Source organism: Sminthopsis crassicaudata, chromosome 6 (assembly GCF_048593235.1).
Source record: "Sminthopsis crassicaudata isolate SCR6 chromosome 6, ASM4859323v1, whole genome shotgun sequence".
In the NCBI taxonomy this organism is placed as follows: domain Eukaryota; kingdom Metazoa; phylum Chordata; class Mammalia; order Dasyuromorphia; family Dasyuridae; genus Sminthopsis; species Sminthopsis crassicaudata.
Genome location: NC_133622.1, coordinates 221,370,062 through 221,442,150, shown reverse-complemented (window position 1 = coordinate 221,442,150; position 72,089 = coordinate 221,370,062). Strand labels below are relative to the sequence as shown.

Below are 72,089 nucleotides of genomic sequence, written 5' to 3'. Positions count from 1 at the left end.
GCCATGAAGAGAAAGAGAGCCTTTGTATCTCTCCAACTTAGTTTAAACTTTTAACTTATTAAATACTTAATTATGCTTGTTGAATTCGTTTGGATTGGATTTTTATAGCACATTACAGTTTATAAAGGATTTTCACCTGGTTTATTAAGTTTATTAGATAAATTGTACAAGGATCATCTTTTCCATTTTTAAATTTGAGGAAATGGAGGTTCATCAAAGGTACAATGAGTTCCCCAGAGGGTCACTCAATCCATAAATATCATAGCCAGTATTCAAACCCAATTCTCCTGTCACCAAGGACATTTTTTAAAATTATTGGTAAGAATAAATAACTCTATGTATACTATTTAGGGCCTTACATGGTACCCAATTCCCAGGCTTGTTATGAGGCTCATATGAAATGATGGCTACAAAGAACTTTGAAGACTTTTAGCACATAGTATAAATATCAATAATTTTATCATTATTTTTATTGTTTCAGAGGAGAGTTTAGAGATTTTTTAAAGATATAATAAAAAAAAGTAATCTTACAAGATTAGTTTATTAGCAACTGAAGTTTGAAGTCAAAATAAAATTGGAAAATTAAATGATCCCTAAGAAAAATAGTGAACTATGGAAGTGAAGAATCTTATTGTTTAACATTTCTAATAACTATTCAAATTGGTGGCCATATCCTTGATCCTACTTATCACTATTTTAAAAAAATAGATGAGAATCAATTCACTTATAATTGCATTTTCTATCTCAAAGGCAAATGTAAATAGAGAAAAGAAAAAAATAACATTGGCATTTTGTTAAGGAAGAAAGTTGGGGACTATCATTAGTGATAAAATGTAAGTTCTTTGAGAGTAAAAATTCTTTCATTTTTTTCTTATATTTTCTTATATTTCCAAAGACTAGCATTAATAATTAATAAGTGCATACTGATTTTTTAAATGATTTTATTTACTTTATTTAATACTATTCTTGGTATGAATAAAACAAACCCATAACTAAGGTAGAGCAATTAGGGCTCTATCCAATGGCACTGACATTTAGAGGGTGCAAAAAATGGAGCACGTGCACTCTTTAATAGTAAGGAAATTGCTATAGTATAATTCCATCTCTTGCTCAAATGATATTATCTTAATTACTTCCCGAATTATTTTCACTTGATGAATCACACAGTTGATTTGAGAGTCCAATTTGTGCTGCTTCCCTTGGATGGCCAACTGGCTAGTTCTGGCTAGGGAATGAGACATTCTGACTGTAATATTCATTCTTAAGTGAATGAATATTGTAAATACAGTCATGTAAAGATTCACTGTCTAGTTGATTTTGCATTGCTCCATGCAATTTTTGTATGGTCAAACAGTTCTCTGAGTGTCAAGAATTTGCTGTTTACACCATTTTGATTTTTAATTTGACAAAATTGGCATCTCGTGCAATAAAAAAAAATTACTAGATGAATTTAGCAGGGTTTATACTTGTCAACTGAAAAAGATCAACAGGGAGACATTATAGTAATCTGTTGTTGAAGGCTTTTGGGGGGAGTTTGTTTTCTAAAATTATTAAACTGTCTAAAAAAAAAACCAAGTTTTTAAAATGCACTATTTATTCAGAGGACTTGGGGCTCTGACCCAAATTGAATAATATCTTCTCTTGTATGGAGTGCAGAGCTTATTTGTGAGCAGTGTAATAATGCCAGGAGATGATTAACAACTTATGACATGGATGGGAGGATGACTGTGACTTTATTTAGCCAGGAATCAATTTTTTTTTAATTGGCAGCAGATTTGTCCCTGGTCCTCAGCAGGATCCAGAATGCCTGAAATGGCTGAGCAACTGTGGTACATGAATGCACTGGAATATCATTATTCAAGAAGAAATGACAAATATGAAGACTTCTGAAAATTTCATATTAATGAATGCAGAGAACCAAAAAAAACAATGACTACAACAACACAAATTAAAAGATCACTGAATGGAAGCCAAACTTGGAGAAATTGAAAAACCAGTCATGGTCCCTGAGGACAGAAAATAAAAGATCCTGCCCACCTTCCCACAGAGACAGTGGCTAATGAGTACAGACTGTTCCGTATATTGCCAGATACAGTCCAGGTATTAGGTATTTTAGCTTACCTATTTTTGTGGTTATAAAACAGGGTTCAATTTGAAGGAAAATGAAGAATATTTCCAGAAGTTACTATAATATAAAAATAGAAAGCATCAGTAAAGCTTTTAAAAAATGCTAAATGTTCCTGTGCTGATATTATAGAGGAAATGGAAGTCCCAAAATATAAACCAGAAGCTTTGTTCAGGAAGAGACAATATTTAGTTCCCAACTCTTGTGATAAAGTAATTTTTCAAAAACGGGGAACTACAAAACACGAATTAGAGAAACTCAAAACAGAAGAAAACCAAAAATGTTCTCAATTATATTTTGTCAATGCCAAAATTTAAATTGTTTTTAAGCAAATGTCAACTACCCAGAATGGATCATACTGTTTATTTTCTACGCACCACTAATGTACTTTGGGATAATGCATTTTAATGGTGTATTTGGTGGTCTTTTGGGATTTGGCCACCCAAAGTCTGTGATATAATAACAACTCTGGCAGTCTTGACACTGTAGCATATATCTCCTCATGTGTATAGTATTCTTAACCTAAGGATCCCAAAGAATAATTTTAAATTTTTCTATTAAAGATGGAATTTCTTTTTTTGCTCCTTTTCTTTTTTTTCTTAAGCTAACAAAATTAAGATGATCATAATAAGGGGCGATGAGGAAATTAAATGGTATTGTTAAGACATTCTAATGGTGGAGATAACTCAGTTATAAATAGATATATAACAGATACATATAGAATAGATGGAAGGCAATTTTCGTGGGAATGGTTCTAGCAGTGGAGGGATGGAACAGGATAACACCTCTATAGAAGGTGATCATTGAGTTGAGGCTTAATGAAGTCAAGGGATTCTAAGAAGTGAAGATGAACAGGAGGAACATTCCAGGCATGAATAACAGACACTACAAAAAAACATTGAAAATGTGTTCAAAGAAAGTCACATATGTCAATATGGCTGGATCATAAAGAGTACAAAGGAAAGTAAAATCTAAAACTGAAAATGGAGGAAAAAATTGGGTTGTAAAGAGCTTTAAATTCCACAGAACTTTGTTCTTGATTCTGGAGGTAAATAAGATGTTTATTTAGAAGATGAATGACATGATGAGACTTGTGTTTTAGGAAATTAGCTTTGGCTGCACTATGGGAGAGAGACAGAAGGAGAGACTTGAGGCAGGAAAAACAAATAGAAGGCTATTACAATAATCCAGTCAAAAGGGGATGAAGACTTAAGCTAGGATAGTTGTGTAATTGGAGAGAATTTTTAAGTTAATTTTAAATTCCATAAACATTTATTAAATACTTATTAGTGCCCAGGATTGTGCTAAGAACTGATTAAAAAAGAGAGAAGAGATAGTTCCTGTCCTCAAGGAGCTCACAAAATACCAACAAATTATACAAAGCAAGTTATATGAAGGATAAATAGGGAATAATTAACAAAGGAAAGACCCAAGAATTAAGAGTGTTGGGGAAGGCATCCTGTAAAAGATGGGATTTTAATTGGGATGTATACAAGAATTGTTGGAAATCTAAGAACGAGATAATAAAAGATTGGCTGTGTAGAGTGAATAAGAGTGAAGGATGAAAAAAAATTAATTTAATAAAAGGAGAGTGAAGGATAAAATGATACCAAAGTTCTGAACCTGGGTGACCGGGAGAATGATAGTGCCTTCAACAATGACAGGACAATTTGGAGGAGGGCTGGGTTTGGAGAAAATTGAGTTCTGTTTTGGACATTAATGAGTTTGAGATGCCTATAAGACATATGCTCCATAAAGTAGAATCTTAGGGATTCACAAGTGACTGGAAAAGCGGGGAAGCATGAATAATGAGGAACTGTTAAAGATAATTCTGAAGTTTTGAACTGAATGACTAAATGAAAATGGTGAAGCCATCAATAATTATAAAGAAATTAGGAAGAGGGAAAAGTGATCCTTTTTAATGAATGAATCAGTGAAAGGAGCAAAAGTTTGAATGAAAACTAATTTCATTAGTTTTAAAGTAACTATTATGCCAAACTGTGGGCTAAGCACAAGGAATACAATGAAGAAAAAAAAGCAAAATAATTCACATTTTAATAAGGGGTGACAGCATTTATGAGAGATCTCAGCTGTAGATCAGATGGAAAGACTCCAACAGGCTCAGAGGTACAGAGATGGGCCAGAGAGTAAGGTCCAGTGGTCTTCCATCTTTGGGAAAAAATGGGAATTTTCTACAGCTCCCACTGTCTCTTTAATATAAATTTGCACTAGAGAGCAGTCACTATGATCCACATTGTCAAAGAATGTAAATTCCTTGAGGGCAGGAATTATTTCATTTGTGTCTTTGTATCTCCAGGGTTTGGTAAATGGCAGATGCTTAAATACTTCGGTGTTGATCATACCATCCACCATTAATCATGTTTTAGTAAATGTAATGCTGGATTTGGACTCAGTAAGTTCTGGGTTTGAATTCTGCAAAAATCACTTTATGAGCTGTGAGCTCCTGGGAAAGTCACTTAAGTGACTCTCTAAACCTCAGTTTCATTAGCTCTAAAATGGGATGAGCATGGTGGGGAATGGGGTGGGTGTGTTGTGAGGATCAAATGAGACAAGATATGTAAAGCATTTCATATAAGACATTTTTTGACAAGATCATAGTGACTGCTCCCTAGAGGCTAGCGAATGTCAAGAGGGAAATTTGAACTCAAGTCTTCTGGATTCCAAATTAATATTCCGTCCACTTTCCCTTCTCTTAGTATTAGTAGTTCCTGGTGAGAGACAGTTAACCCATTGGCCTGTTTTCTGAGACCCTTGTTAGGGTACAAGTTCCTTATTCCCCACTCCCCAGCTCCCAAGTTTGTAAATCCCTACTTTGCTTTCCAATAAACTTCCATTTTAATAAACCTTGGAGTGACATTAAAACATTAGGAAGCAAATCTGTAAAATTTCCAAGTTGTTATTAGAACTTTCTCCCCATACACCAAAAAAGAAAGGATATTAATTGCATTTCTGTTCTTTATCATCTAATTACAAAGAAAAATTACATTAGGAAGCTATGGTTCTCTTCCTTCTCTTCCTTCCTGTTCACATCCTCAATGAGTTCCTTCCTACCTCAGCCCAATCTCAAGAAATCTGTACAGGTTTTTCTTGGCCCAGGGTCTCCATCCATGGAACCTCTATTTTATAGGCTTCAACCCACATCCCTCCCCTGAATAGTGCCCTGAGATCTATCCTCCACCACCTCTATTCTTTTTTCATTTTTTCCTAAAGCATGCAGAACACACACACACACACACACACACACACACACACACACACACACTCAAAATCTTTTAAAATGGGCCAGCCCGAGAACGTGCTAACAATTCTAATTCTCTGGCTTTGCTTGTGAAAGTATTTGTGAGTTTATTTGTCCATTTACCACTTATGTATTTAATTGCTGGGAAGATAACCTTAAAAAGGCAAAATGACAAATGAAGCAAAAGATTTCAGTGCTAAGTTGTTCCTAGAAGCAGAGAGGAAGAGATTTATTCCTGCAGCTTAATTATCTTTTTTTTTCTTTTGAAGCATCTTATTTTTAAAAGTTAGTTGTTTTTCTTTTTGAAATTAATAAGTATTTTAAATTAATCTGAACCTCCCACTCTTCTCTCTTCATTGAACCAATTCTTTAAAAAAGAAAATTGAAATCTCACTATATAGCTGCATAGTGTGGCAAAACATTTCCACATTAGCCAGGTCTCTTCCTGAACCTTCAATTCATCTCCTCTCTGTGGGGTGGAGGGAAGGAGGTAGGAAATGGCATGTTTCATCCTATATTTCCCACCCTTGATTCATCATTGTATTGATCAGAGTTCTAAAGTCTTTCAGAGCTATTTTTCTCTCTACTGCCATTTTCATTGTTTTAATTTTTCTCCTATCTCTTCTCACTTCATTCTGATTAATTTCATAAATGGTTTCCAAGTTATCTCTTAAATTATTGATTTCATCATTTCTTATGGCTCAACAATATTCCATTGCATTCATATATAACAATCTATTTAGCCATGAAGACAGTCTTTTAGTTTTCAAACTGGGACTACCACGTCAAAAGCAGCTATAGATATTTTTGTTCATGAGTCCTTTTTTTATCTATTTATTTATTTTTTTTTCAGCCTAGTGGTATAGTTGGGTCAAGGGGCAGTGAGGTTGCGCAGTGGTTAGAGTTGGATGTCAGCTGGAATTGTGGGTAGGAAGATTCATCATCCTGAGTTCAAATATGGCCTCGGACACTTCCTAGCAAATCACTCCAATATCTTTGCCAAGAAAACCCCAAATGAGATCTGAACTAGCTGTGTCACCCTGGGCAAGCCACTTAACCTTTTTGCCTCAATTCCTTTATCTGTACAATGAGCTGGAGAAGGAAACGGCAAACCACTCTAGTATTTTTGCTAAGAAAACCTCAAATAGGATGATGAAGAGTCGGATGTGAATAAAACAATTCAGCAAAACCAAAAGCTGGGTCAAAAAGTACATAGTTTGGAGACTTTCTGGGCATCCTCCAGAATGGCTAGAAACTAACTTTGCCTTCAAAATTCAATTTTGAGATTTGGTGGTTTTTTCAAAGACTATTCAAAGAGCCCAAATTGCTAGTTAGAGTATTTCATATTACTATTTTTGATCCTTTTGAATCCTTTACCTTAGTGAATGAGTGGTCAGAAAAAAATAAGTAATATGATTCCAGTAATCTAGAGCCATGGCTGAGAAGGCCTTACCCCTCTAAATCTGGCCTGCAGGAAAACTGAAAGGTAGGGTATGTCCCCTGGGATGTTTCCTTTTCCCTTCAAGCTCCCTCAAGCTCTACAATGGCCTCCATCCCATTTTAAAGCACTTTGCATTAGTTTTAAGATGATTTGGGCACTGACATTTTGCAAGCATCCTTTTCTTCCCAGCCCCCTCCTCTTCCTGTTTTGCTCACAAACAGGGATGCTTACAGCTTTCATAAGGTGCAATTAGCACCACAGCTCTGGCAGATAATGAGAGGCTCCTTGTAAATGTACTAAAGAGAACAAATCGCATTTCAGGTTGGATTTAATCCCAAACACCTGAAGCATTGTGGTAAGGAGGTACAGAAAGCCAGGAGAGTCACTATGGTGCCTGAGAAAGAGAAAGGGATTTGTGATCCATCATCCCTGGACACATCATTTCTCTGGGTCCCAATTTTCTTATGAGTAAAATGAGGAGACTGGACTAAGCAATGACTAATGTTCTCTCCAGCTTAACATTTATGATTTTGTAACCCAAGCAAAGCAACTTTCCCATGAGTAAGTGAATAGGAGGAATTAAAACCATACTGGTCTCTGGGATCAGATGTCCATTAGTACTGTGTGATGGGAATCAGTTCTGGAAATTCAGAATTGAAAAGTAGCCACTTCCTAATGGTTGAGGTTTGAGATCCAGGACTATTTCTGTATGGCTGTGGGGAAATCACTTGCCTCTCAACACCCCGGACAATGTTAAGGTTTAAATTAGAGGCATTGGTGGAGGGAACTTCCATGCCAGGAGTTCTCAACACAGATTAAATCATAGGGCTGGACAAAAAAAATCAGAGCTAAAGAGAGGGATGTGTGAGGGTGTGTTTAAAGATGGCTTGGGAAAAGTCTAGTTGGTGTCCTCCAACTCTTCATGATCCCATTTGGGGTTCTCTTGACAAGAATACTGGGGTGATTGGCCATTTTTTTCTCCAGCTCATTTTACAAATGAGGAAACTGAGGCAAACAGGATTAAGTGACTTGCCCAGGATCATACAATATATGAGGCTGACTTTGAATTCAGATCTTGCTGACTCTAGACCTAGCACTCTATCCACCTAACTGCCCCTGGAAGAATTAATGGACTGAATTACTGACAAAACAGCAGCTCAGTCATCTGGAAAGAGCCCTGGCCTCCAGAACACCAGACCTGGCTCAGTCACTGCCCAGTTGTCTTGAGTTGGTCACTAGCAACTGTAATTAGGCAATCTCCCCTAAGCCGTCCAGCTAACTCCCTGATTCAGCGTTACGAGGATCACATATTCAGAGCTGGAAAAGATCTTAGTGGCAATCTAGTCCAGAGATGGCAAACACTGACTGTGGCAGAGGCAACATCTGGGTTGGGGTGGGAGTCTGAACCAGATTAAAATGTAATTGGGAGATATTGAATAAAATAAATAAAAACACAGCAAAACATAGATAATGGTAACTTGTGATTTTCTAAGTCAATATATGGATCCTTATGTATGGCTTAGATCTAGTTCTATTCCTCATTTTATTAACAGTAAAACTGTGAGATCATATCTGCAAATTGCCTTGTGCTCCTCCTCCTCTTCCTCCTTCTTCTCCTGCCTTATATCAATTCTTCTTCTTCTTCTTCTTCTTCTTCTTCTTCTTCTTCTTCTTCTTCTTCTTCTTCTTCTTTTTCTTCTTCTTCCTCTTCTTCCTCTTCTTCCTCCTCCTCTTCTTCTTCTTCTTTCTCTTCTTCCTCTTCTTCTTCTTCTTCTTCTTCTTCTTCTTCTTCTTCTTCTTCTTCTTCTTCTTCTTCTTCTTCTTCTTCTTCTTCTTCTTCTTCTTCTTCTTCTTCTTCTTCTTCTTCTTCTTCTTCTTCTTCTTCTTCCTCCTCCTCTTCCTCTTCTTCTTCTTCTTCCTCTTCTTCTTCTTCTTCTTCTTCTTCTTCTTCTTCTTCTTCTTCTTCTTCTTCTTCTTCTTCTTCTTCTTCTTCTTCTTCTTCTTCTTCTTCTTCTTCTTCTTCTTCTTCTTCTTCTTCTTCTTCTTCTTTCCTCCTCATTCTTCCTCTTACTATATCACTTTAAGTCTTACAAAACATTTTATATATTTTAGCTCATTTCATCCTCACAGCAACTGTCTGACTGATGAAGAAACTGAGACTGAGCCAAGTTAACTGACTTGCTCAAGCAAAAATGTGATAGAAAGAATTTGAACTCACAGCTTCTTGACTCCAAATCTGATACTCTATCCACTATGTCACCTAGCTTCTTCAAACAAAATGTGTTAAATAATATATTTATATTTAATATTATGAAATATATTAAGCAATATATTTATATTTAATATAAGTATATTAAACATATTTACTTTTAATATAATAAATGTATTTAAAATATATTTATATTTAATATGATAAAAATATTAAATAAACATATAATAATAATATATTAACAGCTTTTCAAAGTTTGAAGTGCTTTAGCAATGTCAGTCTTATTGTTATTGCTATCTTGTTGCCATTATTATCACTGGGGAGAGTTACCTCAGGTGTCTAATCCATGGTTCTGAACATAACCCAGAGAGTTTATGATTGACAGCTAGAGTTAGACTCTGTGGGGACCCCTAAAGCAGCCTCAAGACTGCCCTTTTCCTCCAGCCCTGCACACAGAATCCATGTATATCCCCAAAGTGAAATAATCATCAACAACAAAGCCATGGGCCCTGAGGGAAGAGGAAAACAACAGTCCAGAGCCATGCAAGAGTCAGCAAAGCTGACAGACGGACAGGGCAGGGCAGGGCAGGTCAACGAAGTCTGGCTGGGCAAAAAGAGCTTACTCTGATTTGTTGTGCTCAATGAGTTGGCCCTGCCCACCTGATCTCTGCAGCCTCCTGCTCTGGCAAGTAGCTGGGTCAGGCAGAAACTGTGGGAAACCAGAACCCTCTCCCAGAATCCTCCTCTGTCTCTTATTCTACCTGAGCCAGGAGAAGGTCCACAAGGTGGAAGCTTTTCTAAGGAGCAAGCATATAGGAGGGTGCCATAAAACATGCTTTTCTACATAATTTTTTTAAACAAATTTCCATCTATTCACTGCCAGAAAATTCCACTCTCCAGAGCATGTATGCATTCATTTGTCATAAGTCAAGAAAGAGAGGCAGCATGGGAGGGTGACTCCGGATAAGTCCTGCTTTTGACACATTTTTCCTGGGTGACCAGGAACAGCTTAGCCTTTAACCCTTCAGTGTACCATGCAAGTCTCTAGGGTTACAAATCATGGTGACATTGCCAATCTGGATCAATAGAGGGGATTTCCACACCAGGAGTTTCCTGCACTTTTAGAATTAAGGTCCATACCAAAATATAAAATCACAGAAAAACTGTTACTTTTATGGACTCAGTTTTAATTCCTGGAGATGTCAGGGTTTCTTCAGGTGAAACAAAGGGGCCAGTTGTTCTCTATGTCAGCTCCTGCTTTAAGGAAACTCGAGACAGTGGATCAGGAATAAGCCAAGACTTACAGCGAGATAACAGGATGGGCAAAACCGAATGAGTCTTGATTCCTGCTTGTCTTGCCTGGACTTCGAGCACAGATGTCCCGCCATGGAGCATCAAGTGCAGAGAAATCATCATTTATTAATTATATTTTCCAGATGGAATGGTAGCCTTAAAATGAACACCAAAGATGCTGAGATGCTAAAGTATGTGACAAGTGACCTTAACACAGAATCCTGTAATCAGTCCCAGAAACAAGGCTGCCAGTGTCAGACCAAGCTGTTCCTTCTCCTGAGGAGGTCTGTTTCAGTCTGTGGGAAGAAGGAAAATCTTTATTATGAATTACAGTCATCCACACCAAAAAAAAGTGATTTCCTCAAGCCCCATACCCACGGTGCCCCAGTGTTTAATTTCACTGCTTCCCTGCAGTATCCATCAACATCAGGAAGCATTTCAGCTCTCTTCTAACATATGGATGGATGGATGGATGGATGGATGGATGGATGGATGGATAGATGGATAGATGGATGGATAGAAGGATGGATGGATAGATGGCTATACACAAGAGTGATGTCTGATGCAGGCTCGATTCCTTTGTTCCATTCCAGACATAGCTTATCATCCCATGTGGCAGTGGACCTTTACATGCCTTAGAAACTGCTTTTGTCCACTTAAATTTTTCTTCCCCTGTTAATAAAACCAATCTCCTGCCTAGATTCAAATTGCATATTACTGTGTATAGAGCTGAAAGCTTTTAGCTTAGAGTTTATCTGCCAGAAATACTTCTGAGCTCTGGTTATTAGTAATAATGATAATTTGATCCCGAAGGTTATAGAAAGTTATTGTGGAGTTTGGATGGATTTTTGTTGTTGTTGTTGTTCATTTGCTCAGTGTGAAGATGATTTAATTCTCCAATTTGTTGTGCTTTTATTATTATTTGTTTTTTTATGGTATTTATGGTGCCCACAGGAAGGAAAAGACTCTCTTATTAGATGTCATTTCAATTTTCACAGTGTGGAGTTTAAACATCAGAAAGGGATTTTCTCACAATTAAAAAGTCAAATAAAGTAGAAGGGCTGGCAAGTTCTTATAAAAGATGATTCTTTGAAGATGATTTGCTAAGGATTAATTGGGAGAAAAAGAAATAGGAGGCAGGTGCTCTGTATGTTTACAGGTTAAACATTCCATAAGTGACTTGAAATCCGTCTGCTTTGGCACAACCTGGAGCTAGGTAATTGGCAGAACATCCTGCCAATCCTTCTACTTAGTCTTCCCTTCTCAAGCGACACTCACAACGGGCTAATTCTTACCCTTATGTGAGCACCACAGTAGGGATTCAGCATAATTTGCTGATATGATATCAAAAATAGCATTAAGGTAATTACATTTTGCACTTGTAATATTTCACAGGCAATAATCTGCTTGAAAATTGCACTTTTGGGGCAACCCAGTCATTTAAAACTTTTAAAAAATGGAATGGCATTGAAGCTGCCTTACTTGATTTTTTCAAAATTAAAAAAAGTGTTATTTTATTTATAAAGGCAATCATTAACCCAGTCATCTCAGAGTTAGAGGACCCTGAGTTATAAATATTAAATGTTTCTATCATGTACGGTTTCTTTTAATCATGTTTTTTTTTTCCTGAGAAATGCTGAAAAAAATATTTTTCGTTGAGGTGTTAATAGGGGAAAACTGCACTAGGAGGGAGTGGGCTATTGCATTTACCAGGTCAGAGGACCTGGGTTCCAATCCCATTGACGATACTCACTACCATGGATAACTCACTTCCCTAGACCTTATTTTCCTCATCTGTGAAATGAAGAGACTGGGCTACATGACACTGGGATCATTTCCTGTCATCTTATGCCATGGGTTTTAGTGCCTCTTTTATCACTGATTGTCTGAGTGTCCATAAGCAAGATGCTTCATCTCTCTGAATTTCGGTTGCCATATTTGCCTCCTTTGAGACTGGAAACTGGACCAGATTTTTTTGATGTCACATCTAGCTCTAGGATTTTAAAACCATAGATTTAGAGCAGGAAATGCTAAAGTCTCACCCCTTTATTTTATAGACAAGGAAAATAAGATGCAGATTAAATAGCTTGTCAAAGACCAGAGATATTGGGATCAAAAGACTTGGACTGAATTCCTAGCTCTATCACTTATTCTTGTTATGGTCTGGGGCAAGTGACTTCCTTCCTGGACCTCAGTTTCTCTCATCTGCAAAATAAAGGGATTGGACCCTAAGATTCTTACCAGCTCTAAATCTATGATTTAACAACTCTAAATCCTATGCATTTTCTATTTCTCTTTTGCTTAGAAATAGAGAATTCACAATGCATCTGATTGTGACCATTTCTTTTTCACCACTTAAAATATTTTTGCATCACCTTTTTAATTGCTATATGTGTAATATGAATGAACTGTGTAATAATGACAGTGAATAGTGCTGAGCTTGGCGTCAGGAAGACTTGAGATTAAATATACCTCAGACACTAGTTATGTGACCTTAGGAAAGTCACTGAACCCTGTTTGCCTCAGTTTCCTTATCTGTAAAATGAACTGGAGAAGGAAATATCAAACTACTCTAATATTTTTGCCATGAAAATCAGTCAGACAGGACTAAAATATGACTGGATAACAAAATTTCATTCTGTCCATTTCATATTTTTCTTTTTATTATATTTATTTCATTTCACAAGGCGTGACTCAATTTAACAGAAATTTTTATAAACTAAGCCCATTTTTCATTTGTGATGATCATCACAGTCCTCCTTGATATCGAAGCTGGCTGAACATCATTTTCTTCAGCTGTTTCACCAAATACACAGGTGACTGTAAACTAGGAATTTAACCATCAACTATCAACTTTTTTGCTGAGGCAATTGGGGTTAAGTGACTTGCCCGGGGTCACACAGCTAGGAAGTGTTAAGTATCTGAGGTCAGATTTGAAGTCAGGTCCTCCATTCTCTCCAACTATATAAATGAAAAGATTGGAGGAGATGATTTCTAAAAATTGTTGGATTATTGAATTCAATTAGACATTTAAGTTCCTACTATGTCGATGGCACTGTGCTTGACCATGGGAGTCCTCTGACATTTTTTGGCACTAAATTTATGATCCCTTTATGGCATCCCTTCTAGGTTTCTTTTCTCCAACTTGATATTTAAAAACTTACAGGTGGAACCCCAGGGGTGACTCTTTCCATTTTCAAAGACATTCTGTGGATTTACATTCCTAAAACTATAGCTCATGAGTTCCCATCCGTGAGCTTTCTTTTAATAGTCAGACAGAAGACACAATTAACTCAAAGCCAAGATATTTATGAAAATAGTATGAGAACAGGAGCTATAAAATGTCAGCTGTTGGAACTTTTTGGCTCACTCAGATTAATCATGACAGCGGAGGGTTGAGTAAAGAAGGGATCAAGCATTTGTTAAGTACCTACTATATGCCAGAAACTTTACTAAGCACTTTATAAATATTATTTCATCTGATCCTCATAGCAACCCTATTATGTAAGTGGTTATTATAATCTCCATTTTTCAGTTGAAGAACCTGAGGCAATATAATATAAAATATATAAATAATATAAAATATAAATAAAATAAAATATAAAAAAATAAATAAACTCTACTAAGTAATTAATAAATCTGAACTCAGATCTTCTAACAACCAGTTTATCATTCTATCCATTATGCCACATTACTGAAGACTTCTGAATTCTCAATTCTTGATGTTTATTTATAAAATGAAGGGGGTGGACTAAATCAATCCCAAGATTCCTCTCTCTTAAAATTCTATTTACATGATAACTTTATTATATATTTAAAAGGAATAGACTCATATTCCTTTTAAATATATAATAAAGTTATCATGTAAATAATAGATTTGCACTTTCATGTGCAATCATCTTTTTTTTGTTCTACTAAGTTATGGAAATGCTCATTTTATTCCATAAATTAAAGATAAAATAAATATTTCAGTTAAAAAAAATTCTATTACTATAGCTGATGGAAGTTTTGTAAAAGGCTTTTTGGAAAGGTCTCAACCATTGGATTTATCTAGAGAATATAGTGTCTTAAGATGGCAAGATCATCCAGATGTATAATAAGGGGTTTATTGCTGAGACATGTCAAAAACGTCCAAGTCTTTCCTACAATTATGCTCCATCCTTGCTTTCTCATTCATTCAGTGAATCCTCGAGATCCCCCACCCCCCAGAAAGACGGACTTCTGTTCTCTAAATAAGTTTGGATTGGGTGGACATGAGTAACAGACTTGTTGAACTTGGAGGATGTGGATCCAATTTTGGAGCATCTTAGGTTCTCAAGAGATCTCCCTTGCCCCTATCACTTTCTACCTTATATCACATTTCTTTGAGGTTACCTTTACTCCGAACATCCAAGAAAATCTTTTAGTGGTCTTAAAGATGTGGAAGCAGAGTGAATGTCCATCCATTGGGGAATCACTAAAAATCTGGGAGGGTAACCACGGACCTCAGTTTCCTTATTCCTAGTACATAGATGGTCTCCACGATCCCTTCCAGCACTGGATCTGGTGATTTTTAGAACATCTTATCAAATCAGTTCTGACAATGTCACTCGGGCGCTTATCACTTCTAATTTTAGCATTATTTCCATATTGTCATTGAACTATATTAAAAACCTTTTCACAGATGGACGAATGTTTGCTGTTATTTTCCGCTTAAAGGCAACATTGAAATTGACCTGAAAGAGGCAAGAACAGGCTTTCACCCACTAACACAACATGAAAGTTTTATCAGAATGGGAATTTTCTGTCACAGAGAATCAGTATCAGGACACATTACTAGTGACTTTCACTAACTCCCTATGAAAAATGCCAACAGGAGGACCATTTAGTTTCAGAGGCAGTGACAGCCCATTGTTGTGGAAAGACCCAGGGTCTGGGGATCTGGGTGAGAGATTTGGCTAGCTGTAATATGTATGACCTTGAATAAATCACCTGACCTCCCGAGCCTCAGTTTAATTATCTGTAAAGTGGGATTTGGACAAGATGATCTCACTCTGTAGTGTGATGTACTGGAAAGAATACTGACTTTAGAATTTTAAAAATTGAATTAGAAGTTGAATATTGTTAGGATGTCCCTTAATCCTGTTTGCCTCAGTTTCCTCATCTGTCAAATGACCTAGAACAAGATATAGAAAACTACTCAGATATCTTTGACAAGAAAATCCCAAATGAGATCATGAAGAGTCAGACATGACTGAAAAAAACTAAACAGCACCTCTACTCTATTTATTGAAAAACAACTATACTGAATTGCTTTGATATTGATTTGTCAAGTCACAATCTCGCTGGATTTCATATTCCTCATCTATACAATGACTGATTGGTTGGATAATCTCTAAAGTCATTTTAGCTCTCTAATCTCTCTAATTTCTGAGCTTCCATTTTCTTAGCTTTAAAATTGTAATTATAATATTTGGATGATCGCTATTGCAGGTTCTTCACAAAAAACAAATGGGATGATGTGATGTAAAGTACTTTGTAAAATGCTAAATGACTATGAGTAACTATTATTAGGAAGAGACAGAAAATATCAGAAAGATAATGACCAGTTTCTGATACTTGACACTTTTGAGAAGGACAGAGTTTGTTTTTTTTAATTTCATTTTTACATCTCTCCCATCTCTGTCTTTACTCTTGCCATTTCCTATATTTGAAAGCCTTTACATGCTACACTCTCATTTCCTGTGGCAATCCTATCCACCCTTCAGATCCTAGCTCACATACTTTTTGCTCAGAAAAACTTATCCTGACTCATACTGAGACTCATTTTTCAGATCTGTGCATTAATGCATTAGTCATGTTTCATTTCATATAATGGTCATTTGTGAATTTGATATAACTCTTTTCTAAAATATAAACTCCAGGAGGACAAGAAATTTGTCATATCTAAATGTTGCATCTCTTCTGGTACCCACCATAGTGTTTCTATACCTTGTAGGTGCTTAATAAATGCACTCCCTCTCTTTTTTAGTATTCCCATCTCTTATTCCAGCCTTGGCCATTGGTCCAGCCCTCTCACTTTGTTAATATGCATAGAAGGTTATTAAACTATCAGTATCCTTTGATCCAGCAATACCACTACAAGGTCTGTATCCCAAAGAAATTATAAAAAAGGAAAAAGGACCCACATGCACATATACAAATATATTTAGAGCAGTTCTTTTTGTAGTGGCAAAGAATTGAAAATGGAGGGTTTTCCCATCAGTTGGGGAATGGTTGAATAAGTTGTGCTAGATTAATATAATGGAATATTATTGTGTTATAAGAAATAATGAGCAGGAAGATTTCAGAAAAAAACCTGGAAAGATTTATATGAACTGATGCTGAGTGAAGTGAGCAGAACCAGGAGAACACTATATAGTGTAATAGGTACCTTGTGTGATGATCAGCTTTGACAGACTTAGTTCAATAAAATGGCCTAAGACAATTCCAAAAGACTCATGATGGAAAATGCTAACCACATTCAGAAAAAGAACTATAGAATCTGAATGCAAATCAAAGCACACTGTTTCCATATTTGTATGTGCTTTCTTTCTCATGCTTTTCCCCTTTTATTCTTATTCTTCTCTCACAATGTGATTAATATGGAAATATATTTAATATGATTGTACATTTCAAACCTATGTCACATTGATGTTTTGGGAAAGGGAAAGGGAGAGAAGTAGGAAGAAAAAATTGGAACTCAAAATCTTAGAAGAGTGAATATTGGAAATAATCTTTATATATAATTAGAAAAATAGAATACTATTACATGGGAAAAAATGATAAATGTATGTTGAATTATACATATCTTTTTTCCAAGGAAAGCTAATCATGGTTCTAAAATTAATTAATTAATTAATTGGAGTTCCTGGGATTGTCACATTTGAGAAAGAGTGCTCTTAGAATCTATAACATCAGTTCACAAAACAAATGTCTTTTTCTTCATATCCCTGTACCTAACAGGAAGTTTAAGCATAATGTTAGGAAAAATTTCCTAAATTACAGTTCTCTAAAAGTAGAATGAGGACCTGTGTTCATATTCGCCTTCAGATATTTAACACTTGCTAGCTATGTGACCTTGGACAAGTAACTTAACTCTGATTGCCTTGCAAAAATAATGATGATAATGATGATGATGATGATATCTCTAGCCTGGGGATAGTAGATATTTGTTATTTTGAATTGTATTAAACTAGACACTTTTTTCCCTATAAGTGAGTTACAGTCCTCTCAAACTCCTGGTACTTCAGATAGAAAGTTCCCAGAAACTGGAGTGGAATATTGGGTCCCAGTGGTTCACCTCATTTTGTCCCTTCTGCTCTATAGGACCATTAGGGATCCAGGAATTTCCCCATTGCTCCCTCTCTTTTCCTGCATCCCCATCTCTTACTGTAGCCTTGGCCATTAGTTCAACCCTCTCACTTTCATCTACACCCCCAGTCACTCACCATATCTCTGTCTCTTGCCATTGCTTTCTGACTCCTACATCACCCCATGACATCCTTAGTCAGCAAGAGACCATTATGTTCATGTACAGAGATTTGCTCTTCTTCAGGAATCCCTTCTCACAGCCTTTCATATATGCACAATTAGGTCCTCTTCTAGCTAAAAGTGTAGCTGAGAGGAGAGGGGCTGACCTCCTTTTCCTTGACATGTGCCCATTTGCCCCATTCATCTGCTCTTGAGGCTGGGGCAGGGAAAGGGGGGAGGGGATGTTCTTCACCTACTTGTTCGATAAATTCAGCTCACTTGATAATTGTACACAATCTTTCTTTCTCTCTCTCTCTCTCTCTCTCTCTCTCTCTCTCTCTCTCTCTCTCTCTCTCTCTCTCTTTCTTACTCATTCTCTTTCTCTTTAGATGTTTTCAATGGATCTTAGTGAGTGTCTCAATAATTTGAATCAACAAGAGAGATTATACAAATTGGATGCTAATTGATTAGGGAGATGATATTTTACAATGGAAAAAAGTCTGAATTTCAAGTCAGAGGACCTGAATTTGAATCTTATCTCTGTGACTCCTTATGGGACCTTAAACTACTCTGAGTCTCAGTTTCTTCATCTGGAAAATAAGGACACTGGACTAAATGCCTTGTAAAGTTCCTTTGAGATCCTATTTTCCTATGATATTTTCAGTGATCTCCAAAAGTTGTTAAACAAAAATAGCCCCTGGAAGGAAGCAATGGCACTAGATAATGAGAAGCTAATTTGTAATTTGCACATTGTCAAAGAAGGAAAGAAGGAAGGAAGGAAGGAAGGAAGGAAGGAAGGAAGGAAGGAAGGAAGGAAGGAAGGAAGGAAGGAAGGAAGGAAGGAAGGAAGGAAGGAAGGAAGGAAGGAGGGAAGGAAAGAGGGAAGGAAGGAGGGAAGGAAGGAAGGAAGGAAGGAGGGAGGGAAGGAGGGAGGGAAGGAAGGAGGGAAGGAAGGAGGGAAGGAAGGAAGGAGGGAAGGAAGGAGGGAAGGAAGGAGGGAAGGAAGGAAGGAAGGAGGGAAGGAAGGAGGGAAGGAAGGAGGGAAGGAAGGAAGGAAGGAAGGAAGGAAGGAAGGAAGGAAGGAAGGAAGGAAGGAAAGGAAAGGAAAGGAGAAGGGAGGGAGGGAGGGAAGAGAAAAGGAAACACATTCTTTGCTGATGTCTTAAGGAAACAGGCTCAAAGTATATGCTTTAGTTTATGTATCAAGATGGATAATTTGAATCCCCAAGGGTCAAACTGCAAATCAAACAGATTGGTCCAGGAGGGAAGCTGTAGCTAGCTGGTCTTTGTGGAGAAGAAAAACTTGACAGAGGAGGCACCTTTCTTCCACTTTCCTCTAAGATGCAACTGAACTTGCTCCTCCCACTCTGTAGATTCCTGGGGAATGGCAGTGGTTAGTGGGGGCAGAGCAGGAGGGGCTGCAATGTGAAATTGGAACAGAGGAAGGGATCAGATTTAAAACGATAATTCTAAAATGAAATCTGGCTCATTTTTTATTTGCACACATTTGCGCAGTTTAAAAATAGTCAGTCCCCTGGCCTTTGTTTCCAGCCCCGATCCCCAGGAGCCGGCCCTCCGTCATCCGGGTGGGCCTGATTAAACAAGAGAAACTCCATCTCTGGCTCTCCCCCTCCGTCATTACCGCTGCATTATCTTGCTCTTCAGACTGATTTTTAATTTTTATATTTGCCATTACAAGTGATTTAGGGGGACATTCATTGCCTGGCTTGCCCTGAGTCATTAAATTTGCCTAGGTTGAATAGTCTGATGTTCACCTGAAATTAACCAAATCGGAGACGTTATCTTGCTGGATTTTCAGCGGCCTGAGAAATAGACCAAAGACTTGGTCTCCTGCTCTACTCCAGTGCTTAATGGAAAAATATTTTTAATTGATAAAAGAGGTAATTAGCCAAGTCTAAAAGGGGCCTGCTAATTATGCTGTATATCTTGCAGAGTTACTTTGCCTGTGGTTTCCAGAAGGGGAAGCAAGCTGTCCTAAATTTTGTTTTAAACTTAATAATTGGAAGAGGATTTCCTTTGGTAGGACACTGGGCTATCTTTGTAAACTGTATTGAGATGGACATTGAGCCAAGTTAATATTAAGGAATCCCCATGAGTCCTGGTTATATTGAAGAAGTTGGATTACCTAGTTATAGTGGAAAAGTGCCAGACCTAAGGTCTTTGACCACTTTTGGATGACCAGGGCATGGGTTTCTTAAGTGGATTCTGAAAAGAGCCAGAAATTCAATGGAGTCGAGCTAAAGCAGTTGTTTCTAGGTCTTAATATGCAATTCTGGAAGAAAGCTGGATGGAAGGAAGGTCAAAGGTGGTAGTACTCCCATCGATCCAAGATGGCAGCACACTTTGAGTGACCCTCGACAAGGATAGGGAAGAAGTGATGAGATAAGAAAATTTGAATAACACCCAAATAGTAAAAAACCTAAACTTTTTATATGATCTTTGATGCAGTAAATAGACCTGGAATCAAGGAGACCTGGATTCAAATTGAGCCTCAGATACTTACTAATTTTATGACTTTGGGCAAGTCAGTTGCTCTCTATTTCCCTCAGTTTCCTCGCCTGTAAAATAAAAATAAAAATGGTGCTTCTTTCCAGGGTTGTTGAGAGAATCAAATGAAATAATATCTATAAAATGATAATGATACATAGTAAGTCATGTGTAAACGCTGGCTATTATTATAAGTAACACAGTGGCTAGAGCGCTGTAACTCTTGCTATTTTGGAGGCTGAGGTTGGTGGATATTCTGAACTAGAGTAGAAGGACCGCTCACCAGATGTCTATACTAAGTTGGACATTAATATGGATTAAATTAAAATCCCATCATCTACAAGTAACTTTTTCTAACTCCTCTTAATTCTAGTGTCTTGTCCTCTGTTAACTGTTTCCTATTTAGGCTGTATATAACTTATTTCTAGTATTTTTTTACATATTATGTTCCCCATTAGACTGTAAGGGCAGAGGTAGATTGAGGGCAGGGACTGGTTTTTGCCTCTTTTGGTATCTCCAATGCTTAGCACAGTGCCTGACAGTAGTAGGTTCTTAATGATTGATTGGTGCTGATCCTATTTGGGTCAGGCTCATGAATGACTCCTTCATGTCTTCGCTGGGTGGGATAGGGAGACAGGCTCTCGAAAAACAGACAGCCAAATCAAGAACTGTGATTGTGCCTGATAGATAAAGTGGACTTTTTGTAACTTTTTAATCATCTCAACCTTATAATTCCACAGTCATGGATGACCAGTTTGTATTTCCTAAGAGACAAAAATCAATCAAATCGATCGGGTTGCACTGTTGTGAACACACACAAAAATACACATACTCCATATATATGTGTACTTATATGGGTCTATACTTTATATGCATTTATACATTTACACATATACCTTATATATTACATAACATACATTATAATACATACATGTATATATATGTATGTGTAGACCTCATCTCCCTACACACACACACACATATATATATATATATATATATATATATATATATATATATATATATATATATATATATATATCATATACTACACACATTTCTCTCTCTCCCCTCTCTCTCTTTCCATTTCCTATGTTTTCTCTAGATTTTTTTTTTCATCTCTACTCTCCCAGAGTTTCTACTTATCTGTTCCTTTTCAATATCCCTTGGTGGATCTGTGTATATGTGCATGTGAATATGTATATATGTATTATGTTGGTAGGTATATGTGTATATGAGCTATATGTATTTATATGTATACGTGCATATATTTGTATTATAGAAAGGGCAATTAGTGCGTTAGATGGATCTTCTGTGGTAGACTTATAGAAGACATAGAAAAGAATCACATAAGATGAGAAGACAGAAGGATTGCAATCTGTACATGTGGAGGGAGGGCTCTGCCAGGTGACATCATGGATCCACATATACACGTATATCCATGGATGGATGGATGGATTTTACATACACACAGACACATAGTCTTTAGGTTCATGTCTAAAATGGGTTTGATTCACTCTCTGAGCTTTAAAACCCTCAAATATCACTAGTCAAAGCCCTTCTGTTCTTGCAAGTCCAAGACCAAATTTGACTTTTTTGAGGTTTGGATGCAGAGTCTTAAGGACTCAGTTCTGGCCCCAGAATGTAATCAAGAGGCTAAGATTTATTTTTAGCTGGGGAGGTTCAGCAGACAAGGGCATCTAGCAGCAGGTAACCAACCTTTCCCACCCTTGATAAATATCTGAGATTTTCCACAGGACTCTTTCTTTAAAAGGCTGGGCCCACTGCTGTCAAGCATGTATTTGTTTCCCTCTCCCGCTTCTGCTGGACTGGCTATTTTTCTGCTGACCACAGCCATCACACACATTTCTGTTCCACACAGCCAGGATATGTTCAAATTCCTCACTGAAGCCTGAGGCTCAATAGATCAATGGTCTTTTAACCTCCTTCAAGAGGTCATATGGATCCCAAAGTTAGAGCTTCACGTAAACCCAGAAGCTCTTAAGTCCAGGTGGCTCATTTTACAGACCCTGACATTTAAGGACATTAAGTGACTTGTCCAAGGTCACATAGGTAGTGAGGGTCAGAGTCAGGATTTGCTCCTAAGTCTTTCCTCTGACTCTTTTCTGGCTGAATCATTCTATACTTGTATGATTATACTTTCTCCCATTCCATTCCTGTGATTTCATTAGCAATTCCACTCCTTGATGTGGAAACTTTCTCTAAGGGGACAAATCAGAAACCCTTCTTTTTAGTTGGAGGGGTTAATCTGGGGCCCTGAGAAATTAAATAAAATAAGGACTTTAGATGTCATCCCATCTAATTCCTTGATTTTACAAACAAGGAAACTGAGGCTTGGAGAGTGGAAATTACTTCTCCAAAATTATACACATAAGTAGCAGATGTGGGATTTGCTCATTAGGAGACCTCAGTAGCTATTTGAAAAATACTAATATGTTTTTTCCAGAATAAGAATAATTTTGAAATGGGGTGTTTTGTTTCATAGCATTTTCAGAGTAACTGAAAGTTACCATATATTCCCATACTTGGATTATGATTTCTCAAAAGATTTGTAGGAAATTTGTTGGAAAGGAACTTAGAAAATAGCTAATGTGAACCCTCAGATGGGGAAACTAAGGCCCAAAGAAAAAGAAATAGCTTGCTAAGGACACACAAAAAATCATCAGAATTTGAACTCAGACTTCTGACTCCAAATTAAGTACTTCTTTGCACTGTATTTTGCTGCTTCTAAAATTAAAATAAAATACATTCACTCAAAAAACAATTAACAAAAAACCAATTTTTCAAGACATTAGAAGAAATATAAAACTTACATAAAATGTTTCTTGTGGAGTTTAACAAATATAGATATTGCAATATACAAAATATATTCTATATTTTACTTATATAGTACTTATATAAAAGATACTAGTACATGGTAAATTTGTTGTTAACTGTTATTCAGTCATTTTTTATATATGCCTTGATTCTTCATGATGATATTTGGGGTTTTCTTGGAAAAGATGTTGGAGTGGTTTGACATTTTCTTCTGCAGCTCATTTTACAGATGAGGAAACTGAGGTAAACCATGTTAAGTGACTCGCCGAGGATCATGCAGTTAGTAAGTGTCTGAGGCCAGATTGAACTCAGGAAAATGAGTCTTTCTGACTCCAGGCCAAGCACTTGATCCACTGTGATTCTTTCATGTTTTGTTCTATCTCAGAAAGATTGGGAGCTAGGAGGGCATACAATAGGCACTTAATAAGTGTTGATTTTGTTTTCTTGTATGAAAGTTATATATATATATATGTATATATACATACACAAACACATGGTACATGCATGTATGTGTGTATATCCAATACAAGGTCAATGAACAAGATAAAATAACTCCTCAAAAAAAAAACCCAACTTAATTAATATTTGATGTCAGTCTTCAAAAGCAGGTTGATCGATTTTTTGGTTTAAGCTCTTGCTTATAAATAAGAACCAGAAAAATCTGAGGGTGTTCATCCATTCAACTAAGAAGCGTCTATTAATCATGTCCCGCATGTCAGGTAATATGGAGATGGGGAGGGAGAAGACACTAGCAACTGAATGGATTAAAATTGACTTATATAATAGATAAAATTTAAATTTAACTTGGAAGGAAAAGAAGGAAGGAAGATGATGAGAGGCTTTTTAATATTGATTTTTTTTTTGGTTCATTTTGGGTTTCAAGCTGTCTCCCTTCCTCCTCTTCAACTCTGCACTAGAGCAAAACTTCTTAAATTGTGGGTTGAGACCCCATGTGGAGTCATGTAACTGAATCAAGAACTGTGATTGTGCCTGATAGACAAAGTGGACTTTTTATAACTTTTTAATCATCTCAACCTTATAATTCCACAGAGTCATGGATGACCAGTTTGTATTTCCTAAGAGACAAAAATCAATCAAATCGATCGGGTTGCACTGTTGTGAATAACCACAAAAATACACATACTCCATATATATGTGTACTTATATGAGTCTATACTTTATATACATTAGGATTAAGTGACTTGCCTAAGGCCACACAGCTAGTAAATAGTAAAGTATCTGAGACCACATTTGAACTCAGGTCCTCCTGACTGCAGGGCTGGTGCTCTAACCACTGCACCACCTAGCTTATATACTTTTATGCCCAGTATTGCATGAAAAATTTCTAGGGAGAAAAAGGTTCACAAGTGGAAAAAGTTTAAGAAGTCCTGTCCTAGAGAAGACCAATATCTGATACAGTTATATTAATATATATAAAACTATACCAGGCATCCTTCTGTTTATCAGTTCTTTCCCTGGAGGCAGATAGCATCTTTATTCATAAGTCCTTTGTAGTTGAATATTCATTGTTCACAGTGACTCTTTGCTGCAGTTGTATCCAACATTCTTTTGGTCATTTTGCTCTTTGTTATTTAATGCAAAGTTTTCCATGGTTTTCTGAGATTAACTTGCTTATCATTTCTTACAGCTCAGTAGTATTTCATCACTGGTGAATGGCCTTAAAACCTACATAAGGAAGGAGACATTTTTACCTAATGATAGGAGAGAGCCACTGGCATTTTCCAAGCTCATGATATGGCGGCATTTATAAATCTTGTAGCTGGGGAGGATCAAGGAGAAAAGTGGATTAGAGAAGATGCTATAATAATGAAAAATAATAATAAAAATAAAAATAAAAAATAAAATAAAATAAAATGACATGTATTAGGGAATGCACATTATACCAGCTCATTCATTTAGCCTTGCTTTCCCAATGCACTTCTCACACTTTTCTTTGGGTCAATATGACTCAATAGCCAGAAAAGATAATGTGTTTTTAGGCTGAATTTAATGGAGCTGAAATGTGAAAACTGGAGAAACAGGTTTTTATTTGTATTTAGGCCATCCAGAAAAAAGAAGGGTTTTCTTCCTCCTCACTTTCCAGAAATTAGAAGCCATTTGTCCAGGGAAAGTAAAGGAGGATTGTCAGCAAAATTTAAATTTCCTGAAAAAATGAACTGTTTCAGTTTTTGTCATTATATCCTCAACACCTAGCACAGGGTCAAGTATTTAACAAAAACGTGTGGGATGAGCCCAGCAAGCATTTATTAAGCTCTTACTTGGTTCGTTACTCAGATGGTAAACATTTGTGAAGTCCATGCCATCTATGCGAAAAGAGATAGTTCCTATCCTTAAGGAGCTTACAATCTAATATAGACGATGCAAATAAATATGTACCAAAAAGCTATACATTCATATAGGAAATAATTAACTGAGAGAAGGAAATAGAAGAAAGAGGGAGTGGGAAAGGCTTCCTGTGAAAGACAGCAAGCAAAGGGGCAGAGATGAGAAGAACATTCAAGATATAGGAGAAAGTAAGAAAATGCTGGGAGCGTTTTGTTTGTGAAGGACAAGATGGAAGAGATCATGAGGGTGGGGACCACTAGGAGTGTAAAGTAGGATTGCTGATGGTGGTTTAAAAAGATAAGATAAATGTGTATTGGGGGTTGGGTTGGTGGTATTATGAAAGGTTTTGACCGCCAAACAGAGGATTTTAGATTTGATCTTGGAGAATATAGGAAGGCACAGGAAGGTATTGAGTGGAGGGTAGCATGGTTAGACTGATACTAATAATAATAATAACCATCCAAGAAAAACAAGAAGCTTATGAAAAAAAGGTAACCAACTAGACAAAGAGGTACAGAGGCTCATAGATGAAAATAATGCTTTGAAAGAGGAAGCCAGCGAAGCTACAAAAGACCAAGAAATAACAAAACAGATTATAAGAATGAGAAAATAAAACAGAATGTAAAACATTTTATAAGAAAAATGCAGATCTGTGGAGTTGCGAAAGAATCCAGCCATTCTGGAGAGCAATCTGGAATTATGCCCAAAAAGTTATCAAACTGTGCATACCCTTTGACCCAGCAGCGCTACTACTGGGATTATATCCCAAAGAAATACTAAAGAGCGGAAAGAGTCATATATGTGCCAAAATGTTTGTGGCAGCTCTTTTTGTTGTAGCTAGAAACTGGAAGATGAATGGATGTCCATCAGTTGGAGAATGGTTGGGTAAATTGTGGTATATGAAGGTTATGGAATATTATTGCTCGGTAAGAAATGACCAGCAGGAGGAATACAGAGAGGCCTGGAGAGACTTAAATCAACTGATGCTGAGTGAAATGAATAGAACCAGAAGATCACTGTACACTTCAACAACAATACTGTATGAGGATGTATTCTGATGGAAGTGGAAATCTTCAACATAAAGAAGATCCAACTCACTTCCAGTTGATCAATGATGGACAGAGGTAGCTACACCCAGAGAAGAAACACTGGGAAGTGAATGTAAATTGTTAGCACTAATATCTGTCTGCCCAGGTTGCATGTACCTTCGGATTCTAATGTTTATTGTGCAACAAGAAAATGATATTCACACACATGTATTGTACCTAGACTATATTGTAACACATGTAAAATGTATGGAATTGCCTGTCATCGGGGGGAGGGAGGGGGGGTAATTTGGAAAAATGAATACAAAAAAAAAATAAATAAATAAAAAAAAAGAAAAATGCAGATCTGGAGAACAGATCAAGAAGAGAAAATATAAGAATGATGGGACTGACAGAAAATTCTGACCAAAAAGAGAACCTTGACATAATAATGCAGGAAATAATCCAAAAAAAAATTGTCCTAGAGTGATAGAGCATGAGGGGAAAGTAGAAGTAGAAAAAATTGATCACAACCAATTGAGTGTGTGTATGTATATAAATATATATGTATACATAAATATATGTTTTCTTGAATGTAGCCTGCTTGGGAGTGGAGGGGTGGGGATAAAAGGAGGGAAAAGAATAAAGTAAATAAGATACACAGCAGAGAACAAAAGAACAATTTACAAGGAAGTAAAGAAAAGCTGGACATTCATGAATATAATTTCTTGTACTGATACACACACACACACACACACACACACACACACACACACTTTCTTCAATCTGGTAATCAGTTGTTATATATTTTGTATTCTCCCTGATCTTCTGTTGAGCACATGACAATGTTCTCTTTTGTTTTGCTTTATTTTGTTTTATATTTCTTTTATGTTTTCCTTTTTTTAACTCTGCTTTTTTCACATTAAAAAAAAAGGGGGGGGGAAAGGTCAGACCTGCACTATGAGGCAATGTACTAGGCGTTGAAGATACAATGGCAAAGATGGAAACAATTCCTGCCCTCAAGATGTTTAATCTACCATTAGAAGGAGGGGAGAGGAACAACATGTACATAGAAAATTAAATAGAAAAAATGTCTCTTCCTCTCTCTCTCTCTCTCTCTCTCTCTCTCTCTCTCTCTCTCTCTCTCTCAATGTTCTTTCTACAGCACCTTCAGATTTGTAAAATACTCTGCACGTATTTTTGCATCTCTTATAATAATCCTGTGGAATAAATGACATTGTCTGCATTTTACAGATGAGAAAACTGAGGCAGATGAGGTTAAGTGACTAGTTCAGGGTCATACAGCTAGTAAGTATCTGAGGGTGCATTTGAACTCAGGAAGAGAGATCTTCCTGATTCTAGGTCCAGTGCTCTTTCCAGTGTGTAACCTAACTGCTCTCCATTTTATGGAATAGTTTTTAGGTTAACTTATCAATTGTATCTCTTAATATATCGAAGTACTTTTTTTTAGAAAATAAGAGTACAACATAAAACAGTAGAAACTTGGAATCCAGAAGCCCTGGATTCAAATCCTTGCTGTGCAACTTGGTGTTTGTGTGATGTAAGCCTCAGTTTCCTTGATTAAACAGTGAGGGGGTTGAACTAGTTGGCCCCTATGTTCCCTTTCTGTTCTGAATCTATGAACCTACAACATTTTAATCCAAAAATAAATCATGCAGTTCTTAAAATGGGGGATTCACTAGTTTAATGATTATTTTTCAATATATTTGGTTTTCTCTATAAATGTGTTTTATTCTGAGAAGAGATCAATTACCTTTAGGAGATTGCCAAGCCCCCTCCTCATGTCTTCCTATAAGATTACTTTTCATTTATGCATATATATGGTATAAATACATAGCTGTATCCTTTTTGTCCCCTCCTCTTAGAATGTGAGCTCTCTAGAGCAGGGACTTGTGACTTTGCCTTCCTTTAATACCCAATGTCTGTACATAGTGCACTTAATAAATGCTTAAATGCTTATGAACAGTGATGATGATGATGATGATAAGAATCCCTGTCTAGACAGGCGAAAACCTTATTATAGGTTTTTGTTCAGCTTCTCTCCCATCCAGTAGAATATTAGCTTCTTGAGGGTAGAGATCATTCCATTTTTGTCTATAGCCCCAAAATCTAATATAATAGAGACTTAATATTTGGTAAATTGAAAGCAACAGAGGCTATTGATCTCTGATATTTTTTTAATTTAATTTTTATTTTATTTTATAATTATAACTTTTTTTGACAGTACATATGCATGGGTAATTTTTTACAACATTATCCCTTGCCCTTACTTCTGTTCAGATTTTTTCCCTTCCTCCCCCAACCCCCTCCCCCAGATGGCAGGCAGTCTTATACATGTTAAATATATTACAGTATATTCTAGATACAATATATGTGTGTAGAATCAAATTTCTTGTGCACAGGAAGAATTGGATTCAGAAGGTAAAAATAACAGATTACACTCATTTCCCAGTGTTCCTTTTCTGGATGTAGCTGATTCTGTCCATCATTAATCAATTGGAATTGGATTAGCTCTTCTCTATGTTGAAGATATCCACTTCCATCAGCATACATCCTCGTACAGTATTATAGTTGAAGTGTACAGCGATCTTCTGGTTCTGCTCGTTTCACTCAGCATCAGTTGATGTAAGTGTCTCCAAGCCTCTCTGTATTCCTCCCGCTGGTCATTTCTTACAGAACAATAATATTCCATAACATTCATATACCATAGTTTACCCAACCATTCTCCAATTGATGGGCATCCATTCATCTTCCAGCTTCTAGCCACTATGAAAAGGGCTGCCACAAACATTTTGGCACATACAGGTCCCTTTCCCTTCTTTAGTATTTCCTTGGGATATAAGCCTAGTAGTAGTATGGCTGGGACAAAGGGTATGCACATTTTGATAACTTTTTGGGCATAGTTCCAGATTGCTCTCCATAATGATTTGGATTCTTTCACAACTCCACCAACAATGCATCAGTGTCCCAGTTTTCCCACAGCCCCTCCAACATTCATCGTTATTTGTTCCTGTCATCTTAGCCAATCTGACAGGTGTGTAGTGGTATCTCAGAGTTGTCTTAATTTGCATTTCTCTGATCAATAGTGATTTGGAACACTCTTTCATATGAGTGGAAATAGTTTTAGTTTCATCATCTGAAAATTGTCTGTTCATATCCTTAGACCATTTATCAATTGGAGAATGGCTTGATTTCTTATAAATTAAAGTCAATTCTCTGTATATTTTGGAGATGAGGCCTTTATCAGAACCTTTAACTGTAAAAATGTTTTCCCAATTTGTTACTTCCCTTCTAATCTTGTTTGCATTAGTTTTGTTTGTGCAGAAACTTTTTAATTTGGTGTAATCAAAATTTTCTATTTTGTGATCAATAATGGTCTCTAGTTCTCCCTTGGACACAAACTCCTTCCTCTTCCACAAGTCTGAGAGATAAACTATCCCATGTTCCTCCAATTTATTTATGATTTCGTTCTTTATGCCTAAATCTTGGACCCATTTTGATCTAATCTTAGTATGTGGTGTTAAATGTGGGTCCATGCCTAGTTTCTGCCATACTAATTTCCAGTTTTCCCAGCAGTTTTTGTCAAATATTGAATTCTTATCCCAAAATTTTGGATCTTTGGGTTTGTCAAACACTAGATTGCTATTTTTATTCACTATCTTGCCCTGTGAACCTAACCTATGCCACTGATCAACTAGTCTATTTCTTAGCCAATACCAAATGATTTTGGTGACTATTGATTTATAATACAGTTGTAGATCAGGTACCAATAGACCACCTTCACTTAATTTTTTTTTTCATTACTTCCCTGGAAATTCTCGACCTTTTGTTGTTCCATATGAATTCTGTTGTTATTTTTTCTAGGTTATTAAAATAGTTTCTTGGAAGTCTGATTGGTATAGCACTAAATAAATAGATTAGTTTAGGGAGTATTGTCATCTTAATTATATTCGCTCGGCCTATCCAAGAGCACTGAATGTCTTTCCAATTATTTAAATCTGACTTTATTTTTGTGGCAAGTGTTTTGTAATTTTGCTCATATAATTCCTGACTCTCCTTTGGTAGATATATTCCCAAATATTTTATACTATCGACCGTTATTTTGAATGGAATTTCTCTTTGTATCTCTTGCTGTTGGATTGTGTTGTTAATGTATAAAAATGCTGAGGATTTATGTGGATTTGATCTCTGATATTAACCATTTCTCATCGGTGGTTCAGGGTGCTGATGATTTCATGCACTAATGAACAAGAGAACAATCTCAATAACCTGAGTTATTCTAAAAATCTTTCGGGTGTAGAATATGCATTTTTTCTAACTAAAATTTTGCCACGTCACAATTCATTACTGAGACCTGCAGGGACTGACAAGGGAAGCACAAAATGTGTCCGCTTGTTGCTAGACCAGATTATATCTCCCAGCAATTAATGCTTTTAGTCACATTAAGCCTGGAAATAATGCTTTCTGACATTACAGTATTTCCCATTACAACTGCATTCTGTTGCATTGGTGCATAATCGGACTTGAAATATATTACCTAGGAAGAATATGTTTCTCTTTGAAACAGTCAAACCTCATTAGAAATCCAAGGTTTGAAAAAATCATGTTGTTAACAGTTATGTCCCCTAGCAAAGTTTTGCTTCCCCTAAATAGTGTTAAGCCCGCACCCAACAGCCCCGTCTCTCCTGAGTCTTTCCTCTTCATTGCACTGGAAGGAACAGAGAAAGCCCAGAATGCACTTAATGTGGGCTGGTTTTCCATGTCTCATCTTTTTGAAGCTACATTAATAGTAAATGGAAAAAGATATTTTGTAGTTGAGTTCCAGTCTCACCTGTCTCAAAGACAGTGTAGCACGTGTTGGGAAATCCTGTTTCTAATATATACTTTGCAATTGTCCACAGGCAATGATCTAAGATTGCAAGACTCAGATTCTGGGGAGTTTTTATCCCCATCCATGTCTTTTCATGATTTTCTGAAGTCATCCTTCTCCTCATTTCTCCTAGCAGAGTAGTATTCCATTACAATCATATACCACAACTTGTTCAGCCACTTCCCAATGGATGTACCTCCCCTCAATTTCCAACTCTGCCATCACAAAAAGTTGCTATAAATATTTTTGTATAAAATTTTCTATTTTTAAAAAATCTCTGTGAGATTTCATTTGAATTATTTGGGATAGTTTGAGATAACCTAGAAGTGGAAATTGTTAGACCAAAGATAATGCATTGTTTTTATAGCCTTTGGGGCATAGCTCCAAATTGATCTCCAGAATGGTTGAATCAATTTACAACTCTGCCATTAATATTCCAATTTTCCCATATCTCCTCCAACACCATTTTTCTTTTCTATCATATCAACCAATCCAAGTGTGAGATGGTACCTCAGAGTTCTTTTAATTTTCATTTCTCTCATCAACAGTGGATTTAGAACATTTTTAAATTCTTGGTTTATACAGAAACGTGTATACATGTAATATTTTTATGTATATGTATGTACATGCAATACACACACACACACATATATATAAAAAACATATTTGGGCTAGTTTTCTCATCTATTACAAAGCTTCTTAAGCTGTAGGTTGTGACTCTGGGGTCATGTAACTGAACATGGGGGTTATGAAATTATGATTTTATTATCAGTAAATATTTGATTTGTATACCTATTTTACATACCTAAGATCACATAAAAATTTCTTCAGCGAAAAGGGGTCATGAGTGAAAGTTTAAGAAGCCCTGATCCTTAAGATAAAAGCTTTGAACTTGATTATATCTGAGGTCTCCCAGCTTCCATGATCATTTCAAGGGGAATATTCCCTCCAAAGATAGAGGATAACTCATCTGTTCTCTGTTGTAACCTCCCGTGTTTGCCAGGAAAGCTATCCAATATACCAAGGGCCTTCCTTGCTTTCTCTTGATATCATGTCTGCAGGCTAACCAGTGGGTATCTTTGCTCCAAACACAAAATACTGATACTACCAATATTCTTATTAAAGATGACCTTCAGTTGGAATTTCTATTTTTCCTATAAAAAGCATTGCCAAATTCACATTTTATAAAAAAGACTCTCTTTGAAGGTAAGGAAAGTTATTTCTTAACTTCATAATCTTATATTGTAGAGTTGCAAGCTGGAAAAAATAAAACTTCCTTATATATTTACTGATAGTAGATTCTTCTCAGAAATGTTTCCTTTGGTTAAGATTCCTAGTCTGCCTTTAAAATAAAAACAGCGAGAAGCCTAAGCTGTAAATTCATAAGCCAGGAGAGATACAGATGGTATTTTGAACCAGAGCACTGGCAAAATGCAAAAAGGCCCTACAAAGCTGGAAACTCCTAAACATTTTGATTTTGTTGCAAATCTTAGTGCCTACTGCTGGAGATCCCATTAAAACTTTACACATTTTCATAAAAACGGAAATCATCTACGTTAATAACAAAATCAAGAGAAAGGACACGGAAAATTCCCATCAGGATCCTTTATTGTTTTTTGCTTCCGAGTTAGAACAAGATGGGATTTTCAAACCTGTGAGGCTGTTCTCAGCCATTCTGTAGGCTCCATCACCTCCTCCTTTGGTGGACTGGTGCTGAGTCTTTTTTCACCTGGAAGACTCGGGCTAAGTTTAATGGAATCTTAGAAAAATTCTCTTCATTATTTGAAAAAGGAAAAAAAAAAAAGGAGCTATTTCCTTGTCTTTGTTAGAAGGCTTGAGAGGCAGTATGGTGGTGGACAGAGGTTGCCTTGCTCAGAAAAACCTGGGTTCAAAGTCTCACTTCTGAGTGGGTGAAGGAGGCAAGTTACTTCATCTGTTAATGTCCCAAGCAACAAGAAGTCCCAATGGAATTGCAGGATTTGACTAGAGAAAGGGAGTTTCCCCACTGGGAGTTCCTCAAGCAGAGATCCCAAGACCAAGATGGAAAAAAAAAATTCAAATGTCTTCTTTAGAGGTTCAAGGAGTTACTCATTCTGTCTCCACCTTGTCTAACCACTCAAACACTATTTTTGTAAAAGTGTGAAGGGGGGTGGGATTGTTGTACACATTAACAGATGCATACAGAACAAAAATACAAAGTTTATAGAAACCATTTACAGGAACAGCTCATGTTATCAAGGTCAGAAGAAAGAGTGATTTCCAAAGGAAGGTTTCCAGAGGACTTATCTACAATGATGAAGAGAGCTTTCCTTTCCCCACCCAAAGAGCAATCCAAACCCATGTTCATCTGAGCCTCCACTCCCTACAATTCTCGGAGATCTGATGGAATGTTTTGGCCCTATCTAAATTTTATTTCCCTCTACTTAAGAAAAAGTAAAACAAAAATAAAAACAAAAAACCTTTTAAAGAGCTGAGTTGTCAAAATACATTCCCAAATAATATTGACATCTTCTGAAAACAGAAGACATTTGAAGAGAAATTTAACTGAGACAATAATAAAGACTAAATCTCTTTGGGTGAAATCCCAAGTAACAGACTATTTTTCTTCCACATTTTGAGGTAATAAAACTGCTTGGTCAGGGATAGGCTGGTGCAAATTGGAAGACCATCACGACTGTGGCAGCCAGCAAGGAAACTGGCCAGAGTCCGAGATTCTATGGAGAGAGAGCATCAGAGCTCATCGTGATTCTTTGTGAGGTCTTCTCCATAGTTGGTAGCTTGGCTGCCGACAAACATGTTCCAGTTCTCTAGGATCTCTTCTTTGGTTAGCTTCTGATCCTGTTGAGGAAGAGGAATGGGGGATGAGGAAATGGGGAGAAAGTTCTTTAGTGATACGGATGTTGTTATTTTCCAAGGATGCTCGACTCTTTGTACCCTATTTGGGGTTTCTTTGGCAAAGATACTACAGAGTTTTGTCATTTCCTTTTTCAGCTCATTTTTACAGATAAGGAAATTGAGGGAAAGAGGGTAAAGTGATTTGCCCATAAGTATCTGAAACGGGATTTGAACTCAGTTCTTCCTGACTCCTGACTCAGCGCTCTATCTCCTGAGTCACTTAACTGGGAATAGGGAACTAGATTTGGGAATCAGGAAGGATTAGATTCATGTGACTGTGGAATGCCCTGCCCCCATTCCCTTCTGCCTCATATAATCCCTCGTGTCCTTTAAAGCTTGGGCATGAAGGCTTCCCTAGTGCCCTCCCACCCAGACTCTTGTGTCTCTCCTATATATACATGATTTTAAGCATGCTGTCTCCTCTGAGAGAATGTAAGCTTCCAGAGGGCAGGTCTTTGTATCTCCAGCACCTAATATGGTATCTGGCACACCTCAGTGGCTCTCCATATTTTTTAAATTTAAATTTTAAATTTTAAGTGAATGGACCAGTCTTTTTAGCTCTGACTTTATGATCCTATGAACCTAGAACTTTTTACTTGTTTTTAAGTCTTGAACATTAGTTATCTGGTTAGTTTTTCCTAAAACTCAGTTTCCTCATCTGTTAAATGAAGGGACTGTACCCGATACCGGAGAAGACTTGGGTTTAAATAGCACTCTCCTTGTGATGTTAGGCAAATTATCTAACTTGTCTCCACCTCAGTTTCCCCGTCTGTAAAATAAGCATTAGGCTACATGGGCTGAGGTCCCCATGTCCCTTTCAGTTATCCAAGAACACTTAAAGATCAACGGCAACTCCGCCACTTAGGTCAGGGTCAACATGTCCAAAAAAGAGACTTTGACCTTGAAGTGATCTTAGTCAAACTGGTGGGAGGCAAGGAACATTCCCTTACCTTATCCTTGTCCGACTCGTACACCAAGTGCCTAGCCTCCGCTTGGGCGTGGTCGTAATCCTGGGGAAGAATCCAATGGCGAATCTCCTCTTTGTCCATCTTCCCGTCCTTGTTCAAATCCCGGAAATCGGAAAACTGCTCCCGTTCGGTGACCACCCAGTCTGGTTCTGGGCCATTCTCCTCATGGGCAAACATATCAGCTAAAAAGGAAGGAAATGCTCTTTTTAACATATGTTCTCTTCACAGAATACTACAATTAGGATACAAGTTAAAGATGGAGAAATCCCAATTACAAGTTATTACTTAGGGAAGGCATCAGTAAACCTAAAGACTCAGGAACCTGTGCCCCCCAGAGTGGGCTCATCAATTTAGGCAGCTGAGATCACAGAGCCAGAAAGGGTCATGATATGATAGAAGAGCACCAAATCTGAGGAGACCCCAGCCTTGAACCCTGTATTTCGTGACTGAATTAGCCTTTCTCCCTCTCCCAGGTTCTGCATTTATAAAATTGAAGACGCTGGACTAGTTGGCTATATATTTAGAGCTAAATGGGACCTCAGAAGCCAATGATTCTAGTGACTTCATTTTACCGATAAAAGCAAAGGATTCACACAGAGTCATAGCACTAGTGAGTTTTTTAGATATGATGTGAACCCAGACCCTTGGACTCCTAAGTTTTGCTAGATTATGAAACTTCTCAGAATTTCTTAGCTCTACGTTTATAGTTCTGATTCTATAACCTTTCTCAGCATTCCATTTTCCTCATCTGTAAACTGGGGATACTAATATCTGCCATAGTTATTTGACAGGGTTGGTCTTTATGCAAATATGTACATAATATCTATTGTTAATATAAAATATACAAAAATATAGGTTTTGATTTTTTTTTAAATCTTTTAAAATTGATTTTTTTAAACCAATAACAAGGTCAAAGGCCTTAAGATATAGGTTTGGGTATTAGGAATCTTTGATGGCATCTAGTCCAACCCTCTCAGCACATAGCTCTCCAGCTTTAAGTCCCAACTAGTCCAACCCTCTCAGCACATAGCTCTCCAGCTTTAAGTCCCAACTAGTCCAACCCTCTCAGCACATAGCTCTCCAGCTTTAAGTCCCAACTAAAATCCCACGTTCTCAGTCTTCTCTCAATTTTATTAATCTCAGTGGCTTTCTTCTGCGAGTTACTTTGTATTTATCATTCCTACTTACCATATTTCCTATTTATCATTATATAGCTTGTGTGTGTGTGTATATATATATATATATATATATATATATATATATATATATATATATATATATATATATAAAATCCCTCCCATTAGACTGTAAACTCCTTGAGGACAGGAACTGTCTTTGAATTCCTTTTGTATCCCTGACATTTAGCACATTGTTTTATTAATAAAAGTTTTTGTGGACAGTTTGGATAGAGTTAGGGAGGAACTCATCTTCCTGAGTTCAAATTCAGATTCAGAAACTAATTGTCTGACCTTGGAAAGTCACTTAATCCTGTTTCTTTCAGTTTGCTCATCTGTAAAATGATTTGGAGAAGTTGGAGAAACTATTCCAGTGTCTTTGCCAAGAAAACCCCCAAAATGATATTATAAAAAGTCACTTAGTCCTGCTTGCCTTAGTTTCCCCATCTGTAAAATGAGCTGGAGAAAGAAATGGCAAACCACTCTGAAATCTTTGTCAAGAAAACCCCCAAAAGTCACTTAGCCCTGCCTGCCTCAGTTTCCTCATCTGTAAAATGAGCTGGAGAAGAAATGGCAAACCACCCCAATACTTTCGCCAAGAAAACCTCTATGAGGATAATAAAGAATTGGACGTGACTGAATTGACTGAATAACAATATGTTTATTGAGTGATTAACTGATAGGTGATTAATCCCCAAGGTTATACAAGCTTTAGGTGGAAGAACTAATTTTTAAAAGCAATCCTTGTTCTATATATACTAAGCTTGTCTAGTACAAAAGACAAAAATGTCTCTTCCAGACAAAGGTCCCCAGCTCCTCAGCACCCCTAGGTAGAGTTCAAAAATCACTGGGCAGAGGGGCACAGCTCATCAAAGATCCAATATCACTGGATTCCCCCGGCTGTCTCCTGTCAATTCAACATTGTCCCAATTGTCAATTTGATAGCCTCCCCCTGCCCTGATGCCGAATGTTTCCCTCACTTATGTTCTAGGCAAGGAGAAGACACCTGGTACACACACTTATAAGGCACCTGTCAACATCTGTTATTGCAAGGAGGGATTGCCGCCAAATGTACTCTAATTACGGGGACTCGCAGGCCTGTCTGTTATTTCTGTTGGACGTGAAAAGCGTCCAAATCTTAAGGCTAAATATGATTTATACTGATTAGAAAAGCTCAGCTTTTAATTAGCATGACACGTGCTGGGTTGCAGCGCTGTCGGATGACAGCCTTAGAAATAGATGAAATCTTAAATTTGCGCTTTCATTAAGAAAGCTTAGGAGAGGAGGTTCTGCAATGCTACACGTCCAGTCAGTTTTTGGTTAATGAAAGGTGTCTGGGGACACTAAAGGGAGGTGCCAGATGGAGATCAGGACCTTAGGAAGACCCAAATTCTAATTCTGCCCCAGTCATTTATAAACTGAGGGCCCTGGTTTGACTGTGGTCTGCCTCAGTTTCCTCACCAGGAAAATGAAGATAATACTAGCTCTTCCTCCCAGGGGAGGTTAAAATAAATTAATGTTTGTATTAATGTCTTGCAACCTTCAAATAAGTGTTAGCTATTATGATGATGATATGATGGAGAGTCAGTGGAGGTAGCAACAACAATATCAATTTACCAAAATGGCGGGTACAAGCCAAGCCAAAATGAAACAAGAAGGCAGAGACAATTTCTACTTTTGTGTTTGTATGTTCAGTCCTGGCACAGAGAGTGACACATTAGAGAATCCCTGAATTTCAGGGCTGAAAGACAGCTCAGTGAGCAAATAATCTAACCATTCTATGAAAGGAAATCCCCACAATAGTTTACATGACGAGTGGTAGACTGGTCTCCGCTGAAAAATCTCCAAAGAAAGGGATCCACTACCTCTTAAGCTAGTATCCTAACTGTGCTTTTTTATTATTATTTTTATTTCTGTCTTTTGTTTTCATATTATCTACTGTTCGGACACTGCCCCATCTTTCTGGTCTTATTTCAAGTAACTCTCTTCTTGCACTGGCTCCAACAAAGCTAGTCTACTTACTGTCTTGAGTAGCTCATTTCATTTTGGAACAACTCTAAGAACAACATTTTTCCTGACTTCAAATTCAGTTTACAACTACTATCCAAAGCTCCCGGTTCTTCTATTCTCTAGGGTCAACTAGATAAGATTACTCTAATAGGCACTTAGTATTTATATTGAAAGATTGACTTAAAAATGGTTTACTTGATGAATGAATGAATTTGTTTTTAGCTTGCACAAAGCTTTGAGATGGGACCTTCAAAGCTGGGAGTAGATAATATGAACATGAAAAGAATTCAACAATAAAATTATTAGTCCTACATCATCATAGGGATAAATATAAAATGTGCTTAAGCTTAAAAAATCCATTTCAGAAGCAAAAGATGGAAGAATTACCAGTAGACTATAGTGTATTGGATAAAGAAGTGGGTGCTTCAAGGGACTACATGATGAAGGTGAAAAGAAATTGAGGTCCTGAGAATTTACAGGAAATTGTAAGAATTCTGGTCTAGAGATCACAGAATCATAGCATGTAGATTTGAGATCATCTGGTCATATGATCTGTGCATCAGGGATTTAAGCCAAGATAGGATTTAAAGACCACCCAGTCTAATAATCTCCTTTTATAGAGCCGGAAACTATGGTCTAGAGAGGTCCAATGTTTTACTTAATTAAGGAGACACTCTAGAGCTTAAACACTGATCTTCCCTCCCATTCTAAATTCAGGATCTTTCCATCACAGTACACACATGCATGCACACACACACACACACACACACACACACACTTATTTTTTGCCTTTCTGTGTATCCCCATCATATTGGTTTTTTGTTTGTTTGTTTGTTTTTGTTTTGTTTTTGTTTTTGTTTTTCCTGAGGATGGGGTGAAGTGACTTGCCCAGGGTCACACAGCTAGGAAGTGTTAAGTGTCTGAGACAGGATTTGAACTCAGGTCCTCCTGAATTCAAGGCTGATGCTCTATCCACTGAGCCACCTAGCTGCCCCCCCCCCCATCATATTGTTATTGTTCAGTCATTTCAGTCATGGCCCACTGTTTATGACCCCATTTGGGGTTTTCTTGGCAGAGATACTGGAGTGGTTCACCACTCCCTTTTCTAGCTCATTTTATAGACAAGAAACTGAGGTAAAAGTTTAAATGACTTGCTTAGGGTCACACAGATAGTAAGTGTCTGAAGTAGGATTTAAATTGAATTTTTTGACTCTAGGCCCAGTATTCTATCCACTACCCTAGTGCTTAGCATATAGTAAGCACCAAATAAATAATATTTTGTTGATGACCATATTAAAATAACTTGACCCAATAAGAGGAGATGGATCTAGAATCCAGCTCATGTGACTCAATCAATAAGCATTTATTAAAATACCTAATATATATATCAAGCACTATACTAAGTTGAAAGGATAACCCCCCCCCCCAAAAAAAGGCAAAAGATAGTCCTTTCTTCCCAAAGAACTCACATTCTATTGGTAGACACAACTTTGAACAAACAAGTTATAGACAGGATGAACTGGAGATAATCAACCAAAGGAAGGCATTACAACCAAAGGAAAAAGCTTCTTGGAGAAGGTAGGATTTTAGTTAGAACTTGAAGACTGGAAAGCCAGAAGACAGATTCATTTAAGCAGAGGACTCCCGTAAAGGGTCCTTCAAATATTCCACTTAGAAAAATGGAACTGTCCTTCTGAATGAATTACGTAAAGAGTTAAAATCCTGTAATTTTGTCCAGTGTCCAGTTTTAGAGCCCTCCTGGGTCTACCCTGACCTTCGGCTCGTCTCCTTCTACACTATATCTCGGTATGGACAGGACAGCCTGGTGCAGGGGACAGAAGGCTGGACTCCCAATCAGGACACCCAATCATGGCTGCACCTCCAGTGGCTCCAATTCAGTACCTACCAATGTACTCGTCCTGATCCACAAATCCATCACCATTCTTGTCGATATCTTCCAGTGTCTCCTGCGTAGGGAAGGCAGAGTGGAGAGAAGAAAAATGAAAAACTTCTCTGATGGGAAAATGTCTATCAAAGGCTCTAAAGAGGCTATTCTTTTAATCAATTCTCTTTGGCTTTGGAATTCTGCAGCAAATTTAATATCCTAATTGTGCTTTTTTATTATTTTTTTTCTTATTTTTTCTTATTTTCTATCTTTTTTCTTATTTTTCTACTTTTTAAATTATTTTTATTTCTATCTTTTGTTTTCATAGTATCTACTGTCCCTGATACATTTGGACACTGCCCCCATCTTTCTGATCTTATTTCAAGTAACTCTCTTCTTGCACTGGCTCCAGCAAAGCTAGTCTACTTACTGTCTTGGATTCTCATCCTGTTTCTGGATTATGACCCTTTTCTCCTTTTCCCTGACTTTCCCCACTTCATTATACTTGATCTTCAACTCCTACAAATAATAAACTCCCTGGTAAAACTTTATTCATTCTGTCCTGATATTCGCTGCCTGCATGACTTTGAACAAGTTATTAACTTTTCTGTGCCTCAGTTCCCCCCTATGAAAAATGAAGGGGTTTCTTTAGCTTTAGTTCTAGGATCCTACAATTCCTTCATCCCCCCAGTCCCGGCTCTGTGTTGTTTCTTACCAAGACCACAATGTCCTTCATGTGCTCAAACTCCTCTGGGTGCATGAAGGCAGTGAATTCTTCCCGAGTAGCCACCTTGTCACCATCCAGGTCAGCCATGTTGAACCTCCTCTCGTCACGGGGCAGCATCTTCTTAAAAGTGTGCTGATCAGATCCATCTTGAAACTCTTCTGGGTTCTCTGAATAATACGGGAAGAAAAGAGAGATGGGAGCTCCTTGAGGGCATCTCAGTGTCCATCACAGAGCGCCCCAGCCAGAGGGAGCTGAATAAATGTATTTTCATATTTTTATTTTTAAATATCTGGCTGTCTAAGTGAGCAGACTCCCTACCTTAAAAAAAGGACAGAGACAGAAGTACAAAAAACAAGCAGTAGTTCTTCCCCAGAGAAAAGACTGAGGGATGAGGAAGAAAGATAATGTATTTTCACACCTCCCTCCTTTCAGTAGAAAAGTGGAGGACTAAGGAAACAGAATGTAATATACATTATCAAATGTGGTTGTTTCAATATATGTATTTTGTGAGAAGGTTCAAGTTAGGGCCTGAGTAGTTCTGGAAAAGTTTCCTGAAACAGACTCACCCAGGTAGTAGCCATATGTAGCCTGCTTATATTCTTCCCAGGAAATCTTATCATCTTTGTTCCGGTCATAATCCTTCCAGACCTTGGCCACGTTTTCATAGATGTACCGCTTCTGTACCCGCTTGATCCAGGTCTTCAGCTCCTCGGTGGTGACAAAGCCATCTCCATCACTGTCTATTCTGCCAACGATCTTTCTGTAATGGGAAGCCGGGGGTTACTGGGAGGGCAGAGATGGTCATGGCGTGGGAGGAAACAGAAAACCTGACGGTCTCAGCATCTCCAGCTCAGGAAAGCTGCCAGAGCTGCTTTTGGCTGGACTGGCGGTTCCCAAACTCATTTGGCCATGGAACAATGTAGGGCTTGAAGCAGACGAGCGGAACCCCATCGATGCCTTTTGGGGGAGGGATCGCAGAGTTTGGCGTGCCTCCCAAAAAAAGGGAGGGGGAATCTTGGAAAAAAAATAAGATTACTGGCTTTGTTTTCCCAGTGAAAAGCTGTTGCAGAGAATATAGATTTTAAATAAATACATAATGTTGTGGTTCGCATTTTAGAGGAGGAAATAGCACTAGCAAGGGATTCTTCTCACTTAAGTCACATCATGGGAAACCCGGGGCTTCCCGTGAAATTTTGGAAAATACTAGTAGGCCTAATCATAGGGATGAAAGCACTTTTGTGTTCCTTTTTCACTCCGACCTGTACCTGTGATTTCATTACTGCTTCTGTGAACCCCCCAGAGGAACCCCACCTCTTGATCAATGATGATCAATACCTGCTATTGGTGATCAATACCACGAAAGCGTAACCTGGGAGCCCAGAGAGCTTAAATGATTTCCTCTGGGTTTTATGCCCTTACCAATCAATCAATATTTGTTAAGTATTTACTATATTCCAGGCACTGTGCTAATCATCTAGGATACAAAAAGAGGCAAAAGATGAACCCTGCCCTCTAGAAACCTAAAATCCTATCAGTTTAACTCATTAGATACTCAGTTTTAATTTTATATAGCAATTACTCTTAAAGTATATTTCCATTCTCTTCCAAAGCACTGGAATCTCCATGAAGGCAGGAGCTATATTTTAGTGATCAGTACATCCTCCCAGTCAATAGTTCAGAGAGCTCCTTCTCTACCAATTTTCTCTACCAAATTTCTCTACCAAAATAAGTCCAAATCTGCTTGCTTACTGAAATGCGTTAGAAAAATTTGAATGAATACTAAATAATAATAATGATAACTAGCATTTATATAGAGTTCTACAGCTTACAAAGTGTGTTTAGATATTACTCTATTAGAGCTGTACAATAAACCTGTGAAATAAGACAGGTATCTCCCATTTTACAGACATAAAAACTGAGGCCGGGAGAGACAAATAATTAGCAAAGTATCACATATCTAGTGTTAGAGAGAAATAGGATCTGAAGCCAGAACTTCCTTAACATTAAGACCTAAGAGCAAAGATATTTTGCAGGTCTTTTTAAAATATATATATATATTTATCTTTTCCCATTTATTTACTTTAAATTTTTTTTTAAAAAGGGAAAAAAATAAAGCAAATAAGCAAACAAAAATATATGTCATGTGCTTAGCAGAACATTATGGTTGAAATATGTAACAATAAATTTCCATTTCAAGAAAGCATATATAATAATAGAAGATACTGAATTCATAACTGTCCATCTTTTCTTTGCTTCCTTGTAGGTTTTTTTGTTTTTTTGTTTTTTTTTTTTGCTCTCTGATGCTTCCTTTTTACTTTATTCTTTTTTCCCCTTTTCCTTCCCTTATATCTCCCCCAAGCAGGCTACTTTTGCATGGATATTTTTAAATTATACAAACACATACTCATACATACATATATAATATGTATGTGTACATATGCATATTCTTCATATATACATCTACCCACATAATATGTTTTTTCAGAGCTTCTTAAACTTTTGCACTCATGACCTCTTTTTACTCAAGAAATTTTTAAGCGACTCCAGGTATATAGATATATGAGAGAAATCAATGAAGAAGCTGGATTTCACAGGACTTTTAATTACATTATTTGTTTCAGATACCTTACTGAGGCCCTAAGGCTACAAAATCAGGGCCCTGAGATGAATTACTCACAAAGATCCCAATTTCCCATCTTGTTTTGTCACAATAACGATGGACTTTAGGTCCTAAAGACATACTTTAAACCACTACTTATTGATGCGTAGTCATTTCAGTTGTGTCCGACTCTTTGTGATCCCATTTGGGTTTTGGGTTTTTTTGTTTTGTTTTGTTTTGCAGAAATACTGGAATGGTTTGCCAGTTTCTTCTCTAGATCACATTACAGCTGAGGAAACTGAGGATTAAGTGACTGTGTAACATTGTTCTGGGGTGTCTATGGGGTGCCATTTTCTTGGCAAAAATACTAGAGTGATTTGACATTTCCTTCTCCAGCTCATTTTACAGATGAGGAAACTGAGGCAAACAAAGTGAAGTGACTTGGCCAGAGTCACACAGCTAGTAAGAACTCTATGAACTATGTTGCCACGTAGTTGCCTTTAGAGCAGTATATTTAGTAAATAAGAGAGTGGACCTGGGAGTGGGGGAAGCCTGGGTTCAAGTCCCACCTTAGACACATATTGGCTGAATTATCTTGAATAAATCATTCTTAATCCCTCCGTGACTCAGGAAACTCTCTAAGACAAAGTTGCCCAACAATTGCTATTCTTTGTTGGCAGAGGAAGTTTATGCAATGAGATTTCCTTCTGCCAAAGATATCACGGGTCTAAATCAAAACACAGAGATAGAAACTGGAGAATCTCCTAACCTGGGATCGCGGATCTGGAGCCAGAAGGAAGCTCATTTGGCTCTCTTAGAACAGCCTCTAAGGAGAGCTCTTGCAGAGAAGTCAACGGAGAAACCATCCCATCTCCAGAAGCATCATCCTTGCAGAAGGCTGGAATGGCTGGGAAGTTTGTCCTGACCATCAGCCCAAACTGGACTCCTTACCCCCACCATGCAGAGCTGCCAGTGGGGCTCACGATGATTCCACCGGTGAAAGAGCTTCCAGGAAGAAATATTTCTCCCAATGCAGCTCAGAGCCTTTTCTGTACTTTCTGATTTTGGAGAGCTCTAACACTTTGGTTAGTTCTGCCTCTGGGGCCGAAGGGAGCAACTTTAGTCCCCCTACCATAGGACACTGATACTTTCAGATACTTCAAACCACATCCATGAATCTTTTCCCTGTTAAACATGATTAGTTTCCCCTGAAGTCAAGAGGACCTGAGTTCAAATCTGGTCTTAGACACTTAACACTTACTGGCTGTGTGATCCCGGACAAGTCACAACCTCAATTGCCTCAAAAATAAATAAATGGATGAACATATAAATAAGTAAATAGATATATAAATAGACAAACAAATAAACAAATGAATGAATGAATAAGTGAACAGATAAATAAATAAATGGATAGATGGATGAATAGATAGATAAATGAATAAATAAATAATAAAAAATAAAATAAAATCTGACTAGTTGCTCCGACCTGTCCTCACAGACCATGAGCTTAGGAGCCTTCGGCCCCTTTCCTCCAGAGGAAGGTTATCACGCCACTTCTCAGAGAACACCACACCGTGGGACCAGAGTGAGCTGCAAGTCCTCCCATGAGAGTGGGGCAGAACGTGCTAGAGCCAGCTCATACCTCACAGAGCCACCTCTAAAATTTTCAGTGGGTGTCTTTATACTTTGGAAATCAGCAAACACAAATCAGGATTTATTGTTTTTGTAAATTGTCTAGAACTTCGTGGACTCCATTGGAGTCCAACCTCAGACACTTTCTTGGTGTATCACTTAATCCTTATTTGATCTCAGTTCCTTGTCTTTAAGATGAGGGCATGCTGGAAAATGGCAAACCCCTCCAGTGTCTTCGCCAAGAAAACCCCAGATGGGATCACAAGGAGTCCTATGAGACAATGACTGAGCTCCGTGTTCCCGGGAGGCGCTCACTGTGATTCCACTGGCAGAAGAGCTTCCAGGAAGAAACTTCTCTCCCCAGCAGCTCAGCGCCTTTTCTGTCCCTTCTGGCCTTGGAGAGCTGCTCGGGGTTCTAAGCCTTTAAGTGGAGTTTAGCAGTAGAACAGTGAAGAATTAGACCTTGGTGCCTAATGTATTTATTATATAGTAGTTTTAGAGCAGGGATTCTCAAATTACAGACGTTGATGTGGCCCGCAGGGTTATGGCAAATGGGCTGAGGGGAGGAGACAGAGTGCGAGCTTTTACTATTGTCCGGCCTCCAACAGTCTGAGGACAGTGAATTGGCCCCTATTTAAAAAGTTTGAGGACCACTGGTTTAGAGAGTCACATAAGTCACTTTATGTCAAAGGAGAAACTTGGAACAGATTTTCCCCCATTCTCTGGGCTTCTGACAAGCAGCTAGAGGGTTCAACCTACTGAGTTCTCCATCCCAAATTCCAAAATTCCCCGGCTTCAATCATTCCACACATTTCTGATGTTCCAGGCCCACTAATGAACCGGTCCCAAGCCCCACAGGGCCGGGGCCTATTAAAGGCCTTCTTTGTTAAGTCAGAACCGGAGGGTGGAGGGTTGGTCTCCCCTGCTGAAAAGATCCGATTGTTTGCACCTAGGATTTGGAAGGCCAGAAATCTGCTTTCATGGATTATGTAGCCAGGATCTATCATTTCCCTGATTACCCCAGGTAAAAGGTTAGGCTAAGATTTGAAAGCAGTGTCTGGCCTGCGCAGTTCCTCTGACACAAGGTAGAGAGATGGCTTTGGAATCAGAAGGCCCAGAGTTCAAATCCTACCTCAGCTACTTAATGTTAGCGTGACCCCGGGCAAGATCTGTAGATGTTTCCCCATTTGTAAAAAGGGGGCAATTCCCTAGACTACCTACCTCCCAAGGTCCCTGTGAGGTCTAAATGAGGTGCTATAAAGCACCCCACCCCATCCTTTCAATATATCTAGGTGGTCCTGGCTCTGCTGACTCACTCCCCCATCAGCTGCAAAAGGCCTGAGCCCAAATTCTGCATCCTTCTGCTTGCTGCATCCCCTCTGGTACCCAAACACAGCCTAAAGGAAAGACCTTGAGCGGATGAAACAGTGACCCATACATGCGGCACCGAAGGATCGGGGTTACTGCTTGTGTGACTAAGAAAAGCCCTGACACGTCTTGTGCCTCGGCTTCCTCTCCAGGGACAGACTTTCTAGACATGATCCTAATCAGAACTAGAACTCAAGCCCAGGGCGCTTCTGGGCGCCGACTTTTCATGCTAGAACACGCTGCCTTTCAGAACCAGAAACCGACGGGTCATTTCGGAAATTGTCTAAATTCAAAATCACCCTTTCATTTTCCAGGGGTCCGACCAGCGATGGGTCACCTTAGAGTTTAAAGGCGCAGGGGAGCATAAGTTCCGGAAGAACTTTTCCCCTGGAAATCCCCAAATGTCAGAGGAGAGTCCCCATTTTTTTCTCATTCTGTTAAGTCTCGAGCTACATTAACCAGCAGCAAGCAGGCAACAAGCTTGGGACGAGGGGATCTGGAGGCAACGCTGACCCAGCTTCGGTCCCTGTTTATCGGTGGGAGCCTGGGCTAGTAATTTCTGAACCAGGGGTTCACTAAGTCCCTTCCAGCTAATTCAGCTGAGGAGGATTCCAGTTTCCCTTTTCCCTCCAAGCTTCTTTCTGATGGGGGCTGCCTAAACCTAGGATTTGTCTGGGCGGATGGATAAGGAGGTGCGAGGGGTGAGGGGTGTGTCTGTGTGTTTGTAAAATAACTTTCTTTAAAGCGGGTTAAACTCTCCTCTGGCAAAGTTAGAAACTTGTTCCTTTGTCATCTCCCGGCTGTCCCCTCCCCTCTGATGCAATAATGGGGGGTGGGCGGGGAGGCCGCTCTCCCCCCTCCCCCTCCCTTCCTCTGCCACGTTATCGCCTTATCAGGGGAGGGGACCGGGCTTTCGTTTCTCCGGCGCGGAGCGGAGTGAGAGGAGCAGCCCGGCCCAGCCAGGCCGGGTCCCGGGGCTCGCCCGCCCACTCCGGTCCTCGCTGCTCCCGGGAAGCGCTCCCAACTTTGTCCCAAGTTCCGGCCGGGCCCGGCCCGGTGGGCCGTCCCAAAGCTGCCCTGCCCAGCGCCCTGCCCCCGGCCGGCCGGGGCCGCACTCGCTTTCGGCGGGCCCGCACCTGCCCCGGCCCGGCCTGCCGCCTCACCCCAGCCGCTCCTTGCTCTCCTCCGGGCTCAGCTGGTCGAACGTCTTGGCCTCCTCCTTGCCCAGGAAGGCCTCGTGGTCGTACTGGAAGCTCTGGTTGTCCTCGGCCGGCCGCTCGCCCAGCTCCGAGTCGGGCCGCAGCACGCGCTCCTTGCGCACGGTGGGCTTAGCCCGCAGAGGGCCGGGCCCCAGCAGCAGCAGCGGCAGGAGCAGGAGCCCCAGCCGCGGGCAGCCCAGCGCCATGGTCCGGCCTGCGGCCGCCGGCGGCAGGAAGGACCGGAGAGGACGGGAGGCGGAGGGAGCGCTCGGCCGGGCCGGGCTGCGCGGGGCTAGGTTGCGCGGCACTGAGCTCGGCGCGCTGTCCGGTGCGCCCAGGCGCAGTTCAGGACTCCCCTGGAGCTGCGGGCGGGGCTGCTCCCCGAAGGAGGGGGTACCGAGGAGGGGGCGGGGCCCGGACGGGCCTGCTCTCCGAAGGCCCCGCCCCTCCAGCCTGTGGGGGGCTGGCGAGCGGCGAATCTTCCCGGCCGTGGGCACAGACCGAGCCGGGCTTCTGCTCTCCAGCGCACCGAGCTGTGGCCATTGGAGCGGAGCCGGCCCGGGTGGGGGCGGAGGAGGGGACGGAGCAGCGCCACGTAGCCGGACCCGCTGGAAGGGAGGCGGGAGGGAGGCGCAGAGGGGCTGGGGGCAGCCCCTCCCGTGCCTGCCCAGGGACTAACGGGGAGGCGGGAAGGGATGGAGGCAGCTCGAAAACCGAGTGAAATAAACAGCCACGGGCCCTGGAAGCGGAACCCCCCCGAAACTGACTCCGCCAGGAAGCGCCCCGGAGCCAGAGGGTGGTTCTTGTTTGGTGGGACTTTGGGCCTGGAAGGAGCAGGGCTTTCGTTGCTCTGGGAGCTCTCCCCTCCCGGCGCAGCCCTGACCCCTAGTATCAGATCCAGAGCTGAGCGGGAACCTTAGAGGCCAAACTTCCCACTCTACAGATGAGAAAACTGAGGCCCAGGCCCACGGGCCCCGTCAACCCAGGTAGCAAAGGGACAAAAATCAAGACCTGAACTCAGCTCCTTGACTTGCCATCCACTTCTCTTTCCGTGGTACCGAGCCTGCCTCCCAATAAAGAGCTGCTTGAGTTAGCTGGAAGTTTTAAGTCACAAAGTAACCGAGAAAGGACTTGACCCTGAACTGCAGATCCCTGACGGACCCTGACAACAGCGCCTTTTATGTCCCTAACTCTTAGCAAAGCGCCCTGCACACAGCAGGCATTTGATTCAAACTTTATTCCGCTCAGAATTACAAATCTTATTAAGGATCTCACTGCGGTGATAAGTCTGGATATACCAAAATGATGGAACAGAATTAGATCAGAAAAGTCTTACATGCTCCCTGGGGACGGGGAAGGAAAGGAGAGAAGACATGCGTGCCGGTGGATCACTTAACATGAATCTATCAAGCTCACCCTAAGCACTAGGACCTTGAGCCAGACTTTTGGCCCTCAAGGAACTCAAATTCTAATGCAAAGGACAACACGTAAATAAATGTTTGTCCTCGTTTTCTGCTTTTAAGATATACTTAATATTTCTAATGGTTTTGCATGTAAAACGATTTTTAGCATTCATTTAAACTTTTTTTTGAGTTTCCAATTCTCTCCTTCCCTCCCCCTCATTGAGAAGGCAAGCAATCTGATGTTACACGTGTGCAGTCATGCAAAACATATTTCCATATTAGTCATATTGTGAAAGAAAAGAGCCAAAAAAAATAAACTAGAAGAATAAAGAAAAAAAAGTATGCTTTGATCTGCATTCAAACTCCATTCTTTCTCTGGAGAAGGGGGAGAAAAAGAAAAAGAAAGGAAAGGAAAGAAAGAAAGAGAGAGAGAAAGAAAGAAAGAAAGAAAGAAAGAAAAAGAGAAAGAAAGGAAAGAGGAAGGAAAGAAGGAAGGAAGGAAGGAAGGAAGGAAGGAAGGAAGGAAGGAAGGAAGGAAGGAAGGAAGGAAGGAAGAAAGGAAGGAGAGAAGAAAGGAAGGAAGAAAGAAAGAGAAAGAAAAGAAAAGAAAGAAAAGAGGGAGAAAGAAAGAAAAGAAAGAAAGGAAGGAAGGAAGGAAGAAGGAAGAAAGAAAGAAGAAAGGAAAGAAAGAAAAGAAAGAAAAAAAGAAAGAAAGAAAGAAAAAGAAAAAGGAAGAAAGGAAAGAGAAAGAGAAGAGGGAAGAAAGGAGAAAGGACAAAAATAATATGCTTCTGTCTGTATTCAGGCAATATGTACATTTTTCATCATGAATCCTTTGTGATTATCTTGGATCATTGTATTGTTGTAAGAAGCTACATCATTCACAGTTCTCCATCATACAATATTGCTGTTACTGTGTATGACATGCTCTGATTCTTCTCACTTTACTTTCCATGTAAGTCTTTTCAGGTCTTCCTGAGAAGCATTCTGATCATCTTGTAGCACAATAGCATTTCATCACAATCAAATACTATAACTTGTTCAGCCATTCCTCAATTGATGGTATCCCCTTAATTTCCAATTCTTTGCTACCACAAAAAAGATTACTATAAATAATTTTTACATTTTTCCTTTTGTAACAAAAATTTGTTGGGGATATAGACCTGTTAGTGATATTGCTGAGTCAAAGGGTATGCATAAGTTGATAGCCCTTTGGGTATAATTCCAAATTGTTCTCCAGAATGGTTGGAACAAACTTCACAAAACCAACAATATATTATTGTCTCAATTTTCCCACACCCTCTCCAACATTTATAATTTTCCTTTTCTATCAAATTAGCCAATAAATAGGTGTAAGATGTTTGAATTTACATTTCTCTAATCAATAGTGACTGAGAGCATTTTTCATATGACCATAGATAGCTTTGATGATTTCATCTGAAAACTGCCTGTTCGTATCTTTGGCCATTTATAAATTGAGGAATGGCTTTTATTTTTAAAAATTTAACTCACTTTTCTACATTTGAGAAATGATGTCTTTTTCAGTGAATTTGCTATAAAAACATGTTTATGGTTAATTTTAATTGTGCATTTCCCTCCATCTTATTTCCCCTCTCCTCAGTTTATCTTACTCTCTCTCCTTTCATTGCCCATGCTTAAATGTTTTGCTTCTGACCACCACTTCCCCCATCTTCCTTCCTTTGATCAGCACCCCACCTTCTCTTTTTACTTTCCCCTTCTATCTTTAAATAGGGTAAGTAGATTTCTATACCTAACTGATTGTGTATGCTATTCCCTCTAGAAGGTAATTCAAATGAAAATAAGGTTCAAGTGCTCCTTCTTATCTCCCACACTTCCTCTCCATTGTAAAATTTGGAAGAGCTCAGTTGAGTTTCTGCCTTTTCTGTGCCATCTTGACTCTGCCCCCTCTTCCTTAGTTTTTGAAGAAGACTATTTACATTGTGATGTTGCAGTAAAATAGGTAATGTCTTGGTTTGCTCATGAATTGGATTTCCGTGAGGCTGAGTTGTACAAAGATAGTAGCAATACTTACTTAAGGAGGTAGAAGAAACATTTTTGAAGATATGGGGGCTAATAGTTATCTCCCAAACCCTCCATCCCAATGATCCCCATTACTTTAAACTTTGTTTATTATAATAGCTGCTGAGAGGATCTGCATTCATCCTCCATTCAACCACTAAAGTGATTTTCCTGAAATGCAGGTCTGATCATGTCACTCCTTCCTTTTCCCTGTCTCCCAATAATCTTCAGTGGCTCCCTATTGCCTCCAGGATCAAATAAAAAATCCCCTATTTGAAATTCAAAGTCTTTTAAAGCCCAGGTCCCTCCTACCTTTCCAGTCCATTTACACCTTTCTCCCCAAAATGTACTTTCCAGTTCAGTGACACTGGCCTCCTGGAGTTTGATCTCAGGAGACACTCCCTCTCCTGGCTCAGGGAATTTTTTCTGGCTATCCCCCAGGTTCTTCCTCTTCTGCTCAGAATTCTGATCTCCCGGCTTTAAGTGTTATTTAAAATCCCATGAGCCTTCCCCAACCCTTCTGAGTTCCAGTGCTTTCATAGTTTTTTTTTTTTTCATTTTTCTCCACTTTAGATTGTAAGCTCCTTGAGAGCAGGGTCTGTATTTTGACCTCTTTTTTAGTCTGACTCTTAGCAGGTGCTTAATAAAGGTTTACTGATTTATTGATAAGGCGAGGGATTTAGGGTTAGGTCTCAAGAGTTCAGGTTGTGGAGACAGTTTGACTTGCCTGGTCCATTCTGCTTGCTACCTGTCTTCTGGGATGCCCTGATGCTCGAGTGGCAGTTGGTAGTGGACAGTCAGCCCCTTTACAGGCTCTCCCTCCCCACCTGATGGCTGGATGGAAGCAAGATCAGTGGCCTGAGGAGGCGAGGGGGCTGCTGCTCCCAGAGCTACGGTGCCTATCTATCTCAATATAATTCAATATAATTAATGATCCTCCAAACTTTGTCTAGTTCCAAACATTCTTAAAAGGGGGTTCATGAGCTTCATTGGATCACTAAAGTGGTCACACACACCCTAAACACACACACACACACACACACACACACACACGGAACTCCTGTGACTCATTTTTGTATTAAAAGGCAGTTTCTCCAGGTAATAAAAATCAAACCAGACCCTAGAGAGAAAAGGTAATCTCCAAACAAATCTCATAAAAGCAGCAGGACATACCCCTTGCAGACAGGCTGACAAAAACTGGACTGAGCTTGTTTGGGAGGAAGGGCAAAATAAATAAACTCATTCATTCGAATGAAGAAACAAACAAATGGCCTCTTCTTTGTAGAGAATGATAAATGTAGTGGGTCTAGACCATCCTTCTACTCTTGAACCTCTCCCAGCAATGATATATCCAGAGCACACATAGATGTATTTATATCATGATGTACTTGTGTGTATGTGCACATCGGGTGATGTACTTGTAGAAAATCGCTAACCAGACCCACAAGGTAACTTCACCTTTGGGGTCATTCTAATCAGGAAAGAGATAAGAACAGTGTATACACTGATAGCCTTTTTTCTTCCAGGATCTTCACTGACAGGGGTTATCCCATAGCCCTTCAGACATCCCTGTGGGTTCACAAAAATCATTCAGACTAGTCTTGGGCAGCTCAATCCTCCCACCCCCCTCCCCAGGTGATCTCTCCCATCTCCTGTAGCTCCCTGTTACTTTTGCTTCTTGGTATTTGCTGTCCCTTTCTTTCTTTTATTTTTATTTTTATTTTTTTAAATTTTTATAATTATAACATTTTCTTTGACAGTACATATTCATAGGTAATTTTTTTTATAACATTATCCGTTGTACTCCCTTCTGTTCCAAATTTTTCCTCTCCTTCCCTCCACCCCTCCCAGATGGCAGGCATTCCCATACATATTAAATATTTTATAGTATATCCTAGGTACTATATATGTGCAGAACCGAATTTTGTTGTTGTTGCTGTTTCAAAGGAAGAATTGTATTCGGAAGCTAAAAATAATCTGGGAAGAAAAACAAAACAAAACAAAACAAAACAGTGCTCACAGTTTATACTCATTTGCCATGTCCCTTTCTTTCTTATCATGTCCCATGGCCCTATCCCTCCCACTGAGCAGTGGGCTGTAAGAAATCCTGGGACCTTTGGAACCTAAGAGCAGAGGCATAGTTCCTCTCTGTATCTTTCCCCAGAGAGAGAGCAGGAGATAATAAATGTTTGTGCAGTGGATAGGTACCAGGTCCTATCTGGTAAGAAAAAATTCCCCTCTAAGACTGACTTTTAGGGGAGCTGTATTTTTAAACTCATCTCAAAGAGTTTTCAGAAACAATTCTTTCCCTGAGAATTGTGTCACTGCTGGGTCAGATCCCAAGGAAATCATAAAGAAGGGGAAAAGAATCCACATGAGCAAAAATGTTTATAGCAGCTCTTTTCGTGGTAGCAAAGAATTGGAAAAGGAGTAGAAGCCCATCAATTAGGGAATGGCTGAAACAGTTGTGGTATATGAAGATAATGGAATATTATTGCTCTATAAAGATGATGAACAAGCTGATTTGAGAAAGGCTTGGAGAGATTTACATCAACTGATGCTGAGTGAAACAAGCAGAACTAGGAATACCTTGTGCACAATAACAGCAAAAATGTGCAATGATCGACTATAAACAATTTGGCTCTTCTCAGTGATTCAGCGATCCAAGGCAATCCTAACAAAGTTTGAATGAAAAACTCCATCTGCATCCAGAAAAAGAACTGTGGAGACTGAATATAAATCAGCACATGCTATGCTCACTTTTTTGTGTTTTTCCCTCTCCCATGGTTTTTCCCTTTTGTTCTGACTTTTCTCTCCCAACATGATTCATAAAGCAATATGTCTTCTTCAAAATAAATATATGTTTTAAAAAAGAAAAAAAAAAGTCATTGTTCTTTACTTTCTTCTCCAATCCCCAACACACCAAATAAAACTGAACTTATAAGTAAATACAGTGGCAGCTGGTCCTTGGCCCTTCACCATTACTTACCATCTGTCAGGATGCCTGAAATTCCACCATTAGAAATACATTCCCTTTGGAGTATTAAGGCCCTGTCAGATTAAAGGTCCTTGGAATGAGAATTCATCTCTGAATAGCCTATTAGATGAGAGGTTCTGAGTCTCTCAGGTCCAGACCCCGAGGAAGAATAACTTGATGAAGGAGGGAAGAAGAAAGGCATTACAAGATCAAAAAGGAAAACATTAAACGTTTCACGATTTCATGTTTTTTGCTCCATCCGGTCTCAAATCCTTATGATCGTTCTGACCTTTGGGAAGGAGGGCCATAGATGTCATTTGCTGCCTCTTAAGTTCATCTCAATGTCACAGCCAGATGATTGTCTTAACAGATGGTTCCTAAGGAAATTTGACCTCCTGAGGGACCCTTGACCAAGCATTCTGGCACTGTACTACATTCAGGGCATTTTGAAAATTTCTGCTTCTTCTCTCCTTCCTGTTTGGGAGTCAGGGCCAGAGGTAGGAGGAAGGTAGCCTGGTTCTTTCCTCAAAGTAGATCAGAGAGTACCTTTAACCAATCATCAGCGATTTGATGTCCATATCTTAGGATCACAAACTTCAAATTTCCTCTTTTCCTTTCCTATCAGTATTCTCCCTGTATACATTAATGACTCTGTAATATTGTTCTATCTCAGTTTGGGATTCTGTTCCCAAGACAGCAAAGGAAGTGGAGAAAGGAGAAAACAATAATAGGAAAATGGGATGTGATTCACCCGAATCTTGAACCAATCAACTATCTGATGACTTTCATATAGGATGAAGGAAAAGTAGACTCTGTTCTTGAGGAATTGTGATTCCACAGAAGTAATCAAAACTCTAAACACTTCAGTATTTTTTGCCAAGAAAATCCCAAATGAAATCACAAAGAATTGGACATGACTGAAACAATACAACAGTGATAATGATAACAATGGAAACAATATCGACAAAAAGTTTAAGATTAGATGGGTGGTCACAGCCTCCAGCAGTTGTCTAGGCTGAGGGTTTTAATGTAAGAAACTTCAACCTGAATAAGTAGTGTGATATGAGAACTAAAGAGAGTCCTAGAATAATAGATGGTGGTCCTGAAGCTCTCTGTCCAGTTCCGGTGACTCAGGTTAAGGACATTGGATCAAGAAGAGAACTTCCAGTAGGATGAGACAGTTGTTTTCAATATTCAAAGGAATGTTACATAAATAAGAGATTCTGTTTATTTTTGGCTCCAGGAATGATAGGTAGAAAGTTCTAAAAGGTAAACTGAGGCTAGATGGGAAAAACTTCATCACAATGAGAGGTATTTCTTTTTTTTTTTTTTTTAGAATTTTTTTTCCACAGTATATATGCATGAGTAATTTTTTAAATAATATTATTCCTTGTATTCATTTTTCCAAATTATCCCCCCTCCCTCCACTCCCTCCCCCCGATGACAGGCAATCCCATACATTTTACATGTGTTACAATATAACCTAGATAACAATGAGAGATATTTCAAAGTGAAATGGGCTGTTGAGAAGGGAGATGGGTTTCCCCTCATTAAGGATCTTCAGGTAGAAGCTCTATGTTATAGAGTGTATTTCTATTGTATGTGGGGTTTCTTCCAACTCAAAAGTTCTAAGATTCTGTGACTTATGTACTAAGTGGTTGCCAGAAGATGTTTTATATTTGTAAACTGAGAAACCCATTTCTGGAGCCCTTTGCTTCTTTTCTTAAGTTCAGCGTGAGTTAGGTGGGTTAATCATTTCTCCAGATCCCAATGGATATTCCCATCTATATACTTTTCTATTTACAGCCTGTGCAAATCACAAACCAAATAACATAATCATTAAGATATAAACATAATGTAAGTAACAAAAGGGATGCAAGTAGAATTATTCTCTTTAGTCATTCCTGAATAGTCATTTCTTTATTTCATTTTCAAGCTTCCAGGGAATATTTTTATTAAATCCCCCCAATTCCCAGTAATTCTCCTCTCTCCCCCCCCAGAATAATATAAGAAAAACAGTAATTTTAGAACTCATGACCTAGTGACAAATGCTTAGGTTTTCATCATGGAGGTTGGTGGAAAGTTCTTGAGAAAGGAGAGAATTAATCAAGTTTTTATTAAATATCTATTGAATGCTGGGTTCTATACTAAGTGCTACAAACTGAACTAACTTACATTCTACTAGGAGAAGACAATGTGTTCATAGAAAAGTAAATATAAGACATAATACCAAGATTTAAATGGAACTCTGACTTCACAGAGGCAGCTGTTAACAGAGGAGAGTCTCTCAACCAGTGCAGATGGGGACTTTTCTCAACAATTCACCATCTTAAAGAATTGCCTAGAATACTGAAATGTTAAAAACTTGCCCAAATATAGCTATATACAGCTATCTCTAATTTTATTGCATCTTGCAGCTGTTGCTTTTTTTTATTTTTCCAAATAGAAGGTTCATGGCAACCCCTGCCATGAGCAAGTCGATGGGCGCCATTTTTCCAACAGCATGTGTTCACATCATGTCTCTAGGTCACATTTTGCTTGTTCTCACAATATTTCAAACTTTTTAATTATTGTTTTATCTATTACATTGATCTGTGATCAGTAATCTTGGATGTTTCTATTGTAATTATTGTAGGGCACCATGAACCCTGCCCATAAAAGTGGCAAACTTAATCCCTAAATGGTGTTTGTATTCTGATTGATTCACTCACTAGTCCTCTCCTTCTCCTCAGGCCTCCCCATCCCTTGACACACAACACTATTGAAATTAGCCCACTTAATAACCTACAATGGCCTCTAAGCATTCAAATGAAAGGAAAAGGCAATCAATATGGCAAACTTCATTATTGTCTTATTTTTAAGAAATTGCCACAGAAACTCCCAGTCTTCAGCATCCACTGCTAGATCAGTCAGCAGCTATCAGCTCTGAGGCAAGACTCTCTCCATCAGCAAAAAGATTCAGATAATGCTTAGAATTTTTGAGAAATAAAATCTTTTTAATGAAGTTATATAATATAAAATATTGTTCATTTTATTGATTACAACATTTTATATGAATTGGAAAACCAAAGAATCTGTGTGGTTTGCTTTATTGCCATATTTATTTAATTGTGATGGTCTGGAAATGAACCTTAGTATCTCCAAAGGATGCTTGTGTAAGAAGTGGGACTTGACCTGGGTCATCTCTCTATCCAATAAGCAACACTACCTTTTCTTCCTTAAAGTAAAGCTTCAAATTTCAAGTTCTAGAAACAGAAAAAACAAGTCAAAAAGTGTCTCAGAGGTTAAAACATTGCTTATTTGTTTGGCTTCGAGTTCATTTTAAAATAAAGTTCTAGGCTGCAAAAATTACTCTGAACGTCACTCCAGACACTGGAAATATGGATTAAGACAAGAGTAGGCATCTTTTATCTCAGATTATGAATTCCTCATTTTAGATAGACATTGGTGACTTTGTGTTTTGGGGTAGGAGGTTGGGGGTGCCAATAATTGGGCATAAGAGAAAGTAGATTTTCTTCATTTTTTATAAATAGAGAAGTGGGGTATGGGTGCTGTAGCTTGAGCTTTGGGATGAGTTCATCATATCATTTTACTTAATTGGTTCACTTTGTTTCAAGAGACTTCTCACAAAGTAGGTATAATCTGTATTGTAAAAAGAGAACATGTCTATAACACTTTTGAAAAAATTGACACATATTTTTTTTTAAAAAAAGACACATGCAGAGTAAATGTAAGGGAACTTTAGAGAGGAAGGCATAAGGGAGGGAGAAGCAGTAGGGAAGGCTGAGAAAGGCTGCAGAACTTGAGATCTGAGCTGAGTGTTGAAGGAAGTTGAGGTAACTAAGGGGCAAAAGTGAGGAGAAAGAGCATTTCAGGCACAGGGGGAAAGCATGGAAAATGAAGATGGATCATCATATCTGAGGAACAATAGGAAAGTCAGGGTGATTAGACCATTGGACCACAGAGTGAATTTATAAGGCAGGAAAAGAAAGAAAAGGTCAGGCTGTAAAGAACTCTAAATGCTAAATAGATAAGGAACATTGGTGCCAGAGAGATGAGGTGAGTTGACAAAATTGACAAAACTAATTTGGGGATTTGAACCCAGATCCTGTGACCCAGCCCAATTCTACATTCTTTCCACTTCCTTATAGCTGCCATGGACCATTAATTAGGAATAACAACTCTTCTCATCTTTCTAATAGTGCATTGGCATGGATTGCTTGCTTTTTCACTTCAGTAATTACAGTATTCTTATCCACCAAGTTCTGTTTTGATTGACTGAAAGAACTGCATTGTGGGATGATCACTGCTGCTCACTGGATTGGAGCATTTACTTTCCCCCTGAAAGTTGTGCACCTGCCGTGATTAATCTGGCTTCTTGTCCATTTAGCACCAATGTAAAACCTTGCAAAATATTGAGTCTTCGGCTTGGATAACGTTTTTACAGCAATCTGTTTCAGCAGTGGCGGGCAAGCTGAGTGGTATGTGAACTCTTAATGAAACTCGGTAGATATTAGGGTTTTATCGTCTGGAAAACGGTGCAAATCAAAGAGCTTTGCTTACTGTTTATCTGTTTATAACATTTTTATTTCCTAAACCAATCCACATTTATCCTTTTTTTTTCCTTCTCCAGCTTTCATTTTGGCTCTCCACATATTTACTTTCCCGTTCAATGTAATTTCCTGATTAAACTGACTGGACTGGAAGGAGTTCAGGTGTGCAGAAAGTCTGGGGGAGCAGAGCAGATGTGATATGATGCTTAAATATGTGTCACCTTCTGTGGAATCATGGGATAGCAAAGCTGGATTTGGGGAAGCAGAATAGTGTTCAGAGTAGAATCTATAAGAATGAGCCTGGACTTAGAGATAGAAGGAGACTTAAAGGTCATTTAGTTCAATCCTCTCACTTTATTAGTATGGGAGTCAAACTCTGGACTCAGAACTGTAATATTTTTAACTATAAATATTTCACACTTCAGGGTACTAGAGTGGGAGATGGTAAATACACTTACTCCCCACACTTTACTTTTAAGTCCTCTGCTGATCTATAAAGTCATATAGTGTAACCATTCCCAGATCCCCTTTCCCACAAATCCAGCATTATAGCACCTGTGTCTTGACTGTTAACTACAGTGCTTTTCTGCCCTGCCCTCCATGCCCACCCTCACCCCAAGTCTTGTCTCTCAATTATTTTGTGGTGGGTAAAAAAATTCCTAATTATAATTTTGCCCAGACTTTTCAGAGATCACCTGCTAAATGGTAGCAGAAAGGATGTTAGAATCCAAAGCTTTTGAATCCCATTCTCTCTTTCACTATTCTTTTTTATCTGTTCACTACTCAGGCAGCTTAGGTGGTGCATTATATAGAACATTGAGCTTGGAGTCAGAATATCTGTGTTCAAATCTGACCCCAGACACAAGCTGTGTGATCATGGGCAAGTCACTTAACTTTTGGTTTGTCTCAGATGAAAATGGGGATAATAATACCTACCTTCCAGAGTTATTGTAAGAATCAAATAATACAATATTTTTAAAGTACTTAGTGCAATGCATGGTACAAAATCAATGCTTACTCCTTCTCCTTCCTCTCTGTTGATGTCCCTAAACTGGAAAGTTTGGAGGAAAAGCACATCCCTTTATAGAGAGGACCAACAAGTATATATTAAGCCCTACTTTGGGTCAGGTACTAGGTACTGAATGCTAAGAATACAAACACAAAAAACAAACTGATCCCTATACAAATGAAAACATTTCTCTTCTATAGGCTACCCTTCCTATTTGAACTTAAGGGCTGGATTTCCTAAGAGGACAATTTTTGTCATTGTTGGGTGTCTGGCTCTTCATAATCCCTTTTGGGTTTTCTTGGCAAAGATACTGGAGTGGTTTGCCATTTTCTTCTCCAGTTAATTTTGCAGATGAAGAAACTGAGGAAAATATGAGTAAATGATTGCCCAAGATCTCAGAGTTAGTGTGCTAAGGCCAAATTTGAATTCATTAAAGATAAATCTCCCTGATTCCATGCCCACTGTGCCACCTAACTGCCTCAATGGATTGATTACCTTAGGTGCAACAAAATCTATGGGTTTGTAATCCTAAAAATAGAATTCACAAGCCCCAACCTATACATTTTCTTTCAATAGTCAGCCACTTGACACAATAAGTTCAAAGTAAAGGCATTTAGTATGGACAATATTAAAACATTCTCCATATAAACCTGAAATATATTTCCTCACAAATACACACAGTGTAGATGAGATACGTTGGTAGATACATAAAGTATACTAGTAGAGAGGTATATTCATAGGAGACAGAGGGAGCCAAGGCAACTCATACATCCAATATGTCTAAAATAATTTTTCCTGGTCATATTTTTATATTATTCCCTCTGGAAGTAGCCTTTCTCCTGGCCATGAAATTCCACTTGACTCCCTGGACTTCCTCCTTTCTGCAGCTCAAGTCAATTCCCCATCTGGATTCTTGGGGTGGTTCTCTTTTCTAAGTCCAGTCTTCTGCTGGGCAAGTTGCTCTGTTATAAGATGTCCCACTCTATAGAGGAAGGTGTGAAAAAGCCCCTTTCCTTCCTCATCCCTACTTCTCTCTGAAAGAAGTTCAAGGGAAAAGGCAAAGGGTGATTTCTTCTCAAGAGAGGAGTTCTTTCTTCTTCCATAGCAGGCTCTTTTCTTGAGGATTGCCTCCTTTGTCTAAATCCTTAAAGAGAACATGTTGTAGGCAACAAGGGAAGAAACTTGGATTCAAGAATACCTGGATTCACCTCAGATACTTACTAGTTGTATGATCCCTAACCTCTGTCTACATCTGTTTGCTCATCTATAAAATGGAGATAATAATAGCATCTACACCCCCCAGGGTTGTGAGGAACACATGTGATATCATGTAAACCTTAAATCAATCTATTAATGTCAGCTGATATTTACAGAGCTGGCTGTCTTTTCAAAGCTATGCTCTCATCCTATGGGGCTGATCGTTCACTCATCCAATGGCTAGTTACCCAATTATTCCATCAGGTTGATAGAAGAACTTCTCCCTGTCTCCCAAGGGAGGAATGAAATGTATACACTTCTCTAGAATTTAGTATAAACTACCAGAACTGATTGATCTATGGGAATTCTAGCCAGTAAGAGGACCCTGATCTCCTCCTTCTTTCTGGATGTCACACCTCCTTTAATGCAAGCGTAGATTGCATAAGAAAGTATTCTTGGATGGGTAGAGCATGATATCTCTAACTGCCTTTTCTCAGATGTGGGAAATTCTGCTTTGCCCAATGTACAGATGGCATAGACTTCTTGCATCACAAAGGAAGTAACCTGCACCTTTCTCGGTTATTACATTTGCATGGTGATAACCATGGCAACTTCCCAGGTATGAGAGGATAATGTCATGCAAATCACAGCAGCTATAGGGATAAAGATGTTCATATGGCATCTTCCTCTTAGCCTTTAGTATCTGCCAGTGACTTTTTATCTACAGAAATACACGGAGCTTCACAGTTCACTCTGAATTCCTTTTAGTGGAATTTGGAGGGAGGAAGAGAGGAGATGGAGGTATTTCAAGACCATTTCTTCCCAAGCTTTGAGATAATAAAACTGCCTTTTATAATTTTTTCATAGTAGTTCAGAGATTGCCATAAGTAAATATTCAATAAATAATTGTTTCATCTAATTGGCAAGTCATACAAAAGGGAAGGAAAAAGAAAGTTCTGGCTAGACTATTTATTTGGAGCAAAATTTAGGGCTAGAAAAGACTTTAGAGGTCATTTATCAAACAAATAAATAGCATTTATCACATGGGGGGAAGGAGGGGAAAAGTTGGAATAGAAAGTTTGGCAAGGGCAATGCTGGAAAATTACCCATGCACATTTCTTATAAATGTAAAAAACAAACAAACATGCAAGGATAATTTTTCAACTTTGACTCTTGCATAGCCTTGTGTTTCAGATTTTCCCCTCCTTTCCCCACCTTCTCCCCTAGATGGCAAGTATCCAATATATATTATACATGATAAAATATAAGTTACGTCCAATATGTGTAAACATATTTATACAATTCTCTTGCTGCACAAGAAAAATCAGATCAAAAAGGAAAAAAAATGAGTAAGAAACAAAAATTGCCTTTCTTTTAAAGCACTACAATTCTGGTCTGTTCATGGAATAGAGTCCCTTCTTTGAGGTGGGCACACTATGCTGGATGGTCCTCTGCCAGGGTCTCCCGTTTTTCATAATCTACAAGTGTCCCTGTATTACTTCTTCTGACCTCCACGTGAGCACTTGCCTTATTCTCCCTCAAATAGTCTTTTAGGCAAATGTATGTTTGGCATCTGAACAATGTGGCCAGCCCCACTGGAGTTGTACTTTCTGCTGCAGAATTTAAGGCTCTGCATTTTAGCTCAAGAAAGGACTCATTATTCGGTTCTTTATCTTGCCAGGCAATCTTCAGAATTTTCCTAAGACAATGCAAATGAAAGTGGCTCAATTTCCTGGCATGGCACTGGGAGACTGTCCGGCTTTCACAGACATATAACAATGAGGGCAAACAACAGTTCTGAAGACCTTCAATTTTATACGCAGTTCATACTAATCGATGCTATAACCGATGATTCTATATATGGATGGTGGGATTGCCTGGTGGAGCACCTCTGGTTTCTTGGTGTTAATTTTCAGGTCAAATTTAGTACAAGTGGCAGAGAATCGATCCATAAGTTCCTACTACACGCCAAGCTTAGCAGATAAGTTGGTATGTAGTAGGCACTTAATAAATAAAGTGCTTCCAAAACTTCAAGAATTGAAGAATCTACTATCTCCTGCGGTCCTGTCTCCTTTTAAAAAATAACTCTGTTAGACATTAGTTTCCTGACATTAAGACTAATATATTCCCACTGCTATCTTGCTATTTGAGCTATATAACTGCTCAAAGTTAAGTGACTTGTCCAAAATCACACAATAAAGAGGAATTTGAACCTAGGCGTTCCAGAATCCAAACCATTATATAAAATTGCTTTGAACTGAGAATGAATTTGAATACCAATCTGGGCCAATCCAACCTTGAGGATTCAACTTCCTTCCCTTTTAGAAAGAGAATTAACTTAGCCTACATGGGAGATGGGGGGAAATTCTGATAGATATTGATCCTATCACAAATGGATTCCATACATAAAATGGTTTGGAAATCTTAACAAAAACTACCTAAATATCATTTATTACAATTGTTATTATTCAGTTTCAACTCCTGCCTTTCCCCCTCATTATACAAATGGAAAAAAGAACCCCAAATGAAGGATTTTCCCAAGATACTTAGTAGGATTTAAACTAAGTTCTAGGATTCTAATCAGTTACTCTCTCCATCATTTAGATTTTGGCCAAGAATAATAATAACTGATATTTTATAGGCCTTTAAAGCCAGGAAACTGAATCATTTCCATTAGAATTCTCTTAGGAAGATTGAAGATCCCCTGATATGATAAGAAACCAGACACTGAGGTTGGTTCTCCAATTATTCTATTGCAGAGAGCACAATTCTGTTAGGCTGGCCACATTGTTCCAATGCCAAATGTACGCTTGCCAAAAATACTATTTTATGGAGAAATCACATATGGCAAGCGCTCACAAGGTGGCCAGAAAAGTCAATACAAGGATATACTCAAGGTCTCTCTTAAGATCTTTAGAACTGACTGAATGACCTGGGACAGGAGTGCCCTTATCAGAGAGGGGGCTGTGCTCTTTGGGCAAAGCAGAATTGAATTATTTCAGAAGAAATGTGAGATGCGGGGCAGCTAGGTGGTGCAGTGGATAGAGCACCAGCCCTGAATTCAGGAGGACCCGAGTTCAAATCTGATCTCAGACACTTAACACTTCCTAGCTGTGTGACCCTGGGCAAGTCACTTAACCCCAGCCTCAAAAAAAAAAAAAAAAGAAAGAAAGAAGAAAGAAAGAAAGAAATGTGAGATGCACAAAGTTAGGGAAGACACCTCAAATATTCATAGATATTATTTGTATCCAACTTGTGGCAGAGAATCCCAAGCTTATATTGGATGGATCAGCCATAGTCGGACACACTGCAATCCGACACTAACATAGCAATGTCATTTTGGTCCCCTTCAAGCACAAAGAGCAACAACTAGCCCTCTAAAAAGTCAGTGTGGTCAAGTCTGGTCCTGCAGTCAGAAAGCTCTGTGTCCAGATCCTCCCTCCAGTATATACTGAACAAGTCATTGATCTTTTAAGTGTGGCTCTCTAAAACGAGAGTTACACATGAATTGCCAAGGTCTATCAGTGGAAGAAATTTCCATACCAGGAATTTCTCACATGGATGAAATCAGAGGTCCACAGTCCCTCCCCAAAACAAAGAACTTTCAGCTTTGCAAAGTGCTTTTTAGCCATCATTTCTTTGTCCTTCATGACATCTTATGAGGTAAGTACAGTAAGTGTTATTGACCCTATTCTACAGGTAAGGAAACTGAAGCTCAGGAAAGTTGTGTAGGCCATGTGATTAGGAAGTAACTAAGGTAGAATTCAAACCTGGGTCACTCCTGATTCAGTCCTGACTCTTCCCACAAGTAAGACAGCAAGGCTCTACCTTCCAAAAGGGAAACTCCAAGATTTAGGGGGTGCCCAGGGTCCAGTCTGCTGTGCAGCAGTCACCCTTCTCTGGCTAAAAAATAGAGTCATGGAGCTGTCAATAGAAAATGTATGACTTGGCTCCAGAACTGTGAAGTGCAGGAAGATTATTTAGATAAACGGGCTAATCGGACAGAAATGGTACACAGTTGTAAATGTCAATGAGCCGGATGCGCTAATTCCAGCCTCATGGACTAGCATTCGTCTGCATAGACCGTGACGTTTATGTGAAAGGACCAACAGCGGGATCACCTCGGAGACTCAGAAGGGAGAAGTAAATAGAGTCTGGGGGCCCTCAGTGAGGGGAGCTGTCCATGTCAAATGCAGTTAGTTTGGGAACGCTGATGGATTTTATGAGGAAGCTCTAAGACTTGGTTGTCCACCATAAATAATGACTTAGTGAATAATAAGGCAGGGTCAGAAATATAATAGTTTTTATGCTGAAGTTGACATCCCACAAACTGCAATCATCTGCTAAGAAAATATGGACAATGCCATAAGTTTCATAATAACAAGAGGGGTTCATATTGAAAAGGAGGATTTTTGTTGTGAAATTGGGGAAGGGGGAAGAAAAAGAAAGGTGGCTTTTAAGTCTCAAGTAAAATTTTTATATTCTGTAGGTTGAGGATTACTCACCAGAAAATGTAACTAAGGTTAATTTTCTCTCTCACTTCAAATGACCTTATATTAGCCATTAACCTCTCCAGGCCAGTTTCCTTATTTCTAAAATGGGAGGTTGCTCTTTTTCTCTAAATCTATATCTCATATACCCTTCCATTCATATACATATATATATATATATATATATATATATATATATATATATATATATATATATATATATATATATATATATATATATACATATGGACACACACATATATCTCAATAGCATGTAAATCTATGGAACAGCAAGAAAATCCTATAGAGAAGCTGACTGACTTGTTTGGGGCAGATTTAGAGCCAAGAATTCCTTACTCCATGCCCAAAACTCGTAGATTTAGAATTTAAAGGAATCCAAAGGTCATCTAATACAACCTCCCTGCCCCTGATGCCATTTTATTTATTTCAATAAATGGGCTAATCAGACAGAAACAGTTGTAAATGTCAATGAGCCGGACGTATTAATTCTGGGTTCATGGAATAGTTAAATATTGTCCAGGATCTGAAGGTAGGATTTGAATCTAGTTCTTCTTCCTCCAGAGTCAGGGTCCTTTCCATTGAAAGTTGGATAAATTTTGTTCATGATGTTGAATTGAAGAGAGCTTGGTACTGTGCTGTGCTCTATTTTGAAGGAAGAATGGAGACCACTGGTAGACTGTTATTAGAGAATGTAAACATGAGCAAGTCATACAATTTCACTGAGTCACAATTTTCTCATCTGGAAGAGACAGAAGTAAATAGCAAATAGTGACAAATAATAAAATAAGTAAATAATAACAAACAATAAATAAAATAAAATATTATAAGGATATTTAACTTTATAGGGTCATATGAAGAAAACAGTTTGTGATAATATTAACTATGAGTTTAATCACTGCATGACTGACTGAAAGATGTAGGGAATTCAAGATTCCACTACATTGACAGTATATTATCTAGAACAAAGCACTGAATTCAGTTAAAGCAAAATTCTACCTTAATAGCTTTTCTCCAATGAGGTTGTCTTCTTTGTGGTAGAAGTCAAAGTTATACAAGATCCTTTAAAAGACAGAACAGGAATAACCTTGTGCTATAACTATATAATTGCTGTTAGAAAATAAGGCAAAATAAATGCTTTCCAAAAGGATTCACTGCTATTATGGAGGTCTAGCACAGAGTCCAAGCTGAAACAGGGTGCTCTAAATATGTGAGGTCCACATACTTTTTTTCTTATTTGTGGATGATGTTGTGCTCATCACATTAAGACTCAGAACACTGCGATTTTCTGGATGAGCTCCATAATCACTGAAAAGAGTTAAACATAATTATCCATAAAGGAAAATTCAAGTAGATGAAGAATACATGTTGTCTAAAGGCTAAACTATAGAGCTCTGCCATCAAAATGCATACATATGAGTATATGTATATAGAGTGTTACATATGTATATGTATATATGTATACATGCACATTCATATATACATAATATATACGTGTATATGTATGTCTGTCTGTATCTATCTTGGATAGACATTATAAATACTTGAGCCCTGACTTGAATAAGAAGAGGAGAAAAATCTGGATTGCCTTTGGGATACTGCAAAGCTTCTCCTGGAAGCTAGTGACTTTGTTTATATTGTTTATATATATACACATATATACATACATATGTGTATATATGTACATATATACACATATATATTATTTATATATATATATACATATACATACATATATATATATATATATATATATAAAATACACTAGAATGTAAGCTCCTTGAAGGGAAGGACTATCTTGCTTTTTTGTATTTGTATCCCCAACACTGGCATGCAGGAAGAGCTCAATAAATGCTCTAGCCTTCATTCATCATAGTTGTATATAAACCAACAAATATAGTTAAATACTGAGGAAAACTAATATTATGTTGTATCACTTGATAATTAATATTACTCTGTAATCCATATTTTTCTCTATTTTGTCAAAAACCTGTCTCAGCCTAGCTCAAAAAAGAGACCTCTTCCAGTTCACACTAAGACATGGTTGAGGAATATAATCTCTCTTAGTCCCCAAGGCATCTGCTTGGCAATCAGTTTAAAATGGAATATTCATTCTGTTTACCTCATAAAAAGAGAACAGTTTGGACAGCCAGGGATGACTCTACTGTCATTATTTTTTTTCTTCAAAGTTAGGAGTGACTTGTCTAAGGAAGAAGTCAAGGAAAGGGAGACCTTAATGAGATGCTTTTAAAAATTTCTATCCAAGATTGCTAGAGGCAGTTGAGGCTAAGAAAGCATCCCTTAATTGACAGAGATGGGGTATGATCAGCCACACTTGAAAGCCAACTCACTTCCTCCGCCCCCCAGCTGCAGACTAATCTTATCACCTATGGATTACTCTACCATCCCAAAATGAAGTAATGGGAGCTAAGGCAACCTTTAATCCATCTCATCAAAAGTCTACCAATCAGGGTTGTCTTTTCTTTGACTGAAAAGTTCCACATGATTCATTATCAGGCTAATCAGAAGGAAAACATACCTGGATTTGAAAGGCCTTGATGGCCCTTCAGTCAGCAAGAGGAGAGAGACCAATTACCCAATATATAAGTTGCTATTAGATCATACTGGTCCCTGGTTTCTTACTGAGATGTTATTAGCCAACAGAGTATGATGGCTAATAAAATGATAGCTTACCTTGGAAAAAACTGCTTCAGCATCATTTTTCCTACAGTTTATACAGCAAATGTTTCTTTAGTAGAGGCCCTTAGAAGTAGAAGTATGTCAGTAATAGGTACAACAAAGTTGTCTTTAATTAACACATCAATTGTGTGTAAGTAAATACTTCTAAAATATTCAAATAGTCCTCTATTCTTTCAGATCAGTGGAATTGTCTCCTTTTGATCTTGTTGACAGTATTCTGTGCTTAGCAAACCATCTTTTTCCAAACTGGAACAAAGATTAATTGTAGCCCAGACCTTGTTCAGAAAATCCTGAATTCTAAATGAGTGAAGAAGGAAGGAATGGGATTTCACTTTTGCCATTCCTAGCTCATTCATTCTCAAAGTTGCTGGCTCAGAGGATTTCACCACAATTAAAGAACATTCCCTCTGTATTCAACAAACATCAATTAAATGACTGTTGAATACTGTTATATGTTGAGGGAGACATCAAGTTAAGATTGAAAATAACCTGGACTTCAATGGGATTTATATGTTACAGGGATAAACTATAAAATGATCAGGAATCCATCTTCAGTCTTGGAATTTAGCCTATTCTTAGCAGAGTAATAAAATCTTTGCCCCCTGACTTAGAGGTCTTGCCTACAAATTCTTTTGAGATGATTCATGACACAGGCCTAACCTCAATATACTTTTGGGGTATCACTCCAAACCTCATCATTTTGACTCATTCAGGAATTACATTTAAGTGAGTTAGAGTGGTTCAAATTCATAGCCTCTTTCTGTCTTCTAGAGTCATCCAAATCCAGTGGTAAGACAAAAGTCAGGACCACCGGTAATGGCCTAGGATGTAGGGGGAAATCTTGGCATCTTAAATGTCTGACTAAGCTCCAAATTTTCCATAGTGCTTTCATCAGCTTCATCAACAAATTATTCTCGTCCACTTATTGTACCAGAAGAAAGTCTTCACATGCTTAGGGTAGATATCCCTCTAAGTCTCTAATGGTTTTGAGCTCTATTGGTTACCCTCAACCTAGCTTAGTCCATTTTTCTGAGACAGTTTTACTGGGATGTGGCCATGCACATCCTATGCTTTTTGAAACCACAGGTAAGATACCACAGATGGATGAGCAGCCCTAAAAAGGGCTCGGCAAATCCTTACACCAGAAAGCTAGTCTTCCTTGAACACCCCATATCTCCTATTATGTGCTAGGCACTGTGCAAAGTATTTAGGATACAAGGAAGGTTTTTTAAGGGGAAAAAGAATCCTTGCTCTCAAGGACATGTCTAATATCAGGAAAATTTTGCTAACAATTAGAACTATTCCAAAATGGAATGGGATGCCTCCCTTGATCGGAGGACTTCAAGTAAAAACTAGATGACTGTCGTTATGTTGTAGAGCATATCGTTGCATTGAGGTTTAGGGAGGCTGTCAGACTATCCCCATACCAGGCCACAAAATCATGCAGTATACTACCAAAATATATATGTAATAAATATGTATGTAAAATATGGGTGATATAAGTTGGGGGTCATGGATTGTCTCAAAAGAATTTGTAGGTTTAGGGCTTTTCCAAGTCAGAGGGCAGAAATCTTATTATACTACTAAATCCATAAGGGTTTTTAGTAAGGAAACGAGTTTCAATAGTTAATATTAAGGAGGAAGAAGCCATTTTATGGTGTAGCAAATGGGAGATTATGCCATTGACTGGCAGACCAAATTCTCAAAGAAATTTAGGGAGTGGGGAGGGGGGGATTTATTTACAGTACTAAGTAGGTCTTTTATAGGGAAATATAATGTGTGGGGGGGTGCTGACATAATCACTTGGCTTTTTGATTGGATACATAATTTGTCCAGACTCACAACAAAAGTGACAGAAGCACTATATGAATGCAGGTTCTTTGACTTCAAATCCCGTGCTTGTCTCTCCAAGGCAGAACTCTAGCTCCCCCACAATCTCAGCTTAAACTGTGCCCAACTCACTCTCAGAATGCAGACCTCCCTGAACCATTGAAGCTGCACAACAGCGCATTTAACTTCACTGAAATTAATCAGCTGCAAATGATTAAATTACTATATAGAGTGTGAAATACACAACAAAGCTGTAATTTTTATATAAATTCCAGAATGTTACATTATTTTTCCTCAGCAGTGACATCGGAATAATTCCTCCGCAATCATTGCTTTGTCTTCCATGAAAAAAAAAAAAAACCCACAACAAATCCACAAACCTTCTTGTTCCCTCGAATGCACCAATTCTGCCTTCAATATTTATTATGATTAATGTTTACCATATTTGTTGTGGGATTGTCTGTTAATTATGGCATTCAACTTCCCCCTTTCCTCTCTGGGAGGATTGGGGGCTGCTGATTTGGAGCAGCATTGCTTGAGAAAGTATCAATTAAAATTCAGTTTCAGTGAATAAACTCATTTTTTTTGTTTGTGAAGCTCAATGAGTTTGATTTGAAAGCTCTCCCAGGCTGGATTACTTTATTCTTGCTATGAGAGAAGGAAATAGGACCTAAGATGTCTCTTCGTTCTTTCTTATTTAGAGGTTAGGCAGAGAGGAAATAAAGAAGGAAGAAAACAAGGACTTCCCATGCACCCTCACTGAGTGCTGAATGTTGGTGATACAAATAGAAGCAGAAAGAAATAAAGTCCTTGCCTTTAAAGAACTTAAATTCTTATGAACAAAAACAACTCACAAAAAGTTGCTGAAGATACATGGGTGAGGGCATTGTTTTAAAACCTAGCAAGTCAACAATGTGGCCTTGAGGGCAATAAGGGTAGCTACAATAAAAGGTATAATAGAAACTCTCTGCTGGAGGCTCTGAGCCTTTACTTTGAACTTTGACTTTATACCCCAATACTTCATGGATCTGTGATCTCAATGTAGTAATCCCCCCAAACCCTGAGGATCAAAACCCATCACTGGCTTCTCATCTTATCTATATTCTCTCCAAGATCTTCCATCTGCCCAAAGACTTGGAGGCCTTACTTTTACACTTACCTTTTACCTGAATATCAGTGAAACCTTTGGACTAGTCATCTGTTTATCATTTACCCTTGCTACACAACCAGCTTACTTACTTTTTCTGGAGAATGTCTTTTATTAATCAAGCATTCAATCAATCAGTTACATGATTGGTCCACTTCTTGTTCTTTCTGATTGTACATTTTCTCAATAACTGCTATGTAGCTCTTTACATATATAAACTAAGCCATATTGCTCCCCAGGTTATCTATTATTTTTGAGGTCAAATAGATATTCCTATGTTTAGGATTTAAAATTGTTAATAGTCTTTCCAGACTTTTGTACATTATTCTGCTCTATGATTCAGCCAAAGCAGCATTCTTGCTGTTGCTCATACCAGATCTATTACCTTTGGACAGGTTGGATTCCCTTGGATGGAATGCATTTCCTCCTCATCTTCTCCACTTAAAATCTCTAGTTTCCTTCAAAGTTCAGCTCAAATAACACCATCAATATGAGGCATTGCCTGATGCCCAGTTAATGTCTTCTCCCTCCAAATTACATTAGATTTCTATTATATATTTTGTACATACTTGAATAAATACATGTTGTCTTTCTGACAGAAAGTAGTCAAGAAGCAATTATTAAGAATTTACCACATTCCAGATACTGTGATAAGAGCTGAGCATTAAAAAAAATGGTGAAAACTAGTCCCTAGCCTAAAATACCTCACAATCTAATAGGGAAGACAAAATGCAAAGAATGATATAAAAATAAAATATACACTGAAGGAAGGCACAATTTCATTTTTTATTTGCATCCCTAAAGGTTAGCATAGTGTCTGGCACATGGTAGGAAGTTAATA

General features: G+C 38.5%; 1 protein-coding gene across 1 annotated transcript; it reads right to left on the bottom strand.

Moving 5' to 3' along the window:
• Positions 1-33,016: 33,016 nt before the first annotated feature.
• Positions 33,017-48,423, bottom strand: RCN1 (reticulocalbin 1). Its single transcript, XM_074272733.1, has 6 exons — positions 47,849-48,423; positions 41,653-41,846; positions 41,075-41,253; positions 40,381-40,441; positions 35,272-35,471; positions 33,017-34,264 (listed from the first exon to the last, which is right to left on the bottom strand). The coding sequence occupies exons 1-6, from the start codon at positions 48,088-48,090 to the stop codon at positions 34,157-34,159; spliced, it is 984 nt and encodes a 327-aa protein (XP_074128834.1). The 5' UTR covers positions 48,091-48,423; the 3' UTR covers positions 33,017-34,156.
• Between the last annotated feature and the right edge of the window lie 23,666 nt (positions 48,424-72,089).

Coding starts and splice junctions, on each gene's coding strand:
- RCN1 (XM_074272733.1), bottom strand. CDS start 48,090: ATGGCGCTGGGCTGCCCGCGGCTGGGGCTCCTGCTCCTGCCGCTGCTG. Junction 41,847..47,848: donor GAGAGCAAGGAGCGGCTGGG/GTGAGGCGGCAG, acceptor TTCCCATTACAG/AAAGATCGTTGGCAGAATAG. Junction 34,265..35,271: donor ACGAGTCGGACAAGGATAAG/GTAAGGGAATGT, acceptor CTTCCTCAACAG/GATCAGAAGCTAACCAAAGA.